Genomic DNA, 63,928 nt, shown 5'->3' on the forward strand with positions numbered 1-63,928 from the left:
ATTTAAAAGAAGGATAGATGAGGTGCTGAGGGACAGGGTTTAGTGGTGGGATGGCAGGGTTAGGTTAAAGGTTGGACTCGATGATCTTAAAGGTCTTTTGCAACCAAAGCGATTCTATGATTCTGTGAGGTGGCCAGCAGTAGGGGATTGTCATGGAACGACTCCAGCCTCGTTTCCCTTTGGGACTTGTGCCTCTCCAAGGCTATATTGGCCCTGTGTTGGTGCCAGGTGTAGGCAGTCCTGGTGGCTGTTGAACAGGGTGCCCTTTTGCTGCCAAATTTTAGCCCTGAAGTGTTTGAAGGGAGTGAGGAGGAAGAAGCGCACTGGTCGTGCAGTCTGTGGCATTCTGGAGAGGTGATGGTGCCGGGGAGGTCTCCCCTCTGGAAGTGCTTGTGTTGCACACAGGCTTGTTCCCCTCCAGGGAATAACAAGCAATCCCCAACCCTGCCCCCCTGCGTTCTGTTAGCCTAGAGCCTCTGGTATTATAGGTAAGATCATATGTAACTAACCAAAAGCAGTTCTGTATCCTCCCAACCAGAATTTTGAAACAGCTCATGCCTTCAGAGTAAAACTGCGTTTTAGCGTGCCTTTCCTTTTTTTGTGACGTAGCTCTTGCAAACGCTTGTGCACGTGCTTAACGTAAAACACGTGGCTAATCCAGTTGAAGTCGGAAGTTTCATTTGCATGGATGAAGTGGGATGGGATGCATAAACCTGCAGACTTGTGGTCATAGGTTATTAGGTTATTAAGTTGCTGAGAACTGCCTAATTTGTTCCTAATCAAGGGCTGAATTTTATAGGTAGCACTGTAATACAATATTACAAACGCTGTGCTTGGTGGAGAGGGAAGCAGTTGTGCTGCGAGTCATCGATATTTAGAAGTAGTTTTGTGATCTGGTCTATATATTGCCCAGCCATAAGCATAATCTACTGCACTTACAGTTATGTGGTTGGAACTGTTTGGGCCTGTGTAGGAAGGAGGGAATAACCTACAAATTTGGATTATTGAACATTGTCACTTGATGTCCATCCAGTATCTCCACACATGGTGTGTAAGTCGGGGGGTGGGTGGGTTGGTTGGTTTCTTTCCATTTGGGCTGTGCAAAAAACTGTGAGCTTTTCACAGAGATGGCAAGCGATGAATTAGGTGATTGCTGCTACAGTTCAGGTTTCTAAAGCCGTAGTCATAGTGTCACTGCTGCAATCTTGTTTTAGTTATGTATATAGTAGCTTCCCTATTATAGTTGCAGTTTTGTCTCAGATTTATATTGGCGCCAAGTCTTGTTATTTTGTACCAGTGGAGAACTGTGGAGGGAAAGAAAAAAAGAAATAAATTGAGGAGTGTGCTGATTTTCTTATTATACCTGTTATGGATGGACAGACTAAAACAGTAACAGGCTTACAGGCTTTTATAAGATGACTTTTTTCCAACCAAATGCTTGCTTAGTACTGAGGTTAAAAAAAAACCCAAACAACTCTCAGAAACTGCTTGTTCCCTTTTATCACTATGTGTTAATCCCTGATGGTTTTATAATGTTTTATACCATAACGATTTTTACACCTGGGTACTTTGTGGTGGCTTGTACTCTGAGTGAACTTTATTTTTTTTATTAATAATTTCACATCCAAGACTGGTTTCTGTTACTGTTTGAAATGAGAAGAGTATCGTTAAGTTTTTATTTCCTATTTTTGAAATTAATTAGTATTAATGTAGTACTCTATAAAGACCTACCTTGTAAGTAAGTTTACTTGGTTCAGCAATTTTAATGCTTAGAGACTTTTTGACTCTCATACTGTAATGCTGTACACTGTAGGCAGACTTTAGACCACAGATTTTTTTTTTTCCTTCTCATGCTGCTTCTTTTTTTTTTTCCTCTTTTTTTTGCCTCCAGGTCTTTCAAGTAATCATTGCAGCACAGCTAAGTAACTCTTGAATATTCCTTTTTTTTTTTTTTTTTTTTTTTTAACCAGGGAATCATTGATACAGGATTATTCCCTCTTTCTTATTGTTGCTCTTTCTTTTGTGGTACTCCTTGGCACCAAGTTGTTTTCATTAGTTTCTAAAAATACATCTCTGGGCTTCACCAGATCTCCGTGGAGAGTCTTAATTTTGGATGTTGAATAAAGCAACTAGAGTGGAAGGACTAGGCATTTGCAGCAAACCGTGTGGGATAATTGTTGCATTAAGTAGGCGTTTCATGAAGCAAATGCACTACTGCTTCAGAAGCAAACTCTGCTTTAGTTCTTCCATGTTCTCCCCTCTGCACTTGTGCTCGCTCTTGCCACAGAAAGGGGAAGAAAGTGGGTACTGTGGAAAAAGCTCAAGCAGATAAAGAAGTCCAGTCATAAGAATAACCTTAATCTCATCTGACGGGGAGCCAATGTGACAGGTTGCAGTGTGTTAGTAGGATCGTCCTTCGTGAGGCTTGTACTCAGCAGTCTTGGAGAAGCTGAAGGGCGTGGAGTTCCCGTCTTCATTCTTATCACTTACCAGCCTTAGATCTCTCACATGTCCCCAGCACCTGACTTAGCACTTGGACTATGTTGATGTCTCCTGAACAGCATACAGTGAAGGGATTCTTCTGCTACAGGATTCTTCTGCTACAATGATAAATTTCTTTAATTAGTGTTCAGTTTAGAAAGGGAATGAAGGAGAACGTCTTCATCTTGATGGCTTTACAGAAGGTTGAGGAGTGGGAGACCACCGAAGCGGGAAGCTGATTGATGTTAGCTGGCCTAGGACACATAGCAAGGAAGTACTTACGGCAAACCTGCTTCTTCATTTGCCATAAACTATTCGCTGCACTGCCACATAAACAGCAACATACTTGGCCAAACTACTGTGTTTTATTAGCAGAACAGGCAGGTGTTGAAGCCTTAAAAATACTGCTTTGCCACCCCTGTCTTCTACTGAAGTGAAAAAAAGACTTCACAGAATTTAAGTTTGCATATTACTTTGCCTGAATTTAATAAATTTCACGGAGTTCTTTTCTGTAACAAATTCTCTTTTCAGTGCCAATGTGTTGCCAACCAGCTGGACACCCTGCTTTCCAAAAGATCAAATGCATGTTTTCTAAGCTTGGCACATCAAGATTAAAATGAAATTATTATAAAAATCCATGTGGATTTCTAACTTCGAGTCTGAGGTCAAGACAAAGGTGAGAGAAATCCTGAAGAAACTGGAGTGCTTTGTAGGCACACAAATTGAGAAAAGTTTATTTCCTTTGAATTTACTGCAATTCTTGTGATTAATACTGAGTCCGCTATGAGGGTGTATGACCTGCGCGTTCCTCTGATACCAACACAGCTACCTTACTGCTCAGTAACGTCAGCGCTTTGTAAGGTATCTCTAGTTCGTATATATTTCCACTGACTGTCAGGTGTCTCCCATATTAGAGAAAATGTGAGAATTAATATCTGGTTTTGTATAACCTGTCTAGCATCAGTTTTCATAGTTAACACTTCTCGAAAAAAACAAAAAACAAAAACAAAACAAACCCACAAAAAACAAACAACCAAACCCAACCAAAACCGGTGTAATCCTTTGATGAATCTAGTATTGATCTGTATTAATACAGATCTCAGAGACAGTGACGTTACGCTCTTACAGATGTTTAAATGCTCAATGTACTCGATGTAGGTAAACTGCTAGGTCTGAGAGGTGTAGAAAGTGAGCAAAACTCTTTGCCTATGAAGATGGGATATGCAGAGTCAGCACTTCATGGATTAACGTGATGGCTGTGGACTTCGTGGCTTGCTAGTGGAGCTTCCAAACATTCAGTAATTGGTTTATTCAACACAGGGTACTGGTTTAAATATCCTAAATAAGCACTTAAGAACTGCTGATAGCAAACTGATTTCCATCTGGACTTTACAGATGACACGCTGTCAGTGGGCTTTTAACCTGCAAGAGAAGGAATATTGCCAAACGGCCAACACGCCAGTGTGAAATCGGTATGCTGGTTATTGTTTTGTCCTACAGTACTGAGATTGAATGCTTGGAGATTGCTATTAGTTGTAGAAACAGAAGCAATAATCTCGCGATCTTTTATACCTAGTTAGAAATTATTACATAGGCAGTTAAAAACAAAAAAACTTTATGATTCTTAATTGCCTTTCTCAACTCAAGTTATGACTCAGCTTCCATAGCTGTTTGTAGGGTCCTGCAATATATTTATTTAAATCAGTTTCCAATGGCCTCTGCACAGATCCTCTGAGCTGTACTTGGCTGTATTCAAAGCAGAAGTTACTGAGTTACTGATCTTACCAGTATTTTGGTTGGCAGGTGTCGTTTACAAGTGATTAAAATAAACTGCAAAAATGAGTTGTTTATTAAACCAGACTGCAACCTCTCTTGAGCTTAGCTAGGCGAAGCCTGTCATGCAATGCATGCGGGTTTATCTGAAGATCAAGAGGTTTCATCAAAATGCTCCACCCTGTCCTTACCTAAGCTACAGATGTCAAATACAACAATGAAAGTATTTTAACCCAGAAGTGACTTTGGATACAGAAATCCACATAATTAAAAAAAATGTGTCAAGGACCTGACACACATCTTCCTTTGCAGGTCATCAGGTCCGATTCTAAAAAGTAATCTTGCAGTTAGAGGAGTCCTCATCGCAGTTGATGAACTATTTGGAGAGCACGCGTCTTCTTGATGAGCCTATGTATAGAAATGCTGGAGCTATTGGATGACAGGCTTCATCTGGATCTGGAAAGATAGAAGGTTCATAACTATTTCTGATGAGGTCATTTGTGGGAACTGATCTCAACTAAATAAAACAGGACCACTGGTACTGAAAGAGTAGGAGACACAGAAGTGTAAGCTGGGCCCTGCCAATTGTGGAGGAGGGAAAAGAATCACAAAATTAACTTACATATACTTTAAATGTAACAGAAATCAGCTGGTGGCTGCATTGTCACGCATATCCACATGGGAGATGTGAAGACAGTTCTTAACTTCATAAAGTAGATTTTTATGAACTTTATTGATTTGCTAATGGTCTAATAATGGTCTCCTCTGTTGCTTGCTATATGTCTCCGTAAAGAGCAGAGTATTCAGAGCAAGAGTCTCCTTTGCCCAGCTCTGCGGCTGAATACGCGTTCTGGAAGAGGCATAACTCGGGCAAAGCCTGGCTTGTACCGCAGCTGGTAGTGCTGCAATTAATAATGCACTGGATTAAGAGGGTAAACAAGAATTGGGAACAAAGGTAAAAATGTGATTTGAAAAATAGTCTTCTGTTTTAAGTGTTATTGAAAAGAAAACGGTAATCTTTACAAATTGGTAGTTAGTGATTTTTCTGTTGTCTGTTGACATATAGAAGACAGTGAACTGTGAAGTCAAAGCTCTGGCCCACAAGCATTTTACTCCAAATTCTAGATACTAATCTTTTTCGTCATAGAGGCCTGTCGAGCTCTAATATACATAATCATTGCATAATATAATCATCTTGATTAACAGTGTGAAAGGAGTTGGGTGTCTGCTCATGCTTTTGAGCCCTTAATAATTTTATTTGCTCTAAATTAGAAGCAGTTCTTGTGCAAAGATGAAGTATATTCCATCCAAAATTTCCAAAAACGGTAACTAAAAGCTCGGTAGCCTCAAAGGGTTCCCTCATCCCCTTTATTTTCCTACAGGGTGATGGTATGGTTTCTTATTCTTTAGTTTGTTCTGCATTATTTTGATGCATGTACTGAAAGTATAAAAAATAACTTGTGAACAGTGACTTTTTTGCTTTCTGAGACACGAAGTCGGATGCAGGTTCTTCCTGGCCGTGCTTGCAGTGTCTCAGCTGGCAGCCTCCTGTCTGGAACAAAATAAAGGCCCCGTTCTGGAAATTCTGTGATGCTGGGACTCTCTTCTTGCATATAACCAGAGGATTATATTCTTTGCTTGTATTAATGGTATAAGAAGAGCATAAAGCTTCAGTTTGCTGTTAGGGAGTCTGTTCTATACTTGGGAATATTCAGCTGTTTGCCTTTTCCAAGCCAGGGCATGAACGTTCACATGTAAGGAAGCTGTTTCTGGTTTAACGTGTTCATCAAAGTGCTGCTGAAGCGGCTGCCTTGTCCCTGGCCACCTCCTGCCTCTGCCGTGGCTTGGCATAGCCCTGTGCAGAGCCCGGCCGGGGCATGGCCCTGGTGGGGATGCGGTGAAGGGTCTCTCGGCCCGCAATGGGGCGATGCTGCTGGCCAGAGAGGCCACACCGTTGGGCACATGTGGGCCTGGGGGCAGGCTTGCGGGGAGCGTGGCTCCCTGGCTGCGTCCCTGGGTGCCCAGTGGCCTGGGCTGCAGTGGGGCGGCTGCCCCAGCATGGGCTGCCCGGTCCCTGTCTGCCCTGTCCCCAGGGAGCGAAGCTCTCTCATGGGGGGACCCAGAGCTGAGCTGGCTCGGCAGGCTGCAGGCAAGACCTGAAGAGCTGCTGTTGGCCTGGGAGGAGCGTGGGCCTCCTCGTTCTGGCTGAGCATGCTGAAAAGCTCAGCACCACTTCAGACAAAGCAAAGGGGCAGAAATGCATCCTGAGGTCCTGTAGCCAGCATTGGCTTATACCCCTGTAAAACAATCCTTAAGTGTTCTTAAAAAGCCTGATTTATAGCTTCAGGGTACAGTTTCACAATAGCTTGAACCTTTCTAAATGCAGGCTGTGATTTGGGTGGTCCCTCCTTTTTGATATTATTAGAGCATTAGCATCGCAGTGGGCTGGACCAGAACTGCCTAAAGCCCTTCTCTGTGCTTTTTTTCACCCCTGAGTTGGTCTTCAGTTCTGGTCCTTGATCTTTGTGACTTTGCAGCTGGGAAGTGCCAATGCTGACACAGCAGGAGGAGTAGCATGACCAGCCATAGTGGAGTGTAGGATTTGCTGAAGCAGGAGACAGTGGAAACTTTACTCATGCCAAACAGTCACCTTTATTTTATCTCAGATTTTGTCTTTTTTTTTTTTTTTTTTTTTTTTGGGGGGGGGGGGGGAAACCCACCCTGCCAATACTATTGGAGCTGCTGGTGTTACTCTGTTTTGCCTAATGCCTTTATTTTATTTTTTTTTTTAAGGGAGAAACTTTTTCTTTGAAACTAGAGGCTCTCGGACTTAGCAACACAATGTAATATTTATTTATTTATGAAAGGCTGTCAGTGTTGTTCCAAACATGTAGTTCACCTGTTCAACCTTGAATCTGTCACAAAGGAATCACTAATGCTGACTGTAGCAGGTTTTTTTGGAAAGTAAGTAAAAGTGTTGGTAAGGACTCTGTAAAGAAAACATGTCAACACTTAGCGTTATCACAAGCATAAATAAGAGCCTGTGCGTTCTGCAAGTATTACAGTTTTTATTCCAACTTTCAGAGTATCTTCTTTTATTTTTAGATGAATCTGCGTTCTGTATTTACTGTAGAACAACAAAGGATATTACAGCGTTATTATGAAAATGGAATGACAAATCAAAGTAAAAATTGCTTTCAGCTCATATTACAGTGTGCACAAGAAACTAAACTGGACTTCAGTGTAGTCAGGGTAAGTACTGAGGCCTTCCAAATTTGTATGTTAAAGTTATGCACATTCATTTCTTTACGTAAAATATCTGTAGCGGACTGGAGTCTCTAACTTCATACTTGTCTTAAATCAGACTTCAGTATGTGTGTGTGACATACTCATTTTTATCCAGTGAGCCTGTTTATAGTTTGTTTTCGCAGAAATGTCTTCACATGATTGCTGTATTTAGCAGGGGCCTGGATTGCACAAGGAGTGATTTCTGTTTGTTTGTTTGGGGTTTTTTGGTTGTTGTTTGTCTTTTGTTTATGGTGTTTTGGTTTCTTTTACTTACTAAATTGCAAATTAGATTGCCCTATGGAAACCTTGTGCAAGGTATTGTATGAAAGAAAGGTCATGTTATTAGGAACCTATTCTTAAGTTAAACAGATTTCTATAACCTAATGTATTTGGGGGAATAATTGTGGAAGCGTTTCTTTTGACACACTCTGTCACGCTTGTGTTCCATGTCATAATCATAAATATTGTGGTCCCTCATGGTTATTTACAGTGAGTGTATTCTTTTCTTATAAAAGAAGAATGTCACTAGTGCTAACAGGAGCTCTTCCAAAGTCTATGAATTCCTTGGGAAGGGAATTAATAGTCCCTTTGTGAAACAGTAGACAACAAAATGGCTGTTGTCTCAGAGCAGAAATAGAAATCATGAAGCGTTAGCTGAGAAAATAACAACGGTAGTGGAGCTCCCAAGAGTTGTTGCAACACTGGACACTGAAGAGGAAGAACTAAGACCAGTCTAGGTGGGTGTTTTTTTTTTTAAGTGGTGTACCAGTGGTATATTGACAGTAACAACCCCTCCTCTCCCCAAATCTTACCTGGATTCCTTTCCCTCAAAATACACTGGAAATATTAGAACTTACTTTCTCAGCTCTAGGTGGTGGGAAGTTCTGAAAGTCAGCCAGACATTCAGACTCCCTGGAACAGACAAACCGTTGTAACAGGAATCTGGATGCTGATGGTGCAGTCGGGGCTGGTTTTCTATTTTTATTCTGATTGAAGGACCTAGAGGAGGCAGCCAGTCTCTCCTCTACTTGCCGTCTTCATTTGCTCTCCATCTTCATATTTTCCTTTTCCTCTCCGTTTTCCTTAGAGCAATAATATACCATGGCCTTTTCCCTTTCGTTTTCTTCCCTTACTGAGCCCTTATTTGCAATACTTAAGCTTTCTTCCTGCTTGTCAAGTGCAGTGGAAACAGACCCAGCATTTGTCCTGCATTTATCGTATTTTTATGATCTTACCTTTCTCTTCTTTACACCCCTCCTTTCTGCTTCTCCTAATCCCCTCCCTTTTTCTTTGTTCTTTTTTTTTTTTTTTTTTCTTCTGTAAAACTCTTGGACAGAGATTTGTACTTCTCTGCACAATGTCTATCAAAATGATACTTGGGTTGCAGCTGGCACTTGTAGATATGACTATAATAGGAACATGAATTCCCTAAATGTAACTGTTATAATTCAAATGTCATAACTCTATGAATATATTCTTTCTCCAAATCAGGATTTCTATAGCCTTGTCCCATAGAATTAAATCCAGTCTTTCCAATCTTGAGCTGGGTTGGAAAACAGAAAAGTCCTATTTATGATTTGATGTAAACCTCTACAGATTTTATTACTGCAATACATAAAAATATATTCTCCCTCTCAAAATTAGGAAATGTGGTAGAGTTAATCCTGGGGAAAAAACCCTAGCCTTCCTCAAATTTAGTTGAGATGTATTCCAGCCATGTCAGGTTTGAATGGCCTGGTTTTGTTCATTAATATTGGCATATTTCTGCTGGTTGCTTTTTGTCTTTACATGAGAGGTGAACAGCAGGACTTGATAAAGTGCAAAAGTTCTCCGAGTCTGATTTTCACAGCATCACTGAGTGCTGGGAGCACTGATCAGGGAGGTGGTGTGGGGTTCTTCCCATAGGACGACAGCAGGTGTCAGAACAGGTACAGGGTTTCTTAAATCCCAGGTAAATTTCTTAGCATCTGGATTTTTGATTTGTCATCTCTTCTGGGAGCTTCTTCTCATCCTAAATAAAAGTAAAGAATTTCAGTAATGCTTCCAGTGCTAGTGAAAGTGCTCCCCAAACTTACCAGCTGGAGAGCTTGATTGAAACAAAGATTTGTGGCCCTTTTCTTAGGAGACTTTGTACTTAATGGCTGCTCTGTCACATCCCGAATTAATACCGTAACCATCAAGCTAGTAACAATGTGGAGCTTCCCCTTCATTCTGAGAGTATAATTTCACTTAATTCTTCTCTGGGATAATGTCTCACAGTGCTAAAAATGGGAGGTTTTGTACTCTTTTCCTTCTCCCAGCTGTGCAATTCTTTCTCTCCTGTCTTTCGTCTTGTGCTGATCATCTTTTGCATTCATTCAGTTTCAGAGTAACCCTGTTAAATTTGCTAAGCTTACCAAAACTTTTGTTCTTTTTTTTGCCAATTCAGTTTTATGCTTTTGGGGGAGTTGTGCTCACTGATCCTTCAGGTGGGTGCTTTTGGTTAAATGGTGGGAGCAAGACGCTGGGGAGGTGCTCAGGAGAACGGGACTATTTCAGCAGTAGCAAATCTGACTTTGGCTGTTTCATGAAACTATACTTTAATCCCAAGTGAACAGCAGTGCTAGTAAGTTATTTGCATTTCTTTGAATGCGTTTCTTTTTAGGAAAACCACGAGAAAAACTTCAGATTTTAGTATCTATACAGTTGGAAAAGTTGGGGGGGAAATCTCTTTTCCTGGCCCAAAACTTGCAATGTCTCTAATTATAATTTCTACCTTGAAAGTTTACTGACTGAGCTGAAATTACAAAAAAAAAAAAATAAATTTGATCTTCTAAATTTGTTTTATGCAATAAAGGAAAGTAACTTTAGACCTGTGGCTATAGTTTGTGTATTTTAACTTGCTTTTGAGAAGAAAAAATCTAACGCTAGTAACAGACTCTATTGCATGCAATAAATCATGCCTCAAAGTAAGCATTTTATAAAATTTGACAACAAAAATGAGTAGAATGGAATGGAGACTCCAGCATACTTCTGTATGGCAGGGATGTGTATTTTCCTGTAGAGAAATCTCTAGATTTCTGAGAAGTTTACCTCCTTAGCAGGTATCGGTATGTGAAGAAAACTTCCCTTTTCTCATGTGATGAGATGGAAACCCAAGACAGGTACTCAGTGCAGTTTGCTTGTTATAGGGTGAGGGAGTTTGTTGATTAAATCAGCTGGTTTGGGTTGCTGAATGTTGAGATCTTGTTTTGGTTTGGTTTTAGGTGTGCAGCAGATGATACCCAGAGTGGTGCAGAAAACTGTTTCACCCTATCTCTATATGCGTATCTGATCCTTTCCATAACCAGCATAAGCAGATGCAAAAGCTTATTTTTCGTTCTTTGGCACTTGTGCTTTCACTGTGGTGAAAGAATTGAGCAAGTCTTGTCTCTCTGATCATGAAAATTGCCAGGAATAGTTAGGTGGTGCTTATGCTTCCAGTGGTAGAGCAGAGCCTTCCACCAGATTAACTCTCCTTATCGTGAAATACTGAGGTTAATGTTTCCCCTTCAGTTCTTTTAGCTGTATCTTGATGTGTTACTTGCAGGACAGACTTTCCTGTGTGTTTAAAGCAGCAGTACATTTTAACCTGTGCGTAGCTGCCATAGTACCTGCATTTTTCAAATATTTTTTCCTCTACTATTTTTTACACGAAACTTTATACTGTCATTGTCACTTTTGGAAATGTCCATAATAGCAAGCTTCTATTGGAGTCTAATCCCAGTAGCCCTAATCTTGTCTATCAGTGTCTTTCAAAAACAGGCTTTGACATCAGATCTTGATTTGTGCTGCTGGCAGAGGAGAAATCAGTCCATAGGTCTGAACGCTTCACAAAATCATTTTGTAACTGTCTAACAGAAAGAGTTCTTTCTCTTCCTCTCGTCTAAATTCAAGAATTGGCAGTTTCTGTTCAAGGCTGTTTTGAAGGTCGTATCGCTCAGTTATTTCGTTAGAAAAGTTTAGCTACATACCTCAGTGATGGTTTTGTATCCAAAGGCACTAAATATTAAAAACTTAAATTTGGGGGAACCAGGCACAGCGGTGTCAGTGAAATAAATCTTATGGGTAGCCTTGGGACAGGAGGCACGATACAGTCTCAGGATTTTTGAGAAACTGGGGATTTGGAATTGAGACTGGGGTTCTCATGTGTATTAGTGTATGAATCCCAAGCACGAGAGACATGGATTTCCACCCTGTATTGTTCAGACTCTGCATAATTAGTAAATGATTTACATATTTGTAAACTTAGGTCTCAGCTTGAACACTTAACATTTCATCAGATCTGCTTAAAAATGGAATTGCCTAATTTTTCTGCTTATTTAATGCTTTGTTTTGTGTTTGTTGTCATTGTTGTTTGTTGTTTGCAGACGTGGGTTGGCAATAAACGAAGGAAGATGAGCAGCAAGAGTGCTGTAGAATCTGGAGGCACCCCCCCAGGGACTGTCCCTACTACTCCCTCAGTACCTCCAGAAGCAGCAGTTAGAAATGTGGTAAATATTGCTCGATCCCAAAGTCAGCAGTCTTCTTGGACCTCTTCTAATAATGATGTAATAGTTACTGGTATATACAGTCCTGCTAGCTCATCCGGTAGGCAAGGATCCGCCAAACAGACAAATGCTTCAATGGCAGAAATACACAAAACCTCTATTCCACGACTACCAGGAAAAAGCGATACAGAGTTTCAGCAGCAGCACCTCCCTATAGGACGACAAGTACCACATTGTAAAAATGCTTCCCTATTGGTAGGGGAAAAGACTATTATTTTGTCTAGGCAAACAAGTGTACTGAATTCTGCGAACTCCATATATAGTCACACTAAAAAAAGCTACGGCGGTTCATCGGTCCAGACCGCAGAGTTGGTGTTACCTCAGAAGCCGATGATATGCCACAGACCCTGTAAAGCTGAACCCGTGGGATGTCAAAGGTTACAAAAACCGGAACATGCAGCTCTCGTATCGCATGTGCCCCCTGGACAAAGGGCTAATACCAGGGACCCTTCTTGTAGCACCCAAAACCTGGAAATCCGCGAAGTGTTTTCTCTGGCGGTTACAGATCAACCTCAAAGAATTGTGGGAGGAGGTGCAACACAGAAGCATTGCTCGGTGGAAGGCAGCTGTCTGTCCATCGCGATGGAAACTGGAGACGTGGTTGACGAGTATGCTAGAGAAGAAGAACTAGCATCCATGGGAGCACAAATACAAAGCTATTCCAGATACTGTGAAAGCAGCAGTTCTGTTCGAGTAGAGAACCAAAGTGCAGCCTTGTCTGGGCCAGGAAGAAATGTGAGCTGTAGCTCACAGATGGTGAATGCCAGGGACGTGCCTGACAGTATTCTGTATCATAACAGAGACTATCACTTGCCTGCACGGACCTCATTACATACAACATCCAGTACCTTATATAACAGTGCTAATCCATCAAGAAGTACCTTTTCTCCTCATTTTACATCTTCAAGTCAACTGAGGCTGTCACAAAACCAAAATAATTACCAGGTAATCCGTCAATTTATCTCTGTCTTCAAACCTTGAAGACAAGGTTGTAGATAAGTGCTGTTTTCTTTGCAAGTTGGTAGCTAGTAAGCGATAGGTTCACCTTTCTGCAGGCTGTGCTCCATTTATGTCTTCCAGTAGAGAGAATTCCTTCTTAAACAAAAGCGCAGGTAGGACTGTAGCATGGCAGCACTCTTACCTGTACAGCTGAGCCCATGGCTGCCGTGCGTAGCAGTATATTAAAGATCAGCATGGGCTTCCTAGATGTGATAGATAAACTCTGGTTACAAGAGGATCATACCTACAACGGCTGGTGCATGCTCAAGTCCATGTTGTCCTGACGTGGCTTGCCAGCACATGTCACAGCAATACCCTTGGTTGTTCCTCTGTAGGCATCCTTCCCATGTGGCACAGGGCAGAACATGGGATCATGCCATCGTTTGTGTGCTGTACAGTTGCTTGCCCTTATTAATGTCAGCTTGGATTAGCTCTTCCGGCAGCACTGCCTGTACCCCCTGTGGAGTTGCCAATCTCTTGGACCTGTTTTCTGTTAGTGTCTCCCATCATCTTAACTACCTCGCTGGAGATCCTAAATCCCTAAGTGAGCAAATACTCTTCCTCTCCCGACAGCATCTAATTCAAGTTGCTGTTTTACATTCAAGCCTGTTATTTCCTCGTGCTATAATAGTCCCTTCAGTGACACTGAGAGGGGAAAATTAAATACAGATAATTGAAGAACTAAAAGACGTTCAGAAGAAGCTACAACACTGACACGCTTACATTTTTTAATTTTTTGTTATAACTAGAGGAGAGTGAGTTTTGCAGGAAACATCCAAATTGATTTTTTTTTTTTTTTCATAGATTTTTATGCCCTCTGGCATGACATAGTCTAGAGACCCTGAGATAAAAGTCTTCAGACTGACAGGATGTGATACTGCGTGTATTACCTTTGTGCATTTGCCTGTTAATTACCTTTTTAATTTATCCCGCAAGTGAACCATGTACACAACATACCATCTTTTCTTGTGCATCGCTCACTAGTATAGGGAACGATACTTTGTGAAGCTTTTCTTTTTTTTTTTTTTTTTTTTTTTTTTTTTTTTTTTTTTTTTTTTTTTTTTTTTTTTTTTTTTTTTTTTCTTTTTTCTGACTTACTCCTATCTCATGTGAGGATTCGGAAGAAAGCTTCTGAGTCCAAGTAAGTGCCACTTTTCACCAGAATTACTGCTTTTCTTGGTAAACCTGAGGTTTAAGGAGCATATATGATCTGGAGTAGATTCTATGTAGTAGATGGTACATCTGCAATTCTTATTTATGGCCTTTTCTAAGCTGAGCGCTTTAGGTGAGCTGTTCTTTCCCTTTCTCCCTTCTCTCAGATAGTCTCAATATGTGCTATTACTGTTCTTACTTGAGTTATAAAATCATTAAATGTTGCTTACTTTTGACGTCCCAGTTTCATAGGAAGAGAGAAGCTGTAAATGTGCACATCTGTCCAATAAAGGGCTGGTAAAGCTGTGAAAGCGCATGCAATAGAGTTAAGGAAATTTTTCTTAGGTTTAATGAAGTGAAATATATTATTGCTACCTCCAGCTGTGTGTTCTTGGTACTTTATTTCACTCTTGAAAAAGCATCAATGAGATTTATTTCTCAGTACTTTTTTTAATTTTTTAATGAAATTTGAAATAACTTTGATTTGGGATTTTAAGGGAGTAGGGACAGAGTGTTTTTTAAACAGCTAGAATGGTTCATGGTAGGTGACATTTTGTCTGTCCATGTGGTGGTTCGTAACAAGAAGATCTCTGTAACTTCGTTTTGTGGGTTTTTTTTTTTCTCTTTCCCCCCCTCCTTTATAATAACGTACCTGTTTTTTGATAAGTGAGGAATTCATCTGTACCCCATTTGACTTCCATGCCTGTCTCTTGGAGACCCTGTTCTTTAGATTTGGGAATGTACCTTGGATTGAGGGAGCTCCTGTTTCCCATGGTATCCCTTGCCCTTCCACGGTTTTAAACCTTGGAAAACCTGGACAGGTTGCTATTAATTCACTTACTGCTGTATTCATTATTCATGCTGTGAACCTCTGAGATGACACTGCACTAGTTCAACCCCCCTCTCCAAGTCCTCCACTTAATTTGAAGTCCAGCATGACTGCTGTTTCATGTAGACACTCCCCTTCTATCTTAATAATATTTAGATATTAAACTTCCAGAGACTTAGATTTTGTTACAGGTGCTGTCTGAATTCTTTTAGACTTATGCAGGATGACACTTCTTTCGTACGTAGTCAGTTTATGTTAATTTTATTGCCCATGTTTAGCTAATTTATCCATCAGTGTAGGAATGAAAATCCTTAAACTTCGGGAAATCTTCCTAAATTTAAGAATAGATTAAACCTGAGCTATGTGGTTATTGGAGTAGTTAAACATCCAAGCAGATGCTTCTTCAAAGTCAGGACTGTGTGATTTGTGTTTTGATGAAGTAATTACTGTTGTACATTGGTGGGGTATCTAATTAGCAATTAGTTACAGCTTCCTTACTGGTTCACTTAATCAAATTCATGTTAGTGTAACTTAAGAGTAAATTTAATAAAGTGATCAATTTTAATGCCTGAGCGGTTTCAGTAAACAAGTTGTTCAACCTACTGTTCTTAGTTTGGCTGTAAGTATATTGAACTAGAGAGGCTATTCTTGCTGGTCCTCAAGGCTGAATTGTTACTTAGTCTTGGTTTCCTCCCCCCCAACCCTAAGGGACAAAAATAAGGTTGAAAGTATGTGTATTTTTAATTACTTCCTTATACACACTGAAGCACAGTTATCTAATTTAGCCCTGTCTTCTGCAAGGAAAAATCCTAAGCCTTGCAGCCAGTGCGTCAGAATAGGATATGGATATATTATGTATTTATTTATTTATTGTAAAGATTCACTTTAAGGTTGCTGCTTTATTTGAATGAGCTGCAAGTTTGCTTTATTTAAGGAAGTGGGACTCCATTTTTATTTTGGTTTGTTTTTTTTTTTAACATGTCAAAGTGATTTATTTACTTCCCTAGAGACTTTTGAAGACAAGAGGAGGACTTTCTTGCTAGCTTTGGGCAGCACAGCTTTCTGCTAGGGCAAGCAACATGCTCTTCTCTGAAGAGACTTGAACCAAGTGTTTCCTGACACTCATTCTTGTAACAGAAGCAGAGTTACCTTTGTCACGGGAGTTCCTCACTTTATTTCTGGGATGAAATACTTCCAGCTGCACGAGTGGGGAGAGCCTGTGGGGCTCTGGAGAGGATGTCAGCTACGAGCAGGCTGCAGAAACACTGTGTATGGCCTCAACGCTGGGACACGCAGCAACCAGGTCTGGGCTGGGGCTCTTGGTTTGCGCCAGTGCACTGAATTTGGGACAGTAAATCTACAGGTGAATTGGGGAAAGACTATGTAGGGACCTCATAGAGCGTAACCGTTTTAATTAAGGCACATGTTGGCAATTCACAAGTGTTGCCATACCTTTGAACTTGCTCTAGCCTCTGCCAGAGTTGCTGTTTCTGAGACAAGCATGTCAGGTTATCATTTTTGCAACTCGTGGTAGCTGTCCCACTTGGGCTAGGACTGGAGTTGCACCTGTGGATGCAGGATACCTATCTCACTCGAAAAATGCCCCCCTCCCAAAAAAGCCCCCACCTTTGTGCCTTTTTCATAGAGCCAATTTGGAATACTCCTATGCACGTTGTCTTTCAAGTAGTTGTATTGAGATAAACTTGATTGTATTTGGCATAATACCTGTCAGAACTTGGGTGCATTTGTCTTCCAAGTAACCAATAATGCTCTGCTAGACCGAGCGCTTTGTTTGGACGGAAAAGCACTTTTTTCTGTAGCCAGCCCCACTTTAAATTTGTGAAGAGAAACCATCTGGGTGCATGCTGAGGATGCGTTTACAGTAGATTCTGTGGTATGAAGCTGTTGTGTGGGATATAGAATTGTAATAGACTTAACTTGTTTATAGAGAATTACTAAAATGTGTGTGTGTGACTAAGAAATGAGTATTTTAGACTCAAAAGCTGATGTAGACTTGCCCTTAGGCGGAGAGGGTGTTCATTTCTAGCCCCTCTCAACCCGGCTTGTGCTGTAATGGGAAAGTGTCTGACCTTAGGTAACCTCCAAGCGCTTCCAGCTAAAAGCTTGAAGAATAAAAGTATTTTATGTGCTTGTACACTGGAACAAACTGTACCAGGTATTCTATATTTCGTTATGCTCATGCTGCAAGATTCATTAGTAGAGCACTTTGCAAATACAAAACCTGTTAGCATAGTTTGATACAGTCAGCAGAAGTGCGTAGATTTTTCTTCCTCACATACATAGTGTGTGTAATGACTTGAGATTGATTAATCTCTCAAGAGCTATGTTTAGTCTCTCAAGCATTGCTTGTCTGCAGCAGAAGACGAACATGGAATCCTAAATAAGCCTAAAATATTCCAGGCTATGACATATTTCAGATGGCCAGGGAAAACAGTCCAAGATGATTATTTAATAAAGTCTGACCTCTGGGAATGATGGAGAAGCAATGGGAATCAAGGCAGCGAACCCTTGCCTTCATACCCCTTCCCCTTCCTTCCCCAGCCTCATGTCTCTAGTTTTTCTGCTAATATGCAAATCCTTAACGTCTGATATTGAATAGCTCAGTTACTAATGTGATAGTCTTTTTTTCCTACAAGTTTAACTGATGTAATTTAAAAATATGTGACAGCAGTTCTGTCAGACATTGGTCCTTGTCTGACTCCAGTCTGTTTAATCTTACCAGTTTGTGACCGGCTGAAAGTGAAAACTGGCATTCTGAAATACAAGTTTTGAGATGGCAAATGTACAGAAAAACCCAAGCTGCCATCGTGCTATCTTGCCCTCACCCAAAGAAACGGTGTTTTGGTTTCAGTCTTACAACAGTAAGGGTGACTTTGTTTTGTTTTTAAATCTTAACCTGTGTTAAAGACATTCTTAGCAGAATTGAATGCACGATATTGAAGTCTTGTGAAAGCTGCTCAGTACTGGCTATCGTAGCAACCTAAGCTGTTGTTGTTTTCTGTTCTGTTTCCTCCTTCCCCCCTACAGATTTCAGGAAACCTTACTGTGCCTTGGATTACAGGTTGTTCCAGAAAAAGAGCAGTAAGTATATTTCCATTTAAGTCTCTAATACCTCAAGTGAAGGAATGAAAAGTTTATAAAAACGCATTTTTGACAGTGTCAGTTTTATTTACCTTGTGTGGGTTTTTTTCCCCTGTATACTTTGACTGATACAAACATCTGTAGATACAATGTTTCAGTTAATGTAAACTTGATGTATATGTTTAAAAGCAGGTCAAGGCCATAATCCTGTGTCAAGTAATGTGATGCCCAGATATATGAATTGTGTTATTAGCTGAAATACAACATCTGAATTATTATGGACTGAGAGTTTAGAGCTCAGAACATGTTTTTTGTATTGAAAATTGAATGGTTGTTAACTGAGGCAACGGAACACTTAAGAGAGTAACTCCCTCTGCAGCTGCTCTGCACATGCACAGAATTAGTCCATGCTGTCTATAGCAACTTTATCAAGTCTAATTTTATCCAGGTATATGTAATTTCACTTTAGGCAGAATCAGCCAGGTTGGTGTCCTTAATTCACAAATGACTCCAAACCATAACACGAGGTATGAAACAGCTTTTGTCAGGAAAATACCTCCAACTCTAAATCCAACTCTTCTTTTTTTTTTTTTTTTTTTTTTTTTTTTTTTTGATTACTGTTCAGCATTTCTGTTCAAGAGTAGACTGGTCACTTCTCTTTGAAGAGCATGTCAATTCTGCTTGCTTACCATGACGATACACCCAAAACCTGCAGGTCGGATGGTACAGCCAAGCTTTCAAGAGGCTGTTACATATTGGTCCAGCTATATCAGAAGCAATGACTAGGGAGATGGCTGTCATGATAACCAAACTTAGCCCATCAAACCCCCCAAACCGTTGAGCTGTCAGTGCCGTGGGTGCTGCTTTGGCAGTGATGTCTGGGTAATGGAAGAACCTTTCCTTGCCTTCTCCTCCCTGCTGTACCCAGTACTTTTTTCTTCTTTTATTCTTCTGTTTAGTCTTCAAAAGCTGTGAGTATGGTAGCGTTTCCTGTATAAGTAGGAATTGAAGGACCATCACACTAATTGTGTTTGCTCTCTGAGTTTTGCTAGGTCTCAACTGTAGCACGCTTCTAGTTTCTGCAGACTTTGGTAGTATCACTTATTTCTGTTCATACAGAGAGCACTTTAAAAGAGCATCTCCCAGAGGAACCAGTACTTTTATATACATCCCGTTCTTGCTTATTCCATCTTTTTTTTTTCCTTTTTTTTCCTAAGTCCCACTTCTCTTGAGTAGGCTTTTTATAAATGTAGCCCTTTTCTGGAAGGCACCTTCCCTCTATCACTTAATGCCCTTTTAAAACACCAAGCAGCTGGTGAGTGTCCTAGCGTACAGTTTCACTTTGAATTGATTTCACAGCACATCACTGTTGAAAGGGGGAGGATTTTTCCCCCTCTCCCTACTGGTATGCTGCCACCCCATCCATAGCACTGGTGCTAGTATCTAATTGCATGCTAATCCAGGTCAAGCGTCTGACCTGGCAGATGCATATTCTTCTGCTGAGTTTGTCTTTCCGCTGTCTGTAGCGAGTTGAATGCAGGGGTCAGACAAGTGCCAGAGCCAGCTCAAAGTAGGCAGCAGGAGTGTGTGGCTGGGAGCAATGAAGAGTGGGGCGTGATGCTGTCCTCTGCTTTCCAGCATGAGATGGGTTGTTGAGGCATGGTGGTCATGCTAGATACCTGACACAAGCTGTAGAAGAAATTCCTGCAACAAATTTAAAACCTTCAAGGATCTGGAAATGCCTGTTTATTGAGGATGATTATTAGGGATATTTTTTTTTCCTTACACCTTTACTTCTCTGTCTCTTTTAATCAATAAAATGCGTTAAACCCGTTGGGTAATACAGTCCAGTTTGACAACATCTGTTTCCAGATTTGTGGATGCACTTTCTCCAGTGTGAATGTATTATTAGCCTTCTTAAGGGGACAAGTTTAGGAGTTGGGACTCTAAAACTGCTGTATACGCACAGGTGTAAGACAACAAAAAGAGAGAAAAAGCTCCTACTTCCTAGGAAACTTCAGTTCAAATGTGAAATTCTTTTGAAGAAAGAGCGTGAGGGAACAGAAATAGAATGGATAGATTTGTAGAACTGCGATTATGGCAATTACTGCCATTCAAACAGTAAAAAGGCTAATCTGTATTTTGTTCAAAATGGAGATCATCGTCTTTTAGATGCTCTGAATTTTTAATCTTTTGCCTTGATGTTTTGTTTTCCTTGCCCTGTCCTTCAACTGCATCAAGAGAGAAATAGAAACTGTGCAGTTCTGCAGAAACTCTTTCTAGTCTGCTCAGCTCTGCTGTAAGATGACGTAATCCTGACTGCTAATGAATATTAGTCCAGAAATATCACCCTCTCAGTTACTCATGCAAATGTCTTTGGAAATTATAGAGTTCTGTATTCTGTCGTGGTGCGTGTGCATTGCATTGGCCTTTGCAAATGCACTGATTTTGGGGTTTTCAGAGGGTGGTGGAAGGATATCAAGTATTCAAACATTGTAATGAAGATACTGGTTAAAGAGAGTTAAAAGGGGGAAAAATATCTTCACTTCTGTCACTGCATTTGAGCGTACTGACTGTGCTTAAGTCATTTGTCATCTGATGTCTTAGCAGAATGGCTGGTGTTTATAGTCGATACAACTTAGTATGCTAACTATGAAAAGCATTGGTCACGTAGGTGTTGGCTCTAGGTAAGCTGCGCCTGGCTTAGTTGTGAAGTTTTATTTTTTTGAGGAGAGCAGGGATTTGGTTTGGTTCTCTTTTTTTTTAATTCGTAATCAGAAATAGTTTACAATGAGGGTGGTAAAACACTGGAACAGGTTGCCCAGAGAGGTAGTGGAGGCCCCATCCCTGGAAACATTCAAGGCCAGGTTGGATGGGGCTCTGAGCAATCTGATCTAGTTAGCAGTGTCCCTGCTCACTGCAGGGGGGTTGGACTAGATGACCACTAGTGGTCCCTTCCAACCCTCAACATTCTATGATTCTATGATTCTATAATGGTCTTAATACCAAGTCTGAAACAAAGTAATTGACAGATTAAGGTCTTAGAATCATTTCTGGATATCACCCCTCAGAAGCAGACACAGTAAATCACATGGTACGTAGCTTGCGTCTCTTGGATGGGATTTTAAATGAAACTTGTCTTTCATGTTAACGTCTGGGCTAGATCATGCGAGGTTTCAAGGGAACGCTGCCCTCGTTGGAGAAACTCACAGAGGAGCTGGTCTTGTATTTTCCCCCACCTGGAGCAACACCGCGTTGTGGTGAGGGCTGCGATACCTTCTCGAACAGTGTACTTCTGCGTGGTGGCGGAGCCTCTGCCGTAGGTGGGTTAGCTGCATCTGCCTAGAGCTTCAGCTTGGGGCCTCTGGCCTCTCAGTCTGATGTGTATAGTTTGGGCAAAAATATCTGAAATATGTGGAGGGTTCCTGTGCTAGATTTTTTGATTTTTTTTTTTTAATTGCTCTTTCAACATTGCCAATTTCAATAAATTAGCGGCATTAAAGTGTTCCCCTCAGAGTCCTGCCTGTCACAGAAGGAGCACGGTAGATGCACTTGGGATCAGGTAAAGGAGCTGATCGAACCCCAGGTCAGTGTGAGACCTGGTACCAGTTGTGCTGGCATATCTGTGGGCATGGGAAGGACAGCTGGATTGCGTGGAGGAGACTAGGTGGGGGAGATACATCAGTAGAACTACTAAAGAAAATGCATTGTTGGACTGTGGTCTAAAAATCATACAAAAACTGTCTGTTGCCACAGTAAGCCTACGTGCGCTGGAGAAAAAGATGTTTAGAGTGGCTTTTAAAGCAAAAAGAGCACCCATAGGGATTAAAGCTACGTAAAGTCAAAGTGCACTTCAATGGTACCTTTTGTTTTAAAACTATACCAGTGTTAACTTGTGAAGTTCCCTTCACCTGTTCACATTCCTCTCCTAGAAGGGCAGAGGGATGAAAATCGTGTATCTTAGTCAAGTTGGTTAGAGCATGTCTGAGTATAAAAGTCAGAGTCTTCCGCAAGAGAGACCGACAAGCCAACCTGAAGATCTCCACAGGACTGAATTGTAAATGCTGTCCTTGTTCATATCTTTTCTTCCATGTAATTTGGATAACCGGTTAATGTTTTTCCTCCTTCAGTGAAATATTTCACCACATATCTCAAGGTATTTCACTTTGTTAATGTTTATGTTAGATGATAATAACACGTGCAGTATGTCATGACCTTGCTGTGAACAGCACCTCTTCGCTACTGCTGACACCAATCCTTCAGTTAATGCAAAGGGAAGGCGAGTCTTATGATCGTTTTGAACAAAATATATCTTTTTATTTTATGGCATGCTGCACCAAGGTTTCACAGATCATCTGGGTTTATTGTATGCTGTGATGCTGCAGGCTGGAAAGAATGTTGTATCTGGCCAGGAATTGGAAAAGCAGACTTTCTGCTCAAATATGGGGAAGGCATTAATAGATTAAGTAAGAATCATGATAATTAGTGTCTAAATACCAGTTTATTTTGAGGCTGAACATTCACTATTTAACAAACTAGTTCAAAATCTCAAGAAGGGTGAGGTGTCAGTTTGTGTGGATTGGAGGTTGGTTTTAAAATTGTGGAGATGACTGGAGTTTAGAGTAATTTTTGACTAGACCATTCTGTGGCACTGATCTCTCTCTTTTTAAATTTTTTTTCTCTCTTTTTCTTTTCTTCTTAGCTGTGTTTGGTTTAGAAACACGTATTATCAGAATATGTCATTTTGGCTGGGTGTCAAAGCAGTTACAGCTCTTTTCCAGCTGTAGTACTATGAAATATTTACTAGTCCTGCTTCTATCAGAGCAAACTTCAAGCTTACCCAACCAGTGGGAAAAGATGCAAAAAGTCTTTCTTCCAGAAATCTAACAGTTTGTGCACTAATAATATGTTAGCAGCAATAGTTCATTCAGATGCTGTTTGGCTTGCAGTCCACTTCCAAACACCTTTTTGCCTGAAGGCTGTGCAGCTTGCTGCTGTGTCTGCTGCACAAATGAAGCTGGCAGTAGCAACTTACTCCTAACCATTTGCTTTGCTAGGGGCCTTCAGGTACGTTTCTTCGTCCTAAGAAGATTGAAGGTATCTCATGATGGGTACTTAGCTGCTCATGTGATGAGAAGGGAACTGTCAAGACTTGGGGAAAGGCAGTGTCTAGCTACCAGCTCTCGTGAGTCGCTACAGTAGTTCTAGCTACCAGCTGCCCTTTGGGTTTTTTTTTTTTTTTCCCTTGGGGAGAATCATGTATGGTCTGGGAATCTCTGGGGCTTTTACTGGGTGGAAGTGCATGCAGCATACCCATCTGCAGAAAGTACGGTCCTTTCAAAGATGCTCCGGACTGCACTGCTCCTGCATGGGCAACTACGCTGTGCATGCACATCAGTGCCTAGCCAAGGCAGCAGGATTGATTCTGTAGCAGGGGACAGGGTATCACTGAAATGGGGGACGGCTTTGTGACAGTTGTGAAACCTGAACTTAAAACCTCAAACTGAAGGAATGTGTAATCTGGCATAGCTTTAATGAGGTTAAATATTCTGGTAGTGTTAAGGGAAAATAGACCTTCAGGATTTTGGAGTGAAACAAAGTGACAGTAAAGCAAATTCTGTACTCGAGTCATGTGTATGACTGAAGACTGGCCTATCCTTTCTATAAAGAAGTAAACTGTATTCATCTTTGGACAAGAAGATAGGAGGTTTGCTAAGGAGTAAGAGACCCCGTGTGTATTGGGCAGTGAAATCAAGAAATAATGAACTGAAGAGTAAGAATAACGTTGAAAGGTGCAGACTGGGAAAGGGGAACATATGTAGAATGATTGATTCAGAAATAACTATTATTACTTAGAAGTAAGATCTTGAGTTACGAATTTATAATCCTCTGAAAAAAATCAGTTAGACATTAAGTAGTGTCAAAAGTTCAGAGCGCTGCATGCCAGCATCATTAGGAATGGGGAACAAAGCAAAATAACCCTGTGCTCATATAGAAGAATCTGGGATTTGTTCATGCCTTGAATGCGGTGGGCACTCCTGATCTTCCCATTCCTCCCAAAGTGTAACGGAGAAGCAGTAACAGGGATCAAAGGCATGGAACAGCCATATAGTGAACAACCAAATGGGCTGTATCTCTTCAGAGTTGAAAAGAGATGACTGGGAAGGCGTGGAGGATTGTGGTGGAGATCTTAAAAAAAAATATGAAAAGTGTGGAGGAGCAGATACAGACTCCTTTGTTCCAGAATAAGAGTGGGTATCAAAGGCAGCTAGCCTTAGACAGGTTTGAAAGGAGCTTGGACATGTTTATTTAGAGTGACTTGAAGTAAGAAAGTGTGTCCAATTGTTCAGATACTGGGGTTGCTAGAGAGTATTGGAGGGAAGTGTCACTATTTGTCCTATTCTACTTTCTCCTAAACTTTAAATAACCTTGAAAATGTGCAAAAAAAGTATTACTCTGAGATTTCTTGCTGTCTCTCCATGATAGAGTATCTGAGTGATAGTCACTAAAAATTTGTTGTGAGGGGCTTGTTTGCTAGAAATAACCATGGCATTAGAACATTTCATGACAGAGCATCAGAACTGAAGTGTTGATTTAATACGACTTCAGTGCAATTTAAATAAACATAAATTTTTGCTAACAACATACAGTGCTCATGGCAGCATAAATGCAATATGTATTGCGTTTGTATTAAAGCTCTAGTTCTTTCTTTTTTTTAACATGTCTTTTATTAATAATCTGAAGCTTGGGTATAGCTTTTGTGCATGTGGCCTGAAACATTTTCAACTGATGCATAAAAACCGATCTAAAAAAGCAGGCGCTAATAAAAGGCAGGGTAAGAACACTCCACTGCAATGCAATTATTCACACCAATTATAGACACTAGATTTGCACCGCAAATATTGCATGCGCAGGGGGTATTATAAGGGACTCGGCGAAGTGCCAGGAATGTCTATAATAAACTGGGTCATCTCCTGTAAGAATGTTGTTATTACACTTGAGAGGTCAGGGGATAAGCAGGGTTAACCCTGCACTCGGCAGAACTGCTGATTCAATTTGCTCACAAGGATTGCTTTTCATTGTGAGTTGATAGTCTATTTTCTGCTGGAAGAAGCTTCTCTCTGCTTTTCAAACTATGGACAACAGAATTGGTAAATGTAAAGAATTCAGCAAACAGTTAACACTGCTGAGGATGAAGCCGAGCCTCAAATCAGCAAGCAGTGAATCTCAGGAGAAGAAATGAGAGTCGTATGCATAACAGTTGTAATGAAGTAAAGATATGAATTACTGGCTTGTCTCCTGCTATGGAAAGTACTGTCCTAAACATGAAGCTTTTCAATTTTATCTTTTGATATTTTTTCCCTATGCTAACTGATGCAGAACCATCAGTGTTATGATATTGGTAGGACTGTGGGTTTTTTCTCATTTCCTCAGTTCCTCCAATGACATTAAGCATGAGGAAATGTTAACTACGTTAATGGAAGTGTAGTTATATATTCAACGTAGAAATTCTACCCTTTATTTTGTCGCAGAAGACATTGGCTTTTGTAAAAGCAATATGTGATTTTTGAGCAGCTTGTCATGCAGGGGTCAAACTTGGGTATAATCTTGGTCAAGTTGATGATCTTGTAATTGAATGTAGTTTGTGGTTTCTCCAAGAAATTCATGAGCAGGCATATGGCACGGTCAGTTACACAAAGGTGCTTAGTCTGGATCTAAATTTTGGACAAGCTGAAGTGTCACTTAGATCTAGAGAGTGTTAGAGTTGAGACTGATCCCGTTACAACCGTGCAGCAAGTGAGAGCGGTGTAAGTAAATGATCTTCCTTCGCTCTGCGAGGCGGCGTAAGCAGCTCACATCCCCTGTGCATGAGCGTGCTGGCAAGCAGCTCCCACGGTTCGCTTAATCTGCAGTGACCTGCTGCCCTCTTAGCAACTTCTTTGTGAATCGGAGCCCTTAAATGGCGAGAATCCTTCTTTTATGGCACTGGTAAAATTTCAAGTCCAGTAACCTGATCGGTTCTGTCTTTCATTTCTGCAAAGACTGACCAGCTGTATTACAGCCATTACTTATGCTGCCAAAATGTACTTTTCTGAAGACGGTGCTTTCAGCTTTGCAGGGGTTCAATTCCTACCTGCTTGGCTGCGTTCAGTAGGTTACTCAGTGCTGATTTTGATGAGAGAAAAAAAAAAAAAAATGGCAAAAATGAGGTACAGAATCCAAAGTAAGAAAGTTCAAGTGGGATGTGAAGTATTAATCGGAGAGCATGCTGAGTTTGCTGGGGTGGGTTGAGCCAGGCATCTCAGTAAGGCTGCTCTCCTCAAACCTGAGGGAGACTTGACTTTTCATACCATCTTCTATTTACATTTTTCCCCTCGTTTTTTTTTCCTGCTATCGGGACTCTTTCATATGGTGTGTGTATTGTGGGGTTTTTGTTTTTTCGTTCATATCAGTTGACTGAAAGAACTTTTTCTCCATTTCCTTCTCTGACCTGCGATCGGTATCGGCGTGATTCACCTTCAGGAACGAGTGAAAGGGTAAAGTACCTGGTGTGGCAGTAACTGCAACAGCAACAAAAAAGCAAAAATACGTATTGCCATCTGAAACACTAGCGATTATTTTTGACAAGGAGGTAAAACAAAAACTTTAAGCTCTTTGGATTTTTTTCCCCTCTCCATTTCCACAGTAAGTGGGAATGTAGCTACAGGAGAGTTCCCGTAACTTTAAAACGTCTACTTTGATCTAAGCTGTCAAGACTGACTCTACAACCCATGTCTTGTAGTGAACTTATGCAGCAGTTGTGAGGTGAAAACCATTGAGTAGTGATCTATCTGATAAGAATTTTATGAAAACATTCGTAGGAGATGGTCAGAATTAACATACATCTCCCTAAAATGAAAAAGATACGACACTGCTTTTTTAAGTAAATTTTTGAAGGCCAGGTGGTTTTGCTAAACGCTGCTTTCTCCACTTGAAATCCTTGTATTTATTAAGTAAAGCTGAGCAGCCTCTGCACCCTTCCCACAGTGCCGTCCCTTTGGCAACTCTCAACTCCATTACTGTGTGTCTTGTGTCTAACGTGGGATCCGTTTCCGAATCGCAAATACGAAGCTCTTCTATTAGTGAGTATTCGTGCCCTGTATTCTTTCAGCAGAAGCAGCATTTTCTTAGATAATTGGAAAATCATGTGGCAAGCAGAAAACTGAATTTACTCCATCATCAGCTGTACTTGCCTTGGGTTTTGTTCTCATTTGGCCGTTGCGACAAACTAGGTGAGAGAAGACAACGCTAACTGGGCTTACTCCTGTACATTTGCAGGAATATTGGGCAGATTGCCTTTTGCTTCTCTCATTTCACCCCTCCGCTTGGGGAGGGGGAAGTTCCACAGCATGTTCTTTAAGCTGTGCATGTTAAATATGAGGAAATTTTCTATTTTATCTTCCTGGGAAGTGCAGATTGCGGTAAGCCGTGTGAGTGGTGAACTGTTGGCAGCAGTGCCATCAGTGTGAACTCTCCAGAACCAACAGCATATGTTAGTTATTTATTTATGTTTAAAAACCGCTCAGTATACTCTAGAAGGTGAAGTTGCCCTGAGCGTTCAGGAAGGCAGGGTAGGCCAGAGTTGACTTCTTTCTCCGCCTAGTTTGAGTGTTGCTATCATGCCCCTTTCTGCCTGCCTTTTTCTCAGCGCTTGAATGCCGCTCCCTGACTGCAGAGCGAGACCTCTTCCCCTCAACTTTCAGAAGTTACAATCTATTTTGCCAACAGCTATAAAAGGAGCTATTGCTGCAGCGATTCAGGGGATAACTACTTTTGTTCTTTGAAAATGGCTTGTGGGTAGGAGGAGCTCAGGTCAGGCGTACAGGGAAAACCAGCATCTGCTAAGGGTGAGTGGGCATCAGGGATTTAGCTTTGCTCGGCAGGGTGCTCTTGAGGTGAAGTCCACTTATGGCACTTTGCTGCTTATCCTAGAGCAGCCTTGAAATGTGCCAACTGGATTCCTTGTAGATTAAAATAGACTGCAGCGTGCCGTCCGGGAGTGCATCTCGTGTGCTGTGGCTGCTAGGAGCTGCTTGGTGTGCGGGGCCGGAGGAGGGCTGGTCCCAGCAGGATGGGAGCAGCTTCTCTGATTCTGTACTTGAATGTATGAAACGGTAGCCAGGAAAAAAAATCTGAGCGCCTGGTAGCAGTTAATAATGGATCATATTTTAATATAACTGGTACTTTTTTTTTACTGGACCACCTGGGAATATTTTAAGGAGGCAAGGTTTTGATACCCCTATTTTATATTCCTATATTAAGGACACTCAAGTGCTTCTACCATTTTGAGAAACCGTAATTTCTAAAAGAAGAAAATAGCAAGGGTTACTACATTCTGAAGATTAACAAACATTAAAATTGAGAACTGTACAAGACTGTCAAATTATTCTAGCTCTGCAAAATTTCTTTTTACTTCATTCTAACTTTTAACAGCTTTTAAATGAGCAAATACAGATTTCAGCTATTGAAATCCTGTTTATGTCTTACAAATTTCAACTGTTGAAATAACAACAAATTTGGCACATGTGGCTACAACTCACTAGTGCAGGCTTTACTGTTGCATTTATGTACTCCTGATAATTAGGAGGAGAGATGAAAAATGGTTTGGTATAAAGAAACTGTAGATTTTCGTTAAAAACCTGGGCTAAAAGCTTTTGGTGAAGGTTGTAAGTTCTACTAGCGAATGACACTGTATGCCCACAACAGTTCAAGAGGTGGTAGGATGTCTAGGATTTGTTTTGCAGTGTTACCCCTTTTATCAGTAATCCACTATCACGTATTTTGATAAATGCACACAAAGAGTTAGGGAACTCGCAAATAAACAGCGGAACCAATTTAAACTCTGAAGCGTACCAAATAAACATTAAAGTATTCCCTTTAGGAACTCAGAATCCTTTGAATTATGCATGTATTGTAGTTTGCAGTAAGATAAAAGAACTTTAGGTGGGGGAGGGTGAGAAACTTGAAAAGCCTTAAGGAATAATTTGCATAAATTGGGTGGAGAGAGTAAACAGCACAAGGGGAAAAAAGTTCCTTTCAGTAAGGCCTTATAGAATGAGATAAAACAAACTAAAAAAATCAGGTGGAGTTGAAACAAAGCTGAAGTGCTTTAAACTTAAATCCCAGGGAACTCTGCACTGCCCTGGATAAAAAAGCAAACTTAAAAAAAAATAAATTCTGAAGGGAAAGTTAAAAGAGAAGCAAAGCCATGGAGACAGTATAACATGTGTGTCTTACTGTATGCAAGACCTCTGGAAATTAAATGAACAGCATAAGCAGAATTTTTTAAAATCTAACAGTATTTTTTTTATCTTACAGTTACAGGACCGCACACAATTTAGTGACCGAGACTTAGCTACCCTAAAGAAATACTGGGACAATGGCATGACCAGCCTGGGCTCAGTCTGCAGAGAGAAAATTGAAGCTGTGGCTGCAGAATTAAATGTTGACTGTGAAATAGTGCGGGTAAGAAATCTAGAGTCTTCCCCTATCTTGTCGCAGAAGCAAAAATAGGACAGATGAAAGGCTTTAAAAATTTCATGAGGAAGCTTGAAATAGATTTCGCGTATTACATAATGAATGACCATGTTGGGAAGTGCTCTCTTGCTCTTTCTGCAGTCTATATATAGAAAAAAAGCCCTCAGGTAAGAGTCTTATTGATCAGCAGCAGTAGCAGCACTACGAGCCATTTGACATTCTCTTTAGACTTGAGTAAGAGTTGAAGTAAAAGTGTTACATTTTTTAGGGATATCCTGGAAGACTGGAAAGTGCTATTTATATTGCTATTAAGAAACAAAAAAGCCTTTTGAAAGATACAGGGAAAATATTTCTCATCAGTGCTTATAGGAAAAAAATCATTGTAAACATATGAAAGAAAACGCTGAAAAATAGGAAAAAAAGTATTTTTCAAGACTGTCTTGAAGCCAGGTTGAGATGTGATAGAGGGCAAAGCATACTGTGAGGAATTCTGGGTCACTTCAATTTGATAGTCTGTATAGGTGGTGTTGACGAAGGATTTCTTTAGAAAAAAGTACAGGTTTGGTGTAGGTAACCTGATTCCTAAGAACCACTCTACGTCATCTCTTCCAGAGGTTGGGAAGTCTGATACAGCAACAGTTGTTGCCGCTGTATTCCCAATTACCAGACATACATCATCACTCTCATTCGCTGAGAGCGTTTCCATGCTTCAGAAAATAATCCCACTCTCTTCACAGTCAGTACACAAACATGATGAGAGTCTTCCTTTCCCTCTTAACGGGCATGACAATCATGATTAGTCCTTTCAGCCTTTGTCCTCTTTCCACCTCTTTCTTAAAATTCTGACATCGCTACAAAAGCGGAACCAGGAGCCCTTATTTAAACTCTTCTTTTGTGGAGATCCCTCTTGGGTTGGTATATCAAAATGCTACTTTCAATATTGAACACTGATCTGGTTATTTACTTGCTTGTTTTCCTGAGCACATGTGAATTACAAAAAAATTAAACTGTACTTTTGGAGGCTGAGAAGAATTACTCTCTTCTCTGTGGAGAACAAAGCTGCTCCATGTTTTCCAGGCTCTTCAGTTTGCTTTCTGAAAGGTGAAGCTGTTTCCACTGATAGCATCTCAAAGTGGACTCCTGGATATGAAATATCCACCAGACAGTAAGACTGACACTCGTGCTTCACCTCCCTTACTTTGTTCCCTTAAGAACGTCCTTATTGGCACGCGCAGGATGACAGTATGAAGTTCTGTGCACGTCTTTCAATAGCATCTGCTTGAAATGCTTTTGTCTTCAGGGCAGATGTGCCAGGTTCCAGTCAGCTCCAGAACACTCTCTGGCATAACCTAATTAGAACATACACACATAAAGAACAAAAAGATTTCTTCGTAGCAACTGTTATTGTTACCAGTATCTGTCTTACCTCTGCCTCTGGTTCCTCCATATGGCAGACTTGAGAATTGTAGCAAGAATTAGGTGGAGGTTGGTCCTGTGCCGTGCTGCACTATTTCATTTGTAAGGGCTGAATTAACGCTACAGGACACGTGTGATCATCAGTGCTTCCCGTTGTCCTTTCTCCAAGGCACATTGTACGTGTCCCAGCTGTAGGACAGGTATTTTCCGTTGTGTGCTCTAGCGGAGCTGTCCTAAATTTGTTTCGGGATCTGTATAGGCACATAGTATTGTGCCTCTCTCCTTACCTGCCAACCTGCATTTTCTTCAGTAGGAAGCATGGATGTCTGGAGGTTAGTGTGCAGCACGGTCTCCTTCTCCTAAGGGGTCAGGGCACAGCAACGGTGCAGTCAGCTGTAAGGCACGAGTGAGCCACAGCATCTCCACACTGTACCGCATGCTCAGCCAAGAAGACTTGGACTGAGGGGCACTTTGGGGAAAAGCGCTCTACTTCCAATACCTCTACGTTGTTGCCTTTGGATTCCACTGTACCTTGAACCCCAGGTGCTGTGCAACTAGCAGCTGTTTCTTTTTTTCTGTAAAAAAATAAGTGTAGCATATGTAAAATAGAAATAAGTGTATGTAAAAGCAAGTAAATCTACAAACATCAAATAATACACACAAATATATATAATATATAAATAATATAATTTTATTTAAATATCTATATAAGCATATATAACTGTAAAATATATATATCTCACTTGTTTTAATTCCATTAAATACATGTCCCCATTTTTAGCTTTGAATAACTTTTTTAAATGCAAATTTGTGATTTGTCCAGAAAAGTGTTGCTTTTCCAGAAGTACAAATGATTGATCCTTACAATGTCATACTAGCTTGAAAGATCTCCAATACAAAAAAGTATCGAATCTGTTTTCCAGTACAAGGAAAGATAAGCTTTTCCACTATGCATAGTTCCACTGGATTTGATCTTGTAAAGTTGAACAGGGCATTTTATTCCATAGTTTTTGCACTTCTAGTAAGAGACTTGCAAAGTGCCTGCTAGTTGTACCTTAACATCATTCACATTTGCACCCTCGCATCTTCCATATGTTCCCAAGACACCAGAAAAAAGTTAGGTCACATTTAAATATGTGAACTCTGGCCAATACTTTATTAAACTTGCGATATTTCTTTTGCTTACATTATAATTATTGCTGATTACATTTGTTTGGGGGTTTTTTTTGTAGTTAGTTACACGTTTCTGTGTATATTTCTCTTGACTAATTTTATTCATACATATCAAAATAGCATCTGAAAGGAGAATAACCTTCTTGGCAGCGAGGCATTAGATATTTGAGAAAGATGGATGACAACTATCGAACTCCTCAGAAATATAGGAGGAATATAAGAAAAATGCATGACAGGTTTTTTTTATTTTTTTATTAGTAGAACATAAAGCTTTCATACATACGAGAGCAGAAGCTGCTCCTAAGCACCCACCACAGGCTAAAGACACCTCCTCCAATTTCCCAGCAGCCCATCAGAAAAAAGCTGGATTACTGCAGGTAGTGCTTCGGTCTGAGTTTAGCAGCAAAATCAAGCAGTTCCAGCAGAAAGGCCACTCATTCTTCACGGCTGACTTAGGGCTCTTCTTGTGGGGCTCTAGGCCTAGTCTGGATCCGGCTTATGAGTCACTGGAAAAACAACTCGGAATATTCCATCTTTATTTTTTTCAGTGAAGTGCGATTTCTGAAGGTTCCAACCTAGAATATTTCCAGCACGTTGACACCCTAACCTCAATATCTGGAGAGCTATAATCATGCTTTTTATGTGGCTCCCTGCCACTCCACTTACTGATAAGCTGCCTGAGGGCAGGCGTATGCTGGCTCCTTCTGCCTGGACTCCAGCCTTTCTTCCCTCGCTCTTGCTGGTCATCTGTTCAGCTGAAGCTGGGGAAGTTGCTGCCGAGTTCATTGCTGGCTGCCGTAAGTAGGCTTAATGAGTCTGATCACATGCTCTTTACAGAAGTGGTTTGAAGTTTTTAAGGAGGTAATATTTTAGGGATATAATGAGAATTATTAAGCTGGTTTCCTACATAGAAATACTTGTCTGCTCTTAGAGTCATCGTTGCACTGCTCCAGAACGTTCACTGTTAAATGTAGCATGCAGGATATGGAAGCTTATTACTTTTCTTTCCCATTTTGAGACACTATAAAAATACGCTTATCTTCTATGACATACTCAGTATGTTGAATCAAAGATTTTCTGCTTTGAAAGGTATGTAATAAGACAAGTCAGATCTACCTTTCCCAAGTGCCTCAATTTTTTGCTGAATTTTTTAGTAAAATAGAAGTGGATTCACTTTTAAATGTTACAGTTGTTAGTACTATTTTATTACCATCATAAGATTATGAGAAAATTTAATGCATAGCAATACACTGGGAAAAAAAGAGACAGGTCTGGAAGGGGCTGCTTGTGGGGTTTTTTTTTTCCCCTTTTTTTCTCAAACTGTATATAATGTACAAAAATATCTAGGTAGCTCTCTGCATACCTGTTTTGCATTCTTCAAAGAGGAAAATCAGCAAGCTGGGAAAGCAAATATCACCCAACAAAAATGATTTGCCAACAACAGTGTTAAGCATGTCATCTTTTAGCTACTTAGAGATCAGCTTTAAAAAATATTTTTTTCCAAGGCTGGCAGAGCATGAAACCGTCTTTAGTACTTGGGACTGCTGTTAATATTTCTTAATTTTTCTATTTGATAATCAAGGTATTACAAGCAAAAAGTTTTTTACTACGATTTTTCATGGTATATATCAGAACTGTAGTTAAAGAAAGTGTGATGGGGAAGAGGAACAATGCAGGTGTTTCTGAAATAAGGCCAGAGTAACGTTTAGACTGTCTTTAAAGAAAAAAATCCTATAATATTTTAATGTGTTTGGTAAACTTTGTTGGGACATGGACCTTACGGAAAGGATGTGCATTTTGCCATGCCGTGATCACATGTTTTCAAAAACAGGAACTGCCCATGCTTTCTAGGGATATGTTTGATTTTTAGCAATCCAGAAATTCCAGCACTAAGCAGGATTCAGAACCTAGTAATGACCATGCTGTGCGTACATCGTCATCCCAGTAATTGAGCACGCTCTGTATGGTGACAGCTTACATGGCCAAACTCTACCATCCCGCTATCCATCCTGGGCCAGCATGTGGTCAGGTCCTGGAACAGCAGAGATGGTCCCACTAGCGCTGTCAGCGCTGCTCCTATTTATTGTGTCTTAGATGGTGTGGAAGGGGGAGGAGAGCCAGGTCAAGAAGACTGGAAGTAAGCAGTTGGCAAGGAAATGGATTCATGGCTCTGAGAAGGATTTTTGGATGCCAGTGGAGAACTGACTTGGATGGAATGAAGTGTCTGGGAACAAGAGCTGCTAAGTAGAAATTGGATGAGAAGTCAAAAGCCTGAGTAATGCAAGGGAAGGGAGAGAGTTAAGAGGTGAAGAGTTGCAGACAGTTCTCATTACGTCATGCTGAACTCAATTTTGAGTCTTTAATAATTTTTAGCATAGGCTTTATCAGAGGAAGGGAGTAAATTCACAGTTATACAGATCCACTTGGAGAATTTGAATGTGATTTTTTTTTTTTCTTTTTTTGAAACTGTCAGTTTCATTGCTGTAACTTCAAGCATCCACACCCATCTGATCATGAACGGATTTCCAAGTTCCTTGGTCCTGAACCTGTTTCATCTCCCACCACTGTTTACAGTGTTCTCTTATATATCTTACTGCAAGGAGTGTTTCTTAAAGACTTATCTTCCAACCAAAGAGGACTGAAGGATAATATTGCTCCAAACTTAATTCCGCCAAGTTATGTTCTGTCATCAAAGTGGAGTGATACAGAGCTACCACCTTGGACAGTTTCTTCCCTGCTGTAGGAAATCCTAGAACAGGCAGGTCGTTTGGGTCATGGGATGCTTTAGTCCCCTTGTGGAAGTTGCAGAATGGGAGAACCTGGATCAAAGATCTTATGTTAAATTTTTTGAATGTGTAGGTGGGGAGAGACCTTGCAAGGTCACCTAGTCCTACTCCTTATTCAGAGCAGGACTGACTTCAGCGTTAGGTCAGGTTTCTCAGGATGTTGTCCAGTAAAATGTTGAGTACCTCCAAGGTTGGAGATGCCAAAACTCCTATGGACAAACTGTTCCAGTGCCTCACTGTAAAGCTGTTTTGTTTTGGTTTTTTTTTTCCCCTCTTAATTCCAGTCAGAGCTTCCCTTGCTGCGACTTGTGACTGTTGCTGCTTTTCCTTTTGCTGTGCACTTTCCTTCCCTTTTCCCTTGTATTGGAGGACTGAGCCTGGACACAGTATTCCAGGGAGCAGCCTCGTGAGGGTCAAAGACGGGGGAATAATCAATCACCTCCCTTGAATTGCTGGCTACACTCTTGTTCGTATCGTATAGATGTGCTAATTTCACTTGGTTGTGGGCCTGTTGCTTTTGTTATAGTTTCTGATAGCATTCATGTTTATTTCTCTTACAAGACTTGGATTGGGAATCGAAGACGGAAATATCGTTTAATGGGGATTGAGGTCCCACCCCCTAGAGGAGGTCCTGCTGATTTCTCTGATCAGTCTGAATTTGTTTCTAAATCAGCACTTAATCCAGGAGAGGAAACTGCTACTGAAGTGGGGGATGATAATGATAGGAATGATGAAGTATCAATCTGCTTATCTGAAGGAAGCTCACAAGGTATTTGAAAATGCAGTTACTACTGTGCATATATTTTAATTTTGTGCAGTGTGCATGCTTTGGATTCTCTGTTGTTACACATTAAAAATGTCTGAAAGAGTGTCTAACAGTCACAAGTTATCTACCTTGGCCATACTGAAGGTACTGTCCAGTCTCTTTCTTCTACCTCTCTCTCTATGAATTTTGTTGGGTTTGTTATCACAAAGCTTGCAGAAACCTTTTCTCGTAAGACCTCTGTTTCTGCCAGATTCATCAGAAGTTAAATGACAAGTTCACAATTTGCTGGTGCGACTGAGATAGACAGACAGTACAAATGTCCACGTCTCGCTTCCCTAGGAAGCCAGGTTTTAAAAAATGCTCTCTGACTGTCCAGTTCTACGCAGCCAGCTTGAATATCCATTCCCATTTGCTTGAACTAACAATTCCCACCTAAGCAAGCACTAACGCCTGTGAACCTGCTCCCTTTGAGCTGACCAGAGCTATGTACTTACAGTTTTCCTGATGTTAAACTCATGCTGATGACATACGTGCAGAAGATACATTAGCTCAGACTTGGTCTTAAACTAAAGCACTTCACCGTATGTCAAAGCACAGCAGAACTTCTGCCATTAAGCTGTCTGTGGTGTGTATATGGTCTCTGACAAGCAAATACAAACCAACAGAAAAGATCAAAGTCAGTAGCAGGGAACTACTCGGAGAGCCTTAGAACTGCACGTCCGGGGTGCCTGTGTGCTCTCAGTAAATTGCATGATCTTGAGTGATAAGTGTCTTGAACTTAATTCCCTTTTACTCCACCTCCCCGAACCACATGACCGCATTAAATCGATCTCTCCCTTTCCCTCTTGTACATTGATACTCCGGGCCTAGGGCAGATGAACTGCCACTCAGCGCAGTCACCAGCATCACAGGCTCAACTAATTGCTCCCAGTGCTTCTGATTAGAAGAGATCAATAAAGCCTTTGCTCTCTAAGCTAAAAGAAAGTCGGATCTAGTGCATGCCATTGCAGCTTAGTATGTCAGACCTGATCTTGTCATTTTGTCTGAGCAATTTAGAGGCAAGAACTAGAAAAATGGAGAACTGCTGGGAATGAATTTATAATAGCTTTGTCATATTCACTGCAAAGAGAATAAGATGATAAAGAAATGGGTCAAGTGATTGAAAGCCAAGTGAGATGCAGAATCTTAAGAGTCCTTGATTTGCCTGAGGTGTGGAAGGAACTGATTTAGTCAGATCTGCTTGAAAGAAAACGGTGACAGGGGAAGACTCAATTCTCTCTAGCTTAAAGTGAGGAATAACAGCACATTTATTGAACAAGACTTTCACAAAGCAGGATAAGGCTGTAAGACTGTGAGTAGATTATTAGAGTCAAAGCCTAAGGAAGTACAAGAAAACTATAGATGTCCACAACATCCAAGAATCCCACTTCCACTCCTTTATTCTACCACAAGAATTATTTCTATTCATTTCTCCAGTTCAAAGGAGTAGATTTCACTGCTGCAGCTCAGCATGTTGTGAACTTCCTGGAAAATATTTCCACCGATTATTGTATGTACTATTCACTCACAGATATGTGATTGTTTTGATGTTTGAGAGCTATAACTTTTGGTCCTAGTTTATAAAAAAAAACCCAAACAAACAAAAAAAAACCCAAAAAAACCACTTTCAAAGACAAGAAAAAGATATTTTTAGTCACCTAATTAGAGTGAAAGTGTTAATGCACTTGCTTTTAAAACGTAGTATGTAAATATTTTTAAAAAAAAAAAAAGTGGTACTCGGATGCAAAATTAAGCATTAAAGTTCTCGTAATGCCTTACCCTTTTTAAACATATGTTAATGGGGAAAATCTTTTTAGTAGGGCCAGCAGTGACAAGACAAGGGGTAATGGTTTTAAACTAAACCAGGGTAGGTTTAGACTAGATATAAGGAAGAAATTCTTTACAATGAGGGTGGTGAAACACTGGAACAGGTTGCCCAGAGAGGGGGTGGAGGCCCCATCCCTGGGAACATTCAAGGCCAGGTTGGACGGGGCTGTGAGCAACCTGATGTGGTTCAAGGTGTCCCTGCTCCTGCAGGGGGGTTGGGCTGGGTGATCTCTGGGGGTCCCTTCCAACCCAAAACATTCTATGATTCTATGACTCTATGAATCCATACTTTTTGTAAATGAACACAGCTCTGTGGAGGCCATTACAGCTCTGCCAGTTTATATTCACTGGGGGTGAATATTTAAGCAGCTGAAAGCGCTGTAGGGAGTTGCTTCATTTGGCTATTGAATCCAAGCGGTGACTGCCAGGGTTACCCAGTGACTGGTGCTTTAGGGTGCTTCAGAGTCCCTGAGGTGCATCTTCAATGTCCTTCATCACTCTGAGTCTAGCAATGGGGGTCATACGTTGCTCCCCGCTTTACGGTTCTCCCATTTGGACCCATTTGCTTTTGCTGCTAGCAGAAATTTTCCTCTGAAGTTGCGGCCAGTGGCAGATTAAATTTATTTGAAACAACTTCAGATAAAATTTCCTCAGTTTAGAGATATTTCACTGGTAGAAAAGTTATTTAAAACAATAATTGTCTCAGTATGGTCTGGCCTAAATATTACCCTCTCCTTGCAACTACTGGTAATCTCCAGTTAAATCCTGTTACCCCTGTGTTTGTGTGGAAGTGATGGACCCCTGCAGCATTACCTGCCCTCTCTCTCAGCATCCCACATGAACATCTGCTGCCCATTCCCCCCCCATGGCTCCTTCCCTCCTTAGGTGCGATAGCTGGGCCGTTTGACCCTTCTAACGCAAGCCCTGCCCTCAGCAGATCTGCGGAATTTTACTAGCTCTCGGAAGCAGTGTGTTTCCAGTCAATAGCCTAGCCTCTAATGACATCAAATTTAAGTTTTTTATCATAGCTCTCTTGCCTCTGTGTTTTGGTTTATTTTCTGGTTTGCTGTTTCTATCAACCATTTGCTTCTTGGTAGTGTATTAAATGTGGAGAAGTCAAATAAATCTGAGAAACACACTTAACCATAAGGTTGAATATGCTTTTCTTTCTTGTTTTTCCACGCTGGCCATAGTCAGGGCTGATAGAATCATCTAGTGCTTGTGGTTGAAATTTGAGGATAAGATTTGCTCTGTTTTCAAGCATGTACTTTGCTTACACACAAGAGAGCAGCTTAGATTTGGAGTTGCTATACAAGAATGAAATAATCTGCTTGATCAGTTTTTGGTTCAAAACTAGTCAGTGCCTGCTAGGAGGAGGCAGGATTCTGATATGTACTCTCTAATTTCAGGGCATGCAGGATTTCTCATACATTAATTTATTTTAATAAATAAACAAAGAAGTTCTGGGCACCTCTGATGTGAAACTCTTCATCACCTTTGAATATTCCAACCTGAACCTAAAAATAGGAAGGTTTTGGTACATTGCAGGAAAGTAACTGATAGTTTTCCTGTTGTTTCAAGTAGCGATTGGCATGACTTTGCCCTGCAATGCTTGTGTCATGATGTCTTTTTTAATAAGATATACAGTATTTTTTATGACTAGACATTGATACTATGATACGCGTTTGTATCTAGCAGATGTGATATATTTAGTGGTAAAGACTATAAATGTTCCTTAAGCATAAAATTTGAATGAAATCTGAAAAACTAATTTATTTCTACAGAAGAGACAAATGAAGCTCTTCAAAATGAAGAAATCAGTCACAAAGATGATGACCAGAATCCTGTATCTACTGATAATGTGGTATGTATCTTTTTCCTTTTCCTCTGATGTGACCTCCCTAATTGCTAATGTTGAGGTGGTTGTTGAACACTGGTGTTTTTCACTAGGTGAAAACTTCAGTCGAGTGTGCTAAGAGTGTTTCCTACTTGGTTGAGCACTAAAAGAAACCGTACTAGAAGTACTAAAACACAGAGCTATGCACGTTCACTAGAAATTGAATTACACATCTCTTTCTGTATTATAACAATCCGGTGTTCTTTGTCTGGAGTGCAAAGCACAACGCTTGAGCAGTGCTTTTAAGTACCTAGTATGGTAAAACAGCCAGAATAAAAAGCTCAGAATAATAATTGAAAATGGTTTTTTGTCGCTTTAAGAAAGTCAGATGCCTCTAGTGCTTCCTCTCCGTAGCTAACCTTGAATATGTGAGATCAGGCTGGGGTGGGTATGTACTCATCATTCCTATACCCTTGACAGGGCATTATTTAGATGTTTCTTGTTTTCTCAGTTGCATTCACATCGAGTCAAACACAGTTGTTCTTGCTGTTTTTAATTGACTGCAGTGAGACAAGGAAGGAAAGACAGAGGGAGGAGTCATGGCAAATAATGCAATGTATCCCCTTTGTTTAGCCTGCCTTCTCTCAAATTAGAAGAAAGGAGAGGAGGAAGAGGAGAGAAGACCCCAAGTGGTAGGGTAATTTTTATCTTAAAAGTTATCTGCAGAATGAACAGGTGATGGTTCCCATTCCCAATTGCACTCTTACTGCAGTCAGAGATTAAATGACAGTAGCTCAGAACATGATGAGAACATTTCTGTTCCATTAATCACACAGAACCTGAAGTGGGAAAGCAAACAGGAGATTCCCTTCCCTCTCTCTATATATAGAGGAGAGAACATTTTCTTTCTTTTGTTAAAATATGATCATCTTTTGCGTAAACTGAAATCCCACGGCTGTATTTTCTGTTGTTGCCTGAAGAGAAGCAGCTGCCTTTCTTCCTTCCTGTTTACCTTAATGGCCTGCTGTGACCTTAGATATAATCGCTCTGAGTTTCAGGCTGATGCATTTACCATGGAGATGCAGAATGTAAAATGACAAAGGTAAAAGGTTTGTAAAGATCATGTCCGAGAGACTCAGTTCTCCAGTCCACCTGAACTCCACCGTTACATAATTTGATAGAATAAGAGGGGGGGAAAAGAGGAGTAGTTTTTTCATACTCTGTTCTGAAAACACTGTAACAAAAATTTTAAAATATATGCAGTTAAAATTGGTCTAACATCCATTGGACTTGCATAGGAGATACGGTTTTTCTTATTTGAAATTCTAATCTGTTCTTTCCCCTACTATCTTAAAATGTATAATTATAAGAAAGATAGTGCGAATGTTTGGCATTTATTTAGACTCTTCCCTCAAGCTGAGTCTAAAACCAAAAATATTTGAATCGCAGTGTTACTCAGGGTATGATATAGCAGCAGATCCTTGTGACATGAAGCCTTTGAAATGTTATCACTTCAGCTGGGCTGTCAGACACTGAAGCACAGAAAATGTGGTTTACGCTCCCTACCTTCAACACATACTTGTGAGCTTGGTCTGTACTACGAGCGAGAGACTGAGCCTCTCTTGAAGGATTTCTCCTTGGTGATTAGAAGGAAATTTCTGATGACTGGTCTGCAGGCAGACAGCAGACACACACATACGCTGCAGAGAAGAAACCTCCTCTAAAATAACATCTCAAGAGCTAAACCATTAAAGTGGATTGTGTCAGTGTGGGCCCTTGCCTGCATTGTGTTAAGCAGTATACTGCAAATGATAGTAAAATGGCTTTAACTTATTATTTACAGTCTCGTAAATGTTTACAACTGTCAAAACAATGAAAAATAGTAAAAAACCCCAACCCCCTCCTCTTACAGTACCACTGCTTCCCTCTCAAAAATGTAGTGAAATGTATAGTTTCATCTGGGCGGTCATTCTTCTGAGTTCTTATGGAAAAATGGCATTCTTATCACTATCTAATTCAAACTCATTCTATCTGTTTGAGACCTAGCTTAGATATAAATAAAAACTAAAATCTCGTAAGTGCACTAAAAATGTGTACATTTTGTGTTTTCTCCTATTGAAATAATCTTTTAACATAATTTTCTTACATAAGAAGGTTTTCTGCTGGGAAGAAAAACAATGTGCAAGTGGCAAATAATGTAAAAGTGACTCTTTTAAAACTTGATAGACGATTGGAATGTATTTCTAGGCTCTAAACATCATGAAGCTTGGCCTTTAACATTGTACTTGAGGTATCTTTAGAAACCCAATATATAAAGCTCCCAAGAATTTTTGTGAATTAAGTGAAAATGTCCCTGTGTAGGCATCGGCAACTGTCCTTTGTATCAACATCCTCTACTGTTCAGGGCATTTGACCTGCACTACGGCCAAAGAAGGCCAAAGGAGACCTCTTGGATTTTTTAGGCAAGCAGTAGGTCAGTAAGGACTTGCCTGTCACTTCCCATAATGTCTGTTTTGCTCCGGAGGAACAAACTTTCATGACCTTCTTCACCCTGCAGGAGGTCTTCAACAAAAGGCTTACAGAATAAAACGCAGGCTTTTTCAGGCTGTAATGAGATATAGTACGCAACTTAATGCCAAAATGCATGGTGACATATAGCTCCTCCTCCGTAAACAGCCCGAGTCACCATGGCAGCAGCTCCGAGTACGGGCAGTTGTGATTTGAATTCTTCCTGGATCTTGTGGCTGAGGTGCATGATTGCCATCTAATGGGGGCTCCACAATTCAGAATTTCTCCTGAGCCAGCAAAAGGTCCCGTTACCTTCACCCTTTCGTGGCAATTTGAGATACAGATTGTTGTTCATTTGTCTAATCTATGCATTGGAATATTTGGAATGAACCGTTTACTTCTGTTTCAGAAAATAGAAATTATAGATGATGAAGAAAGCGATATGATAAGTAATTCTGAAGTGGATCAAATGAGTTCCCTTTTGGATTATAAGGTGAGTAATTAGACTGTGAAATATTAAGCAGGATAGTCCTTCACTGAACGTTCGGATTGGTGTATCTGTAAGGAATTGAGCGAAGGCATGTGGGAGCCTGGGACTCCTCTGTTCTTATCGTGGTGCTGCACATCATTCCCTCGGTCACATCTCCTCATCCCGTTTACAGCCAGATTACCCATATTTCAACCCAGAGGGAGGCAGGAAAAATCCCATTTCTGCAGAGCAGTTACATTACTTTAGCTGTAGCCATCTGCAGCTCCCACCACGTGTCCCAAAACAAAGCACTTCATTTAGCCTCTAAACCAAAACTTTCTTTTTGTGTGAGAATTGTTCTTTGGAGTGGTAGAGCACGCTTTTGCATGCAGCGTGATGCTCTGGAAAGGGACATAACAGCTGGAATCCTCTAATAAAACGGGGGGAGCTGAGGAGAAGTCATTCTTGCAATGTAGTGCAGAACATGTCTGGAAGCAGTAGTTGTGGGAGGGAGGAAAAGCAGTGGGATACCCGACAGCCACTGTCTTCTGCCAAATGGTAAAGGTTCTGCGTGTGTTACCGCTCTCGTAAGAGTTGCCACAGTTCTGTGTTGTATACTGAGTGTGTTTTTATGTACGTGGCTGATTTTTTTACTTACAAAACAGGTATGTTCTACTAATGGTAATCAGTTACCAAAGTAATAAATAGATCACCTTTTCAGAACAAAAAGTACGCCTTCAAGCAGTGTTTTCCTGGTAAAGGCAGCGGAGAATGAATATGGAGAGGGAATGACCTTTTCTTAATGTCACCTGTCACCACAGTGAAAGGCTTGTTGTGACAGCATGCCCTACAGAGCCTTGTTTGTTGGCTTGTTGTTTGACATTCGTGATTAGGCTTTATGCCTATGTGTTTTTTGCGTAAATCTGAATTCCTTCTTTCACTGGGCAAAATCCTTTGCTACATAGGCAACTTCTAAGTTCCCATCTGAAATAAATGCATTCAGCTAATTTTCTTACAAAAAGCCTCAAAATCACCGCCCAGATATTCCTCTCTCATTCTCAGAGCTGTTATAACCTGAAGCAGTATGGTAAGGAGTGTTTGGACTGAAGAAATGTGAATTATCTGGGGGGAAAAAAAAAAAAACCAAAACCAACAACCATTTTTAAAGGCTTGTTGCAAACCTTCCCGTTCATCACGTAGTCTCACCCTTTGATATCAACTAAAGTTGAATTACAGCCAGTCTGGCAAACGTAAGCATGACTATCAGAGCACAGATCTATGTTACTTAAAAAAAAAAATAATAAAAAATTCATCATTAAAACAAAATGCCAGTTTATAAGTTCACTATTGAAACCTGCTTATGTAATTATTTGCTGCCACCAAAACCAGCCATCGAGGAACATTTTGTATGCAAAAGTGCCAACCTAATTAATCACATGGTTGCGTAAGCAAGGGTGGGTTTTTTTCTTGCCTCTGACATCCCTTGGTAAGTGCAACACTTACCGTGAATTATCTGTGAACCTAAATGCTTACTTTCTGTGTGTATTGTGCATTGCTCACAATTTCTTTGTGCTCATTTTTTTTCATTATTATTTTATGGAGGACATACGTTTGGTGCCAGTATGCAGGCACCTGTCGCAAAAATGCATAATGACTTTGATCTTGAAAAGTGAACTGTTTATTTAGGTTGCATGATCTTTGCAAAGGTAAATAACCCGAGAAAATTAATTTTAGCTCTACACTGATCAACAGATTTAGCGTTTTGATCAGGCATACCAATCAGTTGGTAAGTTTGAAGGAGAAGAGATATTTGGAATAAACTGAAGTACTTACCCAACCTGAATTTTTAATTAAGAAGTTTGTTATTTTTATATTAAGTGATTTGCAAGCATAGTAGGACGATTTTATGCAAAGGTTGGAAAAATGCCTTTCCAGCCACAGCATGCACATTATTGATATTTCTCCATTTTGTAAACACATTCCTCTCCGTTCTGTAACCCGACAGATCTTGGGGAGGTTGGTGACAAGATACATGTCAAACTCAGCTGCACCAGAGGATGCTATATTTTAATTTGTGGTAGCTTTGAGGAATTTTCAAGTTGTTTCCCTGGTCTTTGTGTCAAGTCTCCTGCTGCATTAATGGAATTTAGTTGCTGTCTCTTCTCACAGTCAGCCTGCCTTTGCAAGCTCAAGATCTCAGAAGAGACCTGGGCTTTGTGTTTCTTTCTTTTACAATGGAATTAGAGGTCTTCCTTATAAAATAAAAAGCAGTGCTTCTTTAAAAGGTTCATGTAAACTTAGGCCCAAGTCATTAAGGCTTTAACAATAGTCAGTAATTCTGAAATGCCTTGTCTGCACCTAACGTGGCTGGCTATCACGTGTCTCTTGTGGAGGGCAATGAGAAATGAAATGGCATAGGCATTTGAAGGTTTAGTGAGACACTACTGGTCATCCATCAGCAACGTCTATTTGTATCCAAAGTCTACGTGTGTTGTTCTATAATCCTATAATTAGAACTTCTGGCTGTACTTAATACTGGTTTTGGCAGGAATCATTATAAACACATTTTCCTTGAAAACATTCAGTTTTAACACAAGTATCTTTAGGTGTCATTAAAAAGATGCAGTACTATTTATTATTTCCAGAACTTTATGTCATTTTCCCCCACAGAATGAAGAAGTCAGATTTATTGAGAATGAGTTGGAGAATCACAAACAGAAGTATTTTGAACTACAGACGTTTACTCGGAGTTTGATACTTGCTATTAAATCAGATGATAAAGAACAGCAGCAGGTAAGTCTTGCAGGCGCTTTTAGGAACGGAAGGTGTTTGCCCTTTTGTGTTCTGTCACTCCCTTGCTTTTATTCTGTAGTGCCCAGAGGCTCAAATTATGATTAGGGCAGTGTTGTGCTGAACATCTTGCAGACAAAGAAAAGCTGAACTTTAAACAAAAGCAAGATCTTGCAGTCTACATAAGCAATGACATAGACAAAGAAGGGTGACTTTTACAAAGGACAACCAGTGCAGGGTACACGGAGGGACTGGGGTTTGTCTGTTGTGAGATCTAAGATGCGAGATCTAGGAAAAAAAGCCAGGCTTCTTCAGTTTTACTGCACTGCATTTAATACATAGCACTTCTTTTAATGCTTGGTTGGATCATGTCTTGTATGAGTAACATTCTGTGCTTTATTTAGGAAGAGATTTTGTTGCCTTTTTTTTTGTCCTTTTGTCTTTACAATCTGCAGTTTTTCAGGTGTAAAAATAGAAACTGTAACTTGCAAGAAAGAAACTTAGAACACTTTTACATCCAAAATAAATTTTGCTTATGGTTGTTTTCTGTCATTTTTTTTTCCTAAAACTACATGAACTGAATATAAAGAGAAGTAAATTCGAAATCTTTGAGATAAATCAATAAATCACTGTAACAGTTACAATCTTGTGTGCAGCATCTAGTTCTATCACCTGCATGATCACAGTATATGTGTATGTTTGAAAGCTTTTGCACGTTAAAAATATATGAATAAAATAAATGAATATCAATCATTTGGGTTTGTCCAGTTTGGGAAAAAAAAAATGGTTTGAGCTGTTTCCACTATAACTTCAGTAACTTCTAGGATTGTTGCGATAAGGTACGGCATCTTACAACGATGTTTTTTCTTTCAATATCTGGCAATGCTGACTTTTTTTTTTTTTTCCATCCAATATCAACACTGACCAAAAAGCTCAACAAAGATTTTTCACTACGTGTTTAACAGACATTTAATGCTGACATAAACCACATATCTAATGTTGTATTGTACCATTTTTTACTCACAGGCACTGCTCTCAGACTTACCTCCTGAACTAGAAGAAATGGATTTCAATCACGCATCCCCAGAGCCTGATGATACCTCATTCAGCTTGTCGTCTTTATCAGAGAAAAATGCCTCAGACAGTTTGTGATTTATTTTTTCTAATTGACAAAAACGAAACCCCGCCTAACGTGTAGGTTTCAAGAGAACGGCGTTTTGCTATCCAGTGTTCTTCGGTCCAAAAAAGAAAGCCCAAGGTGAAGTAGACCTTCCTGAAGGATGACTGTCATGGCTACAGTTTGCAGTGTCAAGACATTTCGGATGTTGTTTTTGGTAAATGAAAAGAGCTGTGTGAGGAAAGGTTTCACTTTTAGCAGTTTGGCCTTGATTAGGGTAACTTCTGACTTCCCAGAATAACTCTTGCTCTGTAGCAAAGTCTTTCTGAGCAGGGATCCAAGAATGGAAAACAAATGTCCTGTTATACAGACAGCTGATTCTCAGAGTTGCTTGCTCACCAGTCCTGTTTGTTATTTTTTTCCCCATTTTTACTCAGGTAGGTGGACTAAAAATTGGGGATCCAAATAGAACAACGGGATTTTTATGAGTTGTGCTTGAACCCTTTTGAAAATCTGAAATTAAACTGAAGTGTTTTTCATTATGTGACTTCAGATTGTTGAATCTTCCATTTTCTGACCAAAATAGCTGACAGAACTTTGAAAGGCTAACTGAAAAATTTGAATTATTGTCAATAAATTATTAACGTAAAGAAGCAGTCATAAGTGTGGTAACAAATTAGATGGATATGGGAAACCTGATAGCTGCAGAACGCGACTTTCTGATATTCTCACAGTAGCAATGGGATTAGATGTTTACACTACTGTTTAGGGTTTTATGAATGTAGTTACAGTTTTGATTTGTTGAAGTCTGAATGCTAAAGTTCTGTTCATTGTTTTAAGTATTGGTTATATATTTTTCCACAAATTTTGCTCCATTTTATTAAGCCACTGTCAGAAATCCACAGCTGTCATTGCGTCCCGAAAGGTATTCGAGTGCTTGGAATTGACTTTTGCAGATCTCCTGTATGTGACCTGTTTTTGAAGTAGCCCCCTCTGATGAATTTTTGGCAACTGCCAGGTACCATTTCTAAACTGTGAGCGTGATTGCAGGCAGTGGCTGAAATGAATTTCTTCTTTCCCAGCTGTTGTTGACATTGAATCCCTTTACTCATCTGATTAAATGGCTGCGCAGACACATTCAGATAAATTTAGTAGGGCGTGTAGGTGCATGCCCATATTATTGATGCTCTATAACTTCTAATCTGAATATTCCTCAGCAAGCATTTTTGAAACAGATACCTTCACAGTCTGGTAAAAAGCCTGATCTTTCAATTTTATGCCAAATAATAATTTACTCTGGTGAATCCTTATTCATGCAGTAAGTAATCTCCTTAATTTCAGTGGGAGGTCCAAGGTGTAGCTCAGAAAATCCAGAGCACTGGGGAAATAACACCTTTTTTTTTTTTTTTTTTTTCCCTTAATACTGGGATTAACTCGTGATTTTAGGGGTTTTTTTTTTCAGTCCGGTCTGTTCCTCCCTAATCACTTCTACAGGGGTTTGTTTTTTTTTTTTATTTCTAGTATTGGTAGTGAGCTCTGTTCTTTCAGGTTTTTTTCTGTCCCTGTGTTGTCCTTGGGCATGGGGAACTTTTAGCAATATTGTTAAATGTCAGCTGCATAAAGGATAGTAGCAGTTTTAAAAGCTGCTTTAAAAAACAAACCAGTTTCACAGTTCTGGCTGCTGTACAATTCAGTTCATTCCCAAAAGACCTCTTACTGTCTATTCTACAGGGTGACCCCTGCCCAAGGAAGCTGTTGGGCTCATATTTGAGTTTAGGCATTAAAAGTCAGAGTCGAATCCCAGGGGAGAGGGAGGGCACTCTGTGTAGCCAGGAGGTAAGTGGTAGGCTACTCATCCCTTCGCTGCCCCAGCTGAAATGTCACGTCCTGGCTGGCGGACGTGTCCCTGTAGCCTTACTCAAAGGAGGAGCAGTATTTCACATGCCTGTTGAAATGAGCACCGATCTAAAATTAATTAAGATTTGTGAGCAAACATCACCATGCTATCCTTCAAATGTAAGATCGAGCTCAACTGTAATTCTGCTCACTTTGGAAAAAATCCTTTATAAAGGGGTTTCTATAGTGGGTTAACAATGCTTTCTATTACTGTTCTCTCTGGATAGGAAATTCACGCCAGTGACAATGAAACCTCTTGTTTTCTGTGAGCTTTGCTGAAATAAAAAAAAAAAAAAAAGTACTGTGATTTGCCACTATTGGGGCCCTGTTTTCCTGCTGTTTCCATTTAAATTCCCATGACAAAAGGCAGGATACTCTTAATGAGAGTTCTTGATTTCATAGTCAATTAAGTCATCTACCTTTATGCAAGAAAAACTTTCATTGTCAATTCATATTTTTCTATGTCTTTGCTTCTATTTCATATGCCAAACAAATCAAAGGAATTAATTTTTAATGAACCACCGCCAGATTCTAGCAATGATGTCAGTCCCTTTTCTCAAGGAAGCTGGAATCCTCTTTGGGATGTGCAGCTGAAACTCCGGGCGCAGTCAAGGCCCACGTCGTCCCTGGGGGCACGTTGTTCTTCGGTCCCTTTCTCCTGCAGGGTGACAAGACAGAACATAGCGAAGCAGTCGTGTTTTCACACCCTGAAACACTTGACGAGATTACAGGATATTCAGGAAGAAAGAGTATAAATGACATTCCTGTATAACAAAAGGCTATATAGGGTAATACTGTACAGCAGTTCTGTGGGTTTTTTAGTATCAGTGGATATTTCCTGCCATATGTAAAACAAAAAAATGAATGATCTATTACCATTTCTGGTATTTTAAATGATTGCAGCAACAATAATTCTGCAGTACAGTGGCTGAAGAGCAGCTCATAAGGTCCTGTAACACAACACTTACCCATCCGTGAGAGTTACGAAAAATACATATATCCAAGTATCGTGCTTCAGACTAGCATCACACACGTGCTTTGTAATTTCGGGGTTTTTTGGTTTGTGTGTGTCCCTAGCAGGCAACGTAACGTGCTAATCGCCTTTGCAGATCACACCCCGATCCGTGTAACTTCTGCAGCTGGGCCTAAGAACAGGAGGAGAGAATTGGGCATGTTCCCTTCCAGCTTCGCCTTAGCAATTGTCTGACGAGCATCTGACTGCCAGGCATCGCGTTCTGGTGCGCAGTCGCCGGGACACTCGTTTCCAGATGAAATTCTGGAAGTTCTTCAGATGATGGAAAAGGAGGGGGGTGGCTCTCTGGGCCCACAGCACGTTAGGGTTTGGTTTATGGTTATTTCCTCTCTTCGTAGGATGATAACGAAAGCCCACGTTGAGTGCTAGTTCATCACTTGCACAGACCTTCCGTAAGGAAGGGATAAAGCTAATATCGTGGAGTGTTACGATGGCAGGAATAAGCGCCCCTTGCCATTCCAGTGGTTTGGCTCTGTGATGGCAATAACCAGCAGAAGTGCCACGTGTCGATGTTTTTCTCGCCTTTTTGCGAAGGCTCTTGTTTGCTTTGTCTGTGAAAGATGACTTCCCTGGCGTTGTTTATTCCTACTGCATCTGTCGGAACAGGAATGATGAAGTGTGTCTTTCTGAAGAAACCAAAGGGGGGAAAGGTAGTTCAGAACAGACGCTTTAAACCAGAGACAGGACGCTCGCTCTCCTTAGGGAGCAATGAAGGGCTTTGATGGTAGCAAGCTCGCTGATAGTTAAGAAGGCTGTTTCCTGAAGCTATGCCTCCTTTCATTTCCCTGCCAGCTGATGTTTCTGTCAAGTCTATAGGTCTAACAGGAGCGAATAACAGTAAATATTCTAATAGGTGAATTTTTGGCAGATTTAAAAGTACACGAACAGATGTACCGTGCAAGTGTCGATTTTCTTGAGTGCTTGATTCTTGAAGCAGCACTGCACTTTAATCTTTCCACGTATTTCTTTTTCGCTAAGGCAATAAAAAGTCTGAAAACGACAAGCAGATCGTGGGCTTTGTGGTCCTCTGAGTGGGAAAAAAAAGGAACGTACCGGTTATATCTTCATCTTCTTAAATTGGGAAGCAGCTTATCAAGTTCCTTCACCAAACAGAGACAGCTGCATCTACTGTTGTGGTCATACGGTTGAAATGGTAGGACAAAGCAACAGTATCACGAACATCCTTGTTGTGGAAATGGGAATCACTGCTTACAGTCGATCAGCTCTCCGGTTTGGGATCCCTGTTGCACTACCTTATCTGTAACATTAAAAAGCAGCTAATGCACAGCACTAACCTTTCCCTAGGTACTCGAGTCGTAGCTGACTGTTGGTCTCAGGATACTGATAGCATAAGGAAAGACAATAATATGCATAAATGGAATAGCACAGGATATCTGAACCATGAAGGATTCATAACTTGTAACCTTCCAACCAAAAGCTTGATTTACTACCTCCAGTCCCGCTGCCCAGATCCTTCAGGTCAGCCAGGGAACGGCGAGGCTGCTCCCCTGTTGGAAGGACTGGCAGCTTCTACCCTTCGGCTTGCATTTCCAGATGCTGCCTTTTCTGCCCCAAATCATAGAATCATAGAGTGGTTTGGGTTGGAAGGGACCTTTAGAGGTCATCTAGCCCAACATCATCGTACGGTTGAGTTAAGTTGCTCAGCTGCGAGAGGCCTGACCAAAGTTAGAGGATGGTTAATGAGAAAACTCCGGCTCCTTATGAGAAAAACAGAAGCTGGTTTATGGTGTTTGATTTCTCTACCCGGCTAATGTTGTAGCACATTGGCCAAATGTGAAATCTTAAAAGTCCTGAGCAAAAAATAGAATAAGCGGTACTACAAAATGGTTTTTTTTCCATGCCAGAATAGGGTTTTATTCTGACTAAAGAGTGTTTGTTTGTCTCTGAAAGGCAGCAGCTGACATGTTGGTCAGAAGACGACAGACACACACGGGGCAGAACCATGGGCTTGTGGTGCTGGTTGTTTTTAAACGAATGAGCAATCCTCTTCCATAAAAGAGACGCTTAAGAATGTTCCTGTAAGGAAAACGGTTTCAGGTCAGTGCTTGGGTTCTGGTGAACATTTTACTGTATTACTGAACTCAGTAAATAATTCTTTTCCGCTTCTGTATTACATTTTACACACGCTACCTCTGAAACGTGGCACCACCTTTCAAACCACACAGAAAATGTGAACGTCAACATTTTTTTAACGTTTTATAGGCAATAAATTATTTCCAACACGCGTCCTTCAATTTTGTGCTTGTTTTTTAGCTGAGTGCGAGGCATTCGGTTTGGGTTTTGTTTTAGTACTATTTTTATGTATTTGTCTTAAACACAGTCTATGGACAAGGAAAGAATAAAGATATTAGGGAGAAAAGATGAGCGTATGTTAATGGTAGTAAATATTTCTGTTAAAGCTGAAGGATGATGTAGTCAAAGGGCGAGCTGTGCTACTTTGGTACAGCGGCTGTAAGGAACGGATATTATCCTTTATTCCGGTACTAAATGATTGTTGTAATATTTCTGGATATATCCTAGATTAATTTATCAGAGAAAACAGTCAAATAATGAGTCTCAGCAACATAATGGAAAGGAATAGGATTTTACATTTTCTGAGGCATAGCGGTTCCTAAATGCATCCTCATCTTCTTATTTCAGCTATTTTTTTTTTTTTTTTTGCGTAACAATAAAGATCATGTAGAAACCATTTTGGTTTGCTTGTAAGCAGGTGTTAAATTAAAATGAATGGGCAGCAAGCTAAGGTTTCCATGTAAATGTAGATTGTGTTTTGGAGTCAAGTGTCATCTTAGCAGAGTCCCTGCGATTCCCCCCGCCAGATTTCTCTCTCGGAAATGCAGGGGGGAAGGCTGTCGGAATGTACAAGCCTCTTCAGCCCGGGGAGGGGGAATGAGCCCCAAGGAGGCATTTCGGTTAGCAGGAATGAAGATCCTGGGGGGTTATTCAAGAAAATGACAATGAACTCAAAAATGTCTACGCCTTGGAAGACAAGAGCTCCTATGTTCTCTTCAGATTTCGTGAAATGCGGTTCAAAAAGTCATTGGCAAATCCACTGAATTCTGTTGGGGAGAAATTGTGTTCTCCGCTGGAAATGACATCATTTCTGTCATTATTTCTAGAACGACTGCGTGTATGTGAATACACGCGAGCATATTTATAACGTGCGCAGATATACTGAACTTGAGCGTCATACGAGCATCTACAAAGGTATTTTCACTTAAAATATGAATGTAATTCTTCGAAGGTATATTTTATTTGCTCTCATTTTTATGGCTTACTATATATTAACTACATAGTTTTGAAATTCAGTCCAATACATCCATACAAGCATTATTTATAGTTTAACTCCTTGCAAAACAGGTGACTTTCAGGCTTGGGAATTTATTAAAATGCCGATAATGGTATTTCAAAGTGATCTTGGCAAATAAACAAACTGCTGTATTTATGAAGAGAGAATGACTCTTCTGCCATTGATAATTTCAGCTTTAGTTTCACTAAAGCTATCAGTTTGAAGAAAAAAAAACCTATTCTGAAAGTTTAAATATTATTGCATAACTTGGATGTTTTCCTCCGCCTACAAACCGTAAGATGATTGACTGTCGTAAAAGTTGTGTCGTTTCTTTCTGGGCCAATTCGTTAAGCTTTGTAACCTGGGTGTGTTACTGAGTTTCTCGGTGAAAATCAATATTTATATTGCATTTTTATTATTTGTATTGGTACATGTAGCAAAGAAACTACTACAAATCTTAAACTGAAGTACCTCCACTATGGTCCAGGACATACGCTCTTGGCGTATTTGAAAGATGGATGCCTAGTGAAATATTCCATACATTTGTATTGATTTTTTTTTTCCTGTATATATAAGGGTATTTATAGTCTTGTATTACCAGAGTCACCATGAGAAATGCTTATTTCCTTCTTTAGAAGCCTGCTCAGCTATTTTTATATAAAATGTTGGTCTTCACCTTCATTTTTTTTTTTTTTTTTTTGTGAAAAGTTGTGCCATGGATATTTTAACTTACCCCCAGGCAGTTTACAGAGTTTGCTTTGACTTGTCTCTAGTTAATTATTTTTTCCTCAAACTGTTCTAAATCGTTTTCTCCTCCAAATGCGTCTCAAGGTTGGTTTGCTTTCTTAATTTTATTTTTTTTTTATTATTTTTGGAAGATACCTTCATATGCATGCTTTGGTAGATCAAGTTTTTCCTCTGTAGTTTATTGTTTATAGTTTAGCAAAAGCTTTCACTGACAAAAAAAAAAAAAAAAATTGAAGTAATGCTTGTACAAATGTATCTAGAATGGCCCAACCGGTCAGATTAAAGGGCTATTTAGCATTGGCAAATTTGTCTACTAGACACAAGGATATTTTTCTACGTCTGTCAAGTTTGGGACTATGGAGAAATGAAATAAAGGTTAACTAACTCCTTTTCCTATATGAAGTTTTCAGTTTCTGCATTTCTTATTGTCTTGTAAAAAATTCAGTCCTGCCCAAAGTACCGGGAATGAAATTCCCGCCAGGGCTCAGTGTCAGCGCAGGCGCCTTCGCTTTCCACCTCCCCAGTTCTCCAGGTTTCACCGGAGCACTCGGCAGTCGGAATTTCTGCAATGAAACCATTTCCCAGTTGTCTGGGTGGAGTTTAGCCGGTGATTTTTATGGCAGCACTGGGGGGGACCATCAGCCACCGGTGGCTTCCTGCTGCTGGACTGCAGAGCCATTCGCCCCCCAGCGCCCGGGCTCAACAAAAAGAAAAAAAGAGTCTATGATTCTACAAAAACCACTTAATTTTTACCAACGTGCGGTTCTCAGCAGCTTACACAGCAACATCACCTCTGGGGTAGCTTTGCAGCAACCTGCAAGAGAGGCCCGTGCGTACCTCGGCCGTTCCTCCTAACGAGTCTTTGCTCGTTTGGAATAGAGCTGGGCCCTGCCAGGGAGGGGGAGGTGCTGCGGTGCCGGTCGGCGGGGAGCTCTGCGGGGCACGGAGATGCTGTAAGAGAGCGCCCGCTGCTCGGGGAGAGTTAGGAATATCTTAAATTAATTCATTATTGCTTCATGGAGAGGCTTTTCAGAACCGCTTACGGAACTTGCAACCCTCTCTCGCAGAAGCGCTTCGGAAATGCTCTCCCTTTCCATAACGTAGATTTATGTCTAATGAAAGCAATTAGCGTGCAACACTAACAACAGCTCAGCCTAACTCAGGCGCAGCAGTAATGCTTAAGTGCTTTGTGTTGTGCGTGGTTTTAAGTTATTTTAAAGATAAATAGGAGCTCTCTACGTCGCCGTTAACCATGATACCGCTCCTTAGCACTTACTTCTTTGAAAATCCCCAGAGAGGAATACGGCAGCCTCCGACTTCAGCTGGCAACCCGGGCAGTTGGCTTGGCACGCTGATGGAAACCTGGCACAAATTCTTAGCGCCGGTTACCCTTGGCTTTTTGAGCAAATGGAAGTGATGAAAATAAAGCCACAGCTGTCCCAAAGAGCTTACGGTGCGGTACCACGACTACGGGAAAGAATTAAAAATCATTTCAAGCCCAGGAGTAGGCAGAGAAAAATAGCTGCGAGAAATCCCCCGTGAAGCCGCGCGGGCGCCTGGGTGCTGCCCGTCCAGGCTGGGCAGGAGACCAGCGGCACGTCCAGGCCGGGTCCAGGCCGCTTGAGACAAGGCTGCCTAAGCCAGGTTTAGCCTGATCACCGCTCTATTCAGGACTGCTTTTGTTGGCGAGCGCTGCCAGGTGGCAGTGTGGCTGCATCCATGGGGGTCTGGGCACACGCGCGCTCACCTGGCTCTGCAGCTGCAGGATCCGCAAACCTGAGCGCTGATAAAATTCTCGGCGCTCTGAAGTCAACCGAATTCATCCAAAACTTGGGAGCCGAGACTTCTGAAATGATGGCTGCGGAGGAGGAGGTTAAAAAACCAGAGAGAAGCAGACGAATGAAGAGGAAGTAAATGTGGCTGACACTAAAGATTTAGTAACAAATGTATGGGTGCCACTGAACTTGGAGGTTTTGGGGAAAAAAAACCCAACCCTGAGCAGAGGTGGTGGCTGTAGCTGTATTGCCACCTGGTGGCGAAAACTCCCCAGTAATTGGGGGAAAAAAAACCCAAACCTTAAACTGTCCCCATGCTTCCTATGTCAGAATAAGCAACTATTTTTATCTAAATGAAAAATAAATGTAATATTAAAATAAAGAACCTTTATTTGGTAGTGAGGAGATTGAGCTCGGGCTGAATGTGCAGCCGTAACTCTGCCCTGTGGGTTCTGAACATTGCGCTACCGTGCGTGCGTGTAAAGGAGTAACGAGGGGAAGGTTTGGCGCGGCGTTCCGTAGCCTTCGCGATACTTCCCGACTTGACTTTGGATTTCAGCTCTGGCATGATCAGCTGCAGAAGCTGAACCAGTGCGTGACAGTAACCGGGCCGGTCATAAACTTGTTTGGTTTTTTTGTTAATTCAGGGCCGTGCAGAAGTAACAACTAAATAGGATTTTCAGGGCAATCTCTAAAAGGCTCGACACTGCTATTTTTGTGAAGCCAATGAAGCGCAAGCAAGCACGTATCGGGTACGCAGGATTTCCTGGATCTGTTCAAACCCGAAGCAAACTCTTCCCAGAAATTGAAGTGAAGCATCCAAGGACGTGCAGCCCGGCACGGAGCCTTCCAGCCGTTTTGTCTCCTCTGCTGGCTGAAGGCTGGGTTTCTACAAGAAAAGCCTGTACGAGAGCCACCATCAGAAAGAAGGTGGTGTATTGTCTGCAGTCACCCGAGGAGTCCTGCTGAGGGGTGTGAAGGTCTGAAAACCTCCCAAAACTGTTGGCTTCAGGCAGAGGGAGACTTTTTTCAGCAGGGAAGAGGCTGGTGTGGGGGGACGGGGAAGTTGGTCTGGAAGAAGGCGATGCTCTGAGCACCCAGCCATGGTGCCAGATGCCAGTCGGCGTCCTGGTTCGGCTGGGATAGAGTTAATTTTCTTCCTAGTAGCTGGCACAGGGCTGCGGTTTGGATTGAGGATGAGCAGGATGTTGGTAACACCCTGCTGGTTTGGTTGGTGCTGAGCAGGGCTTACACCAGGCAAGGACTTCTCAGCTTCCCCTGCTCTGCCAGGGGCACAAGGAGCTGGGAGGGGGCACAGCCAGGAGAGCTGAGCCAAAGTGACCAAAGGGACATTCCAGACCATATGGCATCACGCTCCGGGGAATTTGGCCAGGGAGGGGGGCAGGGAGGGTGGACAGCAATCGCTGCTCGGGGACCAGGGACGGGCTGAACAATTGCATTGTGCATCACTTGCTTTGTGTGTTATTATTGCTAATACTATTATTATTCCTACTGCTATTTTACTTCATTTTATTTCCATTATTAAACTGTTCTTGCCTCAACCCACAGGTTTTCCTGTCCAATTCTCTCCCCCATCCCACCAGGAGGAGGGGGTGAGTGAGCGGCTGGGGGGTGCCGAGTTGCTGGCTGGGGTTAAACCACAGCACTCAGGGGTAGTAAAAAGCCTCCCCCCCCCTCTTCTCGTGCCTGGTGGAAGGCAGGACGGCTGGATCGGGCCCTGCTGCGGCCCCTGCCCTCAGCGGCATCGCTGCCAGGGGCTTCAGTCCGTACAGGGTGGGGGTAAGGGGGGGGGGAATGGGACTTTGCACCACCTCTGCTCCACCCCTGTGGATGTATCGTGGATCGGTGGTGGAAAACGGGGCATGTTCTGGTTTAGTTTCCTGCAGAAGGACTGAGGTTCGGGTGTAGCAAAGCTGCTCCGTGAGACGAGGTGATGTGCAGCAAGCCGGGGCGGCCGCTCCGTCCCCATGCTCCTGCTGCAAAGGGTGTGGGGAAATGGTAACGGAGGGAAAAAGCAACACAGAAAAAAAGGCGTTTTCTGGTTATTTACTTGCAGTTGTCTGTGTTATTTTAGTGGGGAAGAAAGCAGGAGGAAAGAGGAGGCTCTGTTTTCCTGCCAGGGAGATTTGAAAATTTTCACTTTACTATTTTATCTTGGTTTTCAGTTATTTTTCACTGGAAATCCGGAATAATCTTGGACTGTGCAAAATTTTTCACTAAAAAAAAAAGCTCATTTGACCTTTTTTTGAAAGAAAAATTCTCAGTAGCCCCAATCTTCCCACCATGCTCTCCTCCTCTTCTCTGTTCAATGTGAGTGTTCAGTTAATGGTCCGATACCTCTTTCCTCGGAGGGGTTTTGGGTACAGCTGCGGCGACGGGGGAGAGGAGAGGGCGACGCACTGCCACTTGCTTGAACCAGCCCTGCCTTTTGGTCTGGAAGGCCTTAAACCAAGACTGCCGTGTCACTATTTGGGCAGGAGGCCAGCTGCCTCCGCTGGCCCGTCCCCCCCGGCCTTGCAGGGTGAACGGAGGAGCTGCCTGTAGAGCCCCGTCTCGGACAACGGCATCGCCCGTTTTCTGGAGGGATGCACTGGATTTCATCTGTCCTGCCCGTGTGAATCAAACATACAGCGATCTTTCTCCCCCCTCGCTGGTTCCTCGTTTCTCCCGTATCACTTAATTAAATAATTACCCAGCAAAACCCTCCGACGCGCTATACACATCGTGCAGAGAGCGTGCATTTGCTGTTCGCTCGGCACCTCTGTGTTTTCATGCCTCTGTCCCCGCAGCAGCCGGGCTTTGCATCCCCCGGCGGTCCCGCACCAGCTGTAGATGTTTTTCAGCTCTGCTAAGGCAGGGAGCGATCCAAGGGCAGAGCTGTCCCCTGCCCTTCCAAACCACAAACAAAACGCCCCGCAGCAGGGAAGAGTGGTAGCGTGTGACTGCTTGTGTGCGCAGCAGGAGCCTCTGCCAGGGCTCAGCCCCTCCGCGGGTCGGGGACGGGTCCGGGAGGGTGTGCAGACCCCGAGACGGGAGATGGGGAAGGGGAGCTTGGGGTGGGCACCCTCCCAAAACAGCTTCTTCATTTCAAATCAGAGGACGTTCTCGTTTCTCCTTAAGCTGTTTGCTTCCAAATAGCTGAAGCCCTATTTTAAAACTTTCTTGCTGGTTTGAGGCTTAGAAACCAGCGCTGTCTAGAAGAGAGGAGGTGGTGGCACCTGTGCCTCCCGTGGACTTGTCTCATCTTCCCAGGTGACCACTCGCTTCAGAAAACCAAAGCTATGGCCATGTAGCAGACGCTTTTTTCCCCTCGTTATTTAACAAGAGATGCTGGTGCGAGGCTAACACGCAGGTTCTTCCCCAGGAGCACCCTTCTTCCCTCTGGCTGGCGCTGGTTTTCCTGGTACGTCGGGTGCAGATGAGCAACCAGCCCCGTGCCTGGAGCAGTGGCTGCTCCCAGGGCTCCCTCCCGGGGAGGCCAGAGGGGGTGAGAGCAAGGCCAGTGGGGAAAAAGGTAGTGAAGGCTAAAAGGAAAGGGAATGTAGATTGAATGAGGGCAATAAAGGAGAAATGGAACAAAGTGCGAAAGATGAGAAAGCTGGTGAGAGGAGGTGGAGACCAAGGGCGGGGGAGAAGAACGAAAACCCCGCGGAAGCGCTTGGAACAGAGTGGGATTTAAGGTGAATTAAAAAAAGACAACCAGCAAGTACACCCCCATCAAAGACGGATGGAGCCTGCAGCAGGAGAGTAGCAACCGCACCAGGAGGCCATGTCTTGGGATGGCCAAGCCCTTGAAATGGCACCTGAGGGTGGAAATTCGCCATCGGACGTCGTGCACGGCAAAGCACCGCGCCTTGCAGGTACGCCTAACGGAGGCTGCAGGTTAATGCCTGCATTTACTATTCCCTTAATGCTTTCACTCTGTAATAGTTGCAAACCCATTGCAACCAAAATCCCTTAGACCTTATTTCCAATAATAGTAAGTAAATGGCTCACCGTGATCTGAACTATAAACAGATTTTATGAATTCTGCCAGAAATTGAATATTGAATTATTTCTTTATGCCCACATGTCTTTCCTGGATTTCTTAATTCTGCCAAATATTTAGCTCAGCAATCTCTTCTCTCAGCAACCCACACTCTCCTAGCTACATAATCCCATTTTTGGACCATTATTTAAAATTTCAGCATTTTTACAGAGCTGGCCAAAGAAGCGAAACTGATCTGAGCGGAATAAAACAAATGAACGCATTCAGCTCTTGTTTGCGGATCAGGTTATTCACTCCTCACGTGAAACCTGGACTGCGGAGCAGCAGGGTTTGAACCCAAGCAGGTAAATCCCAGGGAGCCCCAGCCGCCTTCCCCTGGCTGGCCCAGGCCCTTGGCCCAGGCTCCGTCTTTTAACCCTTTGTGTGGTGACTCCCCTCTGCCTGTGCCTTCTGCTCCCCCGTTGAGCTCAGGGCCCTGAGAAGGGGATGGATACATTTTTGCATGCCCTACCATGGCATTTCAGGATATATGGGTTTCTGAGTTTCATCTATTTAAAACATTTATTTACCTAAAATGTCTTCTTACAAGACCCTGAGTGCCTGGCTGAAAATGTCCTTCCTTGCTGCCGTTGGTGGGCTACGCGCTCACTCGACGCCTGCTATGATCTGTTTCCTCCTCACAAAACAGGCTGAACGCACACGTCTCCATTTTCAGAGTACGTGTTGCTTATTTGTCTGAATGGCACACAGGAAAAAACAGGGAACATAAGCCTTGCTCAACAATCAGGTAATAAAAAAAAATACCAATTGTGCAAACATTTGTAATGAGGAGTTGTATCACCTTTGTATATTGTGTTTCAATTATTTTTCCCCCCCTTTAAATCAATTTTCAGCTGAAGAAGCGGTCTAAGAAAACAGATATTCACTCATTCACTGTAGCTGCTTGCTCAGGCGTCCTGCTGGAGCGGGGAGCCAGAGGGGCTGGGGCCGACCGAGCCGTTCCCCCGACACGCTCCCATCCGGGACCGGGATGGGGACAGGGACAGGGGCGGGGAAAAAAAAGCACGGGGCGGGGGCGTGCCAGCATCGCCGACTGCTCGCTGCTCCCACGCTGAAGCGATGTGTTGATTCACTCTGTAATTGATTTGGGCAACTCAAGGCAATCGGTTTCCAAGATACCACATCCTTCGGATATTTAAAAAATCATAACTCTGGCAGTATATTATATTTAAATGTCGATCTGTAACGCGCGCGCGCGTGTGTATATATATATATATACACGCACACTCATAGGTCTCTACGTGAATTGAAAATGTAGAGCTGGGCAGGGCCGCGTGTGTAGCTGTTGCATCTCGGGCTGCTGGCGGCTGGCTCGGTGGGTGGCCCCGCTCTGAGTCACCGCGCAATCAATATCTCAGCGCAGCCTTAGGGGCTCCCGTCGGCTCCGCTGCCCTGGGGGGTTTCAGTACAGCTCCAGTTAACATCCTGCCCACCTACGGTTACTAAAGAGCGATTGCAGATTTTTTCTGTCACACGCAGGGGCAGTGACCACCAGTCCCAGCTCAGCAAGGTCCCTTGTGTTTGCGGTTTCCGTGGTTCCTCACCGTCGCCTCCCCACCTCCGTGCGGCTGAGCGGCTGCCACGCTTCACGCAGGGATCGCTGCCTTTCAGCGCTGAACGCTTGGCTTCCTATGGAAAGGCAATTTCTAACGAAGAGAGAGGAAACTCTGCTGTGATCTCCCTCTGGCTTTCCAACAAAAAAAATTGTTTAAATATTGGTTAAATTGGTTGAATATTACGAATCCCCGGAGCTGCGCACACATCTTTGTGAGCTCTGTCTTTCAATGCAGGAAAAGCAAACTCGAGGAAGAAGGGAAAGGTCTGAATTGGGCAGGAGGGGAGGGGATAATCTAGCAGGTGTACAGGGATGGGGGCACACAGTCACCCTGTCTTGGACCAGCTCTGTGCTGAGCAGAAATGAGGGGAAGTGCCCAGAAAAATGATCCGAGGGCTGGGGCCCCTCTGCTCTGAGGCCGGGCTGGGAGAGTTGGGGGTGTTCAGCCTGGAGAAGAGAAGGCTGCGGGCAGAGCTGAGTGCGGCCGGTCAGGGCTTCAAGGGGGCCCAGAGGAAAGGGGGGGACAAGCTTTTTAGTAGGGCCAGCTGGGACAGGCCAAGGGGCGATGGCTTTAAACTGAAGCAGGGCAGGTTTAGACTGGATCTAAGGAAGAAATTCTTTACAATGAGGGTGGTGAAACACTAGAACAGGTTGCCCAGAGAGGGGGTGGAGGCCCCATCCCTGGGAACATTCCAGGCCAGGTTGGACGGGGCTGTGAGCAACCTGATGTGGTTCAAGGTGTCCCTGCTCCTGCAGGGGTGTTGGGCTGGGTGACCTCTGGGGGTCCCTTCCAACCCAAAACATTCTATGAGTCTATGAAAGGCAGAGTTCCCAAACGCCCTGCTTGGGGCTTCTGCAACGAGAGCAATGCTTATTTAAATTCTGAGGTTTGGCGTGAGCCAAACTTAGGCAACATGGAGTTTTGCATTGTTTGGAGGCCAAGACAAGGTGTAAAATACGTTAAGAATGGAGAAAAAAACAAAGGCTTGGATTTGTGTCCTTCCAGGTGTGTGACCATCGCGATTTGGATTTGAATTTAACGTTGGAATCCAAGATCACCCCAGTCCTCCTTTCATCCATCTCTTGGGCGTAGGCAGCAGCAGGAGACCACAGAGGAACCTTAAGGGAACAGAACCAAGCCAGCTCGGAGATACAGGTAATGAAGACAGATCAACGCGATAGACCAGGCGTCAGTGCAAACACGTAATGGAGAAAAATAAGCCGGTAAAGCAGGGACAACCCCATGAGCTCGGGTCGCAAACACACCAGACGCCAGGGACAGATGGACAGGTCTTGGGGGAGAAAGGAAGAGTGGGAGGACATCAGGAATTGGGACCAAACCACAACAGCCTCCTTGTTGGGGTGTAAGGGGGGGGGGCTGATCTTGGTTGATCAAATCAGAAATAGGGTCGGTGAAGTCACCCAGAGACAAGCGTGTCATCGCGGACTGCGCCGATTCGGTTTGGCCCGGGTTCAGAAGGAACAGACTTCTCGGTACGAGCCCCGGTGCTGCACGCCGCATTGACGATGCTGCCTGTAGGTGTATCAGTGGGATGAAATGACGGTTGATTTTTGGCTCAATAAGGAAAAAATAAAACCCAACCTTTTTTTTTGGTTGGTTATATCCTCACTATAAGCTGCATATTGTGGAATTTTCATTGACACATTTTAGGACTGTATTACACGCAGAAAATAAAATCTGTGCACAAAATAATAATTTCTGTTCAAAGCAATATAGTTATTATAAGCAGAAATTCAAGTACAATCCTTTAGAAAATCTCCTGCTTGAGAGGTCTTAGGGGCTGTTTTTACCCTAATCTAGTAATAACGTACTAATTACATATTATTTTCCATATCCTAAAAATTTTACAGTGATGAGTATTTCTTCTAGAAGTATTTCTTAGTTCAAGGAAAGCGATCCTGGACTGATTCATCTCATGCCCTGAAATAACCAGAGTCACTCCAGCTTTCTCTAGCCAAGATCCGACCCAATAACTTTAATTCACTTTTTTTTGGTCGCTCCTTCAACTGCCCAGTCACTTAAAATACAACGATAGGCTTGTAAACGCGTATTTCTTCTTCGCAGTAAAAGAAGGGAATTGTACCCCTAAGGGGCTCTTGCAGGAGCTGTCCGGCACCGGTGGAGCCGGCGTTGTGCCATGCTGGCGAGAAGCAACGCCAGCCATTCCCAGCTCCGCCCCTGGCTGAAGCAGACCTTTCTCAGATGCTGTTTCTGAGAGATTTCGGAATGTGCCAGGATTATAATTACCCACCAGGATTATAATAACCCACGTGTGCGACTGGAGCTCCCCAAGGAGTTTGAATCTCTCCGGAAATCTGAAGGACGATGCGAAAAGGTTTTCGCAGCTCTCTGTGAAATGGCTGCCAGCTGCAAGATGGACAGTCTGGGGGCAGAACAGCCGGGTTGGTAGCACTCGATGCGCTTAATAATTTCCAGCAGACTCGAGAAGAAACTAAAACACAAATTGAGAAGCACTGCACTCCTATGGAGATAAAAGAGAAGGAGGATGTTTTTACAGAGAGAGTGGGATGAGGATAAAAACAAGGGCTTGGGGCTGCGTTAGGGCTGATCAACCTGCCTGTCGCTTGGGGGGTCAAGGACCCCCCATAAAAGCTCAAACTGTGATTTCCTCAAAAACATTTGGAGGGAGGAGGGGCCGAGGTCCTCGGGGTGTTTGTCGACAGAAAATAACTCGGCACGTGTGAGCATTTCAGTAATGTGGAAACGAGAGCGCGTTAGCGGTTGTTTTGGCAGGTGCTTTTCAAGAGGAACCACCGACCTCTGCAGATTACTCGCCCGCTTTTGAGGCGGTGCTTGGGGAAGGAGCCGCTTGGTTGTGCTCGGTGGCCAAGGTGTTTTGTAGGTGAGCCCTCTTTTTTTTATTTTCTCCCCAACTGTATAGAGTATAATGAAATGTAGGTGTCACTTTGACATACCAATAGCATTACAAAAGCACTCCCAGAGTCTCAAAACAACTTTGGAAGAAGCCAGAACTGCAGGGTTGAAGTTAAACAAACAAGCAGACAAACAAGGAATGACGATTTTCATCTCCCCTGAGCCTCCCACAGCTCCCAGTGGGTTCAG

At 42.0% G+C, this 63,928-nt stretch overlaps 1 protein-coding gene across 1 annotated transcript; it reads left to right on the plus strand.

The window, feature by feature from the left end:
* The first annotated feature begins 4,688 nt into the window (after positions 1-4,688).
* Positions 4,689-46,529, plus strand: HDX (highly divergent homeobox). Its single transcript, XM_035898854.1, has 10 exons — positions 4,689-4,725; positions 7,360-7,506; positions 11,931-13,055; positions 18,139-18,192; positions 29,551-29,697; positions 35,646-35,853; positions 39,501-39,580; positions 42,471-42,554; positions 45,201-45,323; positions 46,347-46,529. The coding sequence occupies exons 2-10, from the start codon at positions 7,360-7,362 to the stop codon at positions 46,470-46,472; spliced, it is 2,094 nt and encodes a 697-aa protein (XP_035754747.1). The 5' UTR covers positions 4,689-4,725; the 3' UTR covers positions 46,473-46,529.
* Positions 46,530-63,928: the final 17,399 nt, after the last annotated feature.

Source organism: Egretta garzetta, unplaced genomic scaffold (genome assembly GCF_000687185.1).
Source record: "Egretta garzetta isolate BGI_Z169 unplaced genomic scaffold, ASM68718v1 scaffold220, whole genome shotgun sequence".
Classification (NCBI taxonomy): Eukaryota; Metazoa; Chordata; class Aves; order Pelecaniformes; family Ardeidae; genus Egretta; species Egretta garzetta.

Coding starts and splice junctions, on each gene's coding strand:
- HDX (XM_035898854.1), top strand. CDS start 7,360: ATGAATCTGCGTTCTGTATTTACTGTAGAACAACAAAGGATATTACAG. Junction 13,056..18,138: donor AAAACCAAAATAATTACCAG/GTAATCCGTCAA, acceptor TCCCCCCTACAG/ATTTCAGGAAACCTTACTGT. Junction 29,698..35,645: donor TTGACTGTGAAATAGTGCGG/GTAAGAAATCTA, acceptor TTCTCTTACAAG/ACTTGGATTGGGAATCGAAG.